A 59,035-nucleotide genomic window follows, 5' to 3' on the forward strand; every position below is an offset into this window, starting at 1 on the left:
GAGGAACATTGTTCAAGTTCCTATGACCAAGTACTCCACTTTCCCCCACAGGTAACCAAAAAAGTTTTGAATTTTGATGTTTGTTGATGTGTTGGAAGATTTTGTTTTGGTTGAGAAAAGAGTCTTACTTTGGTGATGGACTTTGATTTTGGGGGTTTTAGTTCTTGTTAGCATTGTGCAGCCATGGCTGTGTTGGATTTTAGGATTGGTGTTATAGGACATGTTACTCAAAATCTTAAATTTGGGCCATAATGGTTAGAAGAATCGGTTTTGGTCACACTCAATTGGCAATGAACTAAGATTTGGGATTTAGTCTTCTTAGCATTGTGCAGCCATGGTTGTGTTGGATGTGAATTTTTACTTGGTTTAAACATTGGTGGTGTGATGGTCTATTGAAACTGATGTTTGCGTTGTGCACAAACGTTTAGAAGAATTGGTTGGTTGATAGGCCATGGAGCTAAAGCTTTGGGAGAAACTGGGGAGGGTTTATGTTTCTGAATGTTTTGGGTGTGTTTTAGAGGGTTTGTTTGGTTTTTGTTTTATAGATCAGAGGGTGATTATGGAGCAGCCAAGGTGATGCTTAGACCAGCTTCACCAGGTACTGGTGTGATTGCTGGAGGAGCGGTTAGGATTGTGCTAGAGATGGCAGGAGTTGAGAATGCATTGGGGAAACAGCTCGGAAGCAACAATGCTCTCAATAATGCAAGAGCTACTCTTGCAGCAGTGCAACAGATGAGACAGTTCCGCGATGTTGCTCAAGAGCGTGGAATCCCCATGGAAGAACTCTGGAAGTGAAAAACTCATCTTCTCTTAACATTTTCACCCTCTTTTGTTTTCTTTCCAATGCCAAAAAAGAGATTCTTGTAACACCAAAGAGGTGTCCTGTAATTCATGAGAAAATATGTTTATTTTGAAATAGCAATCCTTTCTTCTTCCACAAAAGTTCACAAGGACTGGATCTATCACAGAGTGCTGTAGCTTTGGTTAATATGATTATTCATTTCAAAAAGGATCCCAAAGATTTCTCTGCTCTTGGAAAATATTTATAAATGCATGATGTGTATTTGCGGCAAAAACATGTAAAACAACGTGGTCCAGAACATTGGGATGTGGAGGTGTGTTCTTGTCAGGCAAAGTGGTGCAGCGAAGTCACCATCAACGCAATCTATCTCGACATTGTAACACACATTCTTAAAACCACCGTAGAGCCGCTGACACGCAGTTCAATAGAATAGGTCAAAAACATGTTCATCATTTAGAATAGTGTTTGGGATGAGAAGGATTAAGGGTGACTTGGCGCATTCCTTGTGGAGATAGAACTTGCACTGAGGAAAATAGTGGCCTTTTATGTTATTCTTAGTTGCAGAGCAACCATATCAATCAAACGAAACACTGAAAGAGTGTAAGAGATGATGGTGGATACTGAATATGCAATTTATGTGGTTTAGAAGCTACATGACTTGGGTTATAGATCTGCCTATATGTTAGCCATGCCAATTTGAAAATGGATAAGTTTGGCCAGAAACTGCTAGCGTTTGATTAGCTTTAACTTACAATTATATATCCATATCCATATCCATAATTGAGGCTTTTTATGAGTCAGTCATAATAATAACATTGTAAAGGGCAAATACTAGATGTTAGCTAACTTGTGGTGGAGCCTGCTAAAATGTAATTACTCTTTCAATTCCAAACTATAACATAGAAAAACAATAAGGTTTCATATTCATAACATTCAAAGTCTTGAAACACTACTTGAGATAAAGAGTGTTTTCTGCTGAAAAAGAAAGCTTAAAGCATCGTCTGGCTGGCTGATCAAAGTAAAAGGGTTTTTTACCTTTCTAGCGTTCAAGCGAAGTGGCGTTAATCTTTCACTCATCAGGTGGGAATTCTTCATCAGAGGCTTCGTTTTCCAGCATAGAGCCGAGAGTTTTCCTCAATATGCTGAAAGTTTTGTCGTCCTACACCCAGAGAATTGGCGTTTCAGTCATACAACAAGATCAAAGACTAATGTAAATGTAAAGATTTTATTTACCCGTTTCTTTTTCTTCAGCGACTCTTCCAGTTGAGCAAGCTTTTCCTTGCAGAACTTCTCCTGTTCCGTTATCATTGTCTTCTCCTTCTTCCCTATTTGTTATTTACATGTGGAAGTGAGTAAGTGTTGCCGTCTTATAACAGTGGTCTCATTATAAGGGATTGGTTGGCTTACTTAGTTGCTCATATCGCATGTAAAGCCTCTCCTTGTCTTCTTCGAACTTTGACACAGTGTCTGTAAAGCAGAAACACATTATCATCCCTTTCGTTAGTATCCTACTTAGCTAATTAACAATTTTGACAACCACTATTACCAAAACAGTGGACAAAACCAGTAAGGCAATAGAAATAATACCTTTCAAACCCTGGAGATGGTCAGCTTTGTCTTTCAGGAATTTCTTATGAAGCTCCTCAAACTTGGCAGCTTCATCCTTCAAGATATTCTCACACTGAAAATATGAATCAGAGGTCAGCTCATTGTACCTTTCTAAAGTAACAATCAAGTTAAATATCATCTTCGGATCTTTGTTCAGACCTCCTTTGAACTCTTTGAAAGTGCTTTGGTAAAGTTTTGTCTGCAGTTTGTAAATCAAGGAGCGAATATATCAGAATTTGTATCTCATCTTCTAAACCAACATTCACAAAAACATGGAGGAGCAGATATTAGTCCTCAGCAACATATAGCCTACCTTTCTTTCTCAAGTTTTGACTTCAGCTCTTCAATCTTTGACTTAACCTCATTGGACACACTGCCAGAAAGATACACAAGGATTAAAGCAAGATTCAGCTACCAAACTAACAACACTTAAAAGAGCATTAAACAGAGATTCATCTTGTTGTGGAGAACTCGATACCAAAATATTAATAGAAATCAACCAAGTGCTTCAGAGATTAGCAACAAACGACTGAACATGTAAACGTTCTGTATCTGTGAAATTAAACGAGCTTCATTTCTATCAATCAAATATTTGCTTTCTAGTTAAAGGGATACAACAGCATACCGTAACTACTTGCACAACAGATCAATCAGTATCAAATGCTAAAAGCCGAACACCTTAGCTTTATCTGGCTATAACTAGTTGATAAATTTGGTCTGCGATACAAGATCCAGACTAAAAACGAGCTTCATATCTTATCAATCAAACATTTGCTTTCTATTTCAAGCGATACAAGAGCATACCACAGTCATTTGCACAACAGATCAACCAATCTCAAAATGCTTGAGCATATGATCGAACACCTTAGCTTCATCTGGCTACATCTAGTTGATAAAACTAGGTTTGCGATACAAGTTCTAAAAACGTAGAATCAAACGATCGTAACATTCTCCAACAACGATTATGATGCATACGATCCATCGCCATAAATTTCTCGATGATCGCATAGCAAAAAATTGAAATCTAAGGTTACGGTGATATCAGAGCTCTGTTTCAACTAAACATTCAATAACCTAATACGAGAGAAGCATGTAACGAAGAGATTATATCACCTGGAGATGCTTTCTTCCTTCTTCTTCCGGCCATCCTCGTCCGCCTTCTCTCTGATTTTCTGCAACGCCGACATGAGTCCTTTGAGATCGCTGCGTATGATCAACACAGAAAACACAATCGCGAGTCACAATTTAGCAAGAACGAGAAAAAACGAAGAAGAAGACGAAGCGAAAAACACAAAAACTCAAAACGGACCTAGACTCATCGGAAAACACAATCGCGAGTCACAATTTAGCAAAAACGAGAAGAAACGAAGAAGAAGAAGACGAAGCGAAAAAACACACAAAAAAAAACGGACCTAGAATCATCGGGATCGGAATCGTCGTGGAGTTTTGCCTTGGCAGTTGGCTTCTTCTTGAGCGATTGCGGCGGCTCTGGCTGAGCTCTCTTATTAGTAGTGGCTCTTCTGGTAGACGACATCGTAGACGAAAGAACTGAGAAAGTGAGATAGACGATGAAACGAAATCAAAATCGCTGAAGCTTTATCTGCTCTCTCTCTCTCTCTCTCTCTCTAGTTCTGAATTCGAATTTGAAATTTGAAATTCTGTTTCGTTTGTTATAGCGCTTGCTTCCGTGCCTGATCTCAGTGTATTAATTAATATAGCCACACTATGTACTGTGGATGGCGTCGTAGCTGATCACGTACTCTCTCTTAATTTCAGATTTTTTAGCTGCTTTTATTTTATTTTATTCAAAACAAATTCTGATGGCTAATTAAAATTTTTTTTATATGATGACATAATTACTTTTATTAAACAATAAATTATTTACATGCATTGAGCAATGAGCATCGTCTAATTATGTGTATAAATCACTGTTACTTATATATATATTTTTGTTGACCACACTGTTACTTCTATTAAAATCGTTTTTTAAACACTAGTGATTTTGACCACCGCAGTAGAATAGTAGAAGTGTAGAACAACAGTACAACCGGGTATTACAACAGATTACAAAATACGTAGTGTATGAGACTTGATACGTCATCGGCCTCATGCCTAAGTCAGTAGACTACCAAAACATACCTTCAACTCAAACCCAAATATATATATATATATTTTTTTCTTTTCTCAAACCCAAATATGTATAATATGGGATTTAGTTCAAGGAGCTTGAAGTCAGTAGACTACCAAAACACACTTAAAATATTTTAGGAATGATAAGTATCTGACCAAAATAGAGTTTTATTTTAACTAAGTATAGATACATATTGTAAGAAATCAAAGTATAAGTTATATTTTTTGTCTAATACATGGGATTTTTGTTGTAATTAGCAAGTGTGCAAAATTCAGTATTTCGAGAACTATAAACTGTATATAACCGGCCATTAGAAGGTTTGAACCGTAGAGACAACTTAGGCATTAGATGGACCTGCCTAGGCGACAAGGCCACACGCTAAATTAAACCATATATATGTAACAATTTAGAACATTTGTATCGCATTGGTATTTAGAAAATTATTATTATCATATGCGGATTGCATGTCATGTCGATCTCATGCAGTGTAATCTTGAGATTGAAGTATAGAGAGACTTAATTTTCACTCCTTATTAAGTAATGGTGTAGCTAGTTCAGCGAATATCTCTCTCGTCTCTCGAAGCTTAGTGATGGCCATACGTATATTGTTATAAAAAAATAACAAAAATTTGTAAATGCAAAGTTCGCGAACGGACCTTAAAAATGTAAATACTACAAATACAATGAAACTCTTTAGCTTTGTTGTTCGCAACAAGGAGTACTAGCTAATGGATTGCATGTTGTACTGGAAAACCACAAATAAATAGAAGTAAGTGTGGGATATTAATTGAACTTTAAATGTGTAATGTGTTGAAGCCGCGCCAGGCGCATCTTGTTGCGATGCACATGTTATGAACCACAAAACATGGAACGTGAGTGAAAACTCATGCATTAATACCATATTCCAGATATCTGCATTGAAAGTATCACTTATTTAGTCAATCAAGATTATTTAACTTTCATGCATAACGTAATCGTACATAAAAGTTTAGATATTTTAGTTCAACAAAAACTTGTAAAAGAAAAAAAATGTAAAACTACTATATACATTCTTTTTTACTCTTTTTTTTTAACATCCATATATACATTCTTTCTATGATTTTTGTTAAAATTTGTAAAACTCTCATATATAAAGATCACAAACAAGAAATCATTACACATCAGTTAGGTGATTATAAAGTAACATCTATGATTTTTTTCTTTTCCTATTAAAAGAAACTTCAGTTAGGTTTTGTAGGGCCTGGGTTATGGAACTCGACAACCCTCACAGTTCCAAAATCCAATCTGAGCTATAAAACTCATTGCATAAGCATCCTATAAGTGATTCACCCAAACGTGAGTTTACGCAAAACATCATTCCAAATGTTTACTCCGAACGCTACGAAAAAAAACCCGGGAAGTGACTGTAATAAGGGTTTAATTACAAATTAATCTCGAGTTCTTCTTGCTTACAGTATAAAAACCTGTTAGCAGATCTAATTCAAAATCCTTATAACGAGACATCGGAAACTTCTCGACTACCTCGCCAGACGTGCACATGTGCTGTATTATCTATATGACTATATGACTATATGAATTATACTAATAACATATTATACGTTACTGACTGATGAAATAATTTTTTAATTCTTAAAAAAAAAAATGTATAGCCTGAAATCTCCTATAAATACACCCAAATCACATCAACCAAAAGTCACACACACTAACAAAAACAAAAAGAGTAAAGATGGGAATCACTGGTCAGAGTGTTTCTCTAACTCTCTTAGCACTTTTGTGCTTCACTTCCTCTGTTTTCACCTTAGGAGTGAATCAACCTGGTTTAGCTCCCGATCACCTTACCCTACCACCATCCCCCCCACCCGTCAAAGCTCCGATCAAAGTACCAACACTTCCACCGGCCAAAGCTCCGATCAAACTACCAACACTTCCACCGGCCAAAGCTCCGATCAAACTACCAACTCTTCCACCGGCCAAAGCTCCGATCAAACTACCAACTCTTCCACCGGCCAAAGCTCCCATTAAGCTACCAACTCTTCCACCAGCCAAAGCTCCGATTAAGCTACCAACCCTCCCACCGACCAAAGCTCCGATCAAGCCTCCGGTTCTCCCACCTCTTTCCCCTCCTAAGTTCAACAGGACTCTAGTGGCCGTGCGGGGTTTGGTCTACTGCAAACCATGCAAGTACGCTGGTGTCAACACCCTCATAGGCGCCAAACCCGTTAAAGGTATTAATTAATTAATTATATACACGTACGTACACTTCACTATACTTTATTATATACGTTTAGGCATGTATATCAGTATATGCATATATAATCTCATTTACGGATGTTCAAAACTTTTTGTGTTAACTGTTAACTAAATATTACCAATCGAGATTAGCCCAGCCAGTCAGAGGAGTTGTGTCAGTCATGCCCTTCAAGAAAACAAATATTTATAACATAAATTTACCATTAAAAAAATTAACAAAAATAATGAAATAGAGAAAATGTGTTTGTGACTATTAATAGGTTTTTTTGGTTTACACAATCTACTGCATCGAACCTTGTTTTTTCCCTATATTCCACATATTATCAAGTCTAGCTCACTCGTAAAAAGATAACTTGTTCAAGTACATGCCCCCAAATTTAATCAAAGCAATAAATTACCATTGCAATTCTAAACAAAGATATAAACTACTGTACTAATTTATTGGTTGCATTGTTATTTTTAACATAGCAAATTTCTACAAATATTAATTCTTTTCTTATTTTTGTTTGTGTTATTTGGGGATATAGATGCTGTGGTGAGACTTGTGTGCAAGAACAAGAAGAGCTCAATATCCGAGACAAAGACGGACAAGAACGGATACTTCATGTTCTTGGCCCCTAAGACGGTGACCAGCTATGGTATCAAAGGTTGCCGAGCTTTACTCGTGAAGTCGCCGGACGCCAAATGCAGCAAAGTGTCGACGCTCCACGGTGGAGACAAGGGGGCCTACCTTAAGCCGGTCTTAAAACCAGGAAATTCCACAACCATCATTAACAAGCTCACGTACGGTATTTACAATGTCGGTCCATTCGCATTCGACCCTGCCTGCCCCAAATGAGATGTTTTTAATAATAATAGCTAGTGAAACTTTGATTACGTTGCTCAAACACAATTTAGTGATTGTGTTACATGATTGGATTTGGGTTTCTTTGTATGGGCTTTTTATGTTAGTGTCTTTCTCATTTGCTTCTTTAATAAACTAAAGTGGCGTTTACATGTTAACTCTTTTGTTTTTAAATCCTTTTTAAGAGGTTAAAAATTTGAGTGTGTCTTCCTGACCCCAAAAAGTAAAGAACAAGAGTTCGAATATCTTTGTGGATATGTTAACGGCAAAATAATATACTAGACGGATGAACACAAATTGTTGATATATCAAGGATAGTATAGATCACTTTGAATCGTTTGAAGTCTTTAATAACTAAGTTGAAGGCCTACCCCAAATTGATGACTGAGGAAAAAACATCATAGATAATTTCGGACGCCCAACACATTAAAACTATAGTAGATCCGTACTAGAGCACGGATTGAAATTCATTTTATTTATATTGTATTTTTTATATAAAATATAATTTATGTGATTGTTTTTAAAAGTTTTTTGTATAAAACATTATGCAATAAAATAAAAAGATACATATTTTGTAAGTTTTATATTGTCAATGATTTTAGATAAGTACATGTGCTATAACACTGGTTAAATTTTATTTTATACAAATTTTTGTATATTTTCTATTTTAAAATAAAATTTTAATATGTTGTATTAGTTTATGTATGCAAAGTTATTTTAACAATGTATATTCTACATCATGACTTGAATATCATTATAAGATATAATTTTGTAAATTTAGTTTTTTAAAAGCGAGTTATTATACTATGAGTAATTTAATATATTGTTATACTTTTTGTTTTAATATACTTGGTTTCTTAAATTTTTTATATATTATAGTGTTATATTATTGACATTGCTATAACAAATCAATTTGGAGTGTTTATAGTTTCTAACTTTTATATCAAGTTTCAATATTTTAAATATATTATTTAAAGTTTATTATATTATATAAAATTATAAAATTCAACAAAATAAGTATGAAATTGAAAATAAAATTTCAAATTTTGACCCGTTACTCAGTAAAATTTTTAATTCAACAGATATTATTTTTAAAGAATAATATTACTAAAACTTAAATATTTTATAGATTGAACCATTTATATTTGTTTTTAAAAATTCAACTTATGGTATATCCGGAAATAAAATTATTTTTTAATTATATGATAATTTATTTGTTTCACAAAATAGACTCATATATAAAAATGAGAGGTGAAATATAATGATAATTAATAAATTAATATGTTAAGTTAGATATCAAAAGATTTTTATTTGATGAATAATTTAATAAAGAAAATTAATATGGTAAGTTAGATGATATCAAATGATTCCTTAGAATATTCTCTTTAAGATTTTTTGAAACAAAGTGCTTTAGTAGTAAAATTTTCCAAAAATAAATTAAGGTTATACCATTATTTAATTTGTAACCAATTAATCTTTAACCTATTTGTAACCAACTTATTAAAATTATAAGTTTACAAAACAATGTTGTGTACTTTCGTATTATTATATATGAGATAATTACTTTTAAATTTCTTTTCCATTCTTCCTTAAGTTGATAGATTTTGACAAGTGTTGAGCACCTAGTACAATGATTGTCTTTCTTAATCTTCTTATAATTAAAAGAGAAGTACAAATAAAAAAATGTCCAAAATGTCTAGCCTATTTACTAAAATTGCCACTGAATTAAGCATTAAGGAAAGCCTTAATTGAAATTCGCCAGGGTAATTTGATCTAAATAAAAATAATAAAATATAATCGCAGATCCAATTAAGGGTCCGCACGTTTTTACTAAACCCGACCCAGTTGTATCGGATCTCAGTTTATTGGACTCTGTTTTATGCTTCAATCGTTTGTTGGTCCTTTAATTATTTATTGGACTTTGTTTTTAATCCGTATTGGGCTCCTGCGAAACATAACAATCAATTCACCTAAAAATTAGAGATTGTAATTTTCCTAATATCACGTAATTTGCGAATTAAATGCCATAAAGTTAGCTACTTACATACCAAAAAACTACTTCTTAAAACGTCACTAATATTGCATAATAGTTTTTAAAACAGCATAAATATAAATAGCAAAATCATAACTAATAACCATATTTACTCAAAAATCATCCCTAAATAAAAGCATCTTTCACGATTATTACCAAAAAAACTTCAACTATTAGCAATCATAACTGTATTCTTATGATCAAATCTTCAAAATATTCGATAAATAATTGCCATCCAAGATTTACACCAAACAAGCCATTTGATACTCTAGGTTTAGCTAATATATTATAAATAGACTAATATTATACCTCATTACTCAACCAAACACCATCTTCATTCCTTCAAGATCAATGGCGCAAGCAGTTACTTTTCTCAATGATGTCAAGCCGTACAAGACGTCTTGGCGAGTGCAAGTTCCTGAGTCTTGCACACCTGGAAAACATACACAACACAACCAGGTTTGGTGAGACTTTTGACGTGATCCTCGCTGATAAACAAGTAAGTTACAGTCTAATTTATCCAACAACAAACGTATGATTTGATATTGTAACTAACCTCGCTAATAACTTCATACTTTCGTAGGGAACAAAGATATATAATTCTATCAAGAAGGATTGTATTATTCGTTTTCAAAGGCATATGGATCCAGGAGAATGGAGAAGCGTTCAAAACTTTGGACTGGCAGGAGAATGGAGAAGCGTTCAAAACTTTGGACTGGCATCAATGTAGACCAGTTGCTCATGTTAACAAAATGGGTTTCTTGACTCAAACCATTGTAACAAAGATCGATCCTCTGTCTGATGACCCCCACCTAAATATTACTACTTTCAAAGATGTTTTGACTGCGGTTCTTACATAATGCAAACATGTTAATCGGTAAAGAATCTTCTTATACATCTTATTTGCTTTTTTTAATAATCGTTTATTAACTTATTCAAAACTCTACCGTGTAGACATTGTGGGACAAGTTGTCAATGTTAGTGAGATAGAAACAATCGACGTCAATAATACGCCAAGATTGACTTCCAACTACGAGATGAATTGTAAGTTAAATACCACTATTCAAAACTCATGTAAGTTATTATTTTATCATTTAGTTTTAAAGACATCTTATCATTCATAAAGGAATGAAAGGCTACCCGTTACCATGTACTTTGTGGGGCTCCTTTGCGGAGCAGAATGATGCATGTGAAAATGCTGCTGGTGAAATGGTAGATATTTTTAGTCGCTAAAATCAAGACCTACAAAGGACTCTCTTCCAGATATACGGAGCATAGCCAACTCTTTTAATACATCGCTGGTTGTCATCTATTAAGCCAAAGTTTATAGATGGCAGTAAAAGACAAATAGATCGCGAGTTTCCACAGCGACGGTTGGAGGTTAAAGACATCGAATTAGCCATTGGTGGAGTGAAGGAGTGAAATTGAAAGGAAAATGAATTTCAGCGAAATTAGAATTCTAAAAGAATGTAATCTTAATGGGCTGCATATTAAATTAAATGGTTATATATGTGGGTCTATATCGCTTCCTATATCATACTAGAACAGATTTGGTAATGATTTGAATACAAAAATTAAACTTTACCTGTAACATCAATGGCAGATGAACATTATTATTTTAGAAACTTAGCTTTTTTTATTAAAAAAATTGGGGATGTAATGAAAATTAAAAAACATTTTGTTGGGATATATTATTATTACCCCTCTTTCAAGAACAAATGTTGCATAGGATTGTTAATTATTATTCACTTTTAAGCTTTTTAGTATAACCAAAGCTTGCGGGTGGATGTGAATACGGGTCTAAAATAATCAATATGGAAAATAGATTTAGAACTATGGGTTTTATAAAGCATAAAATTTTTTAAAAAAATTCCGCTGTTTTTAGAATATATTTATTGATTACTTTAAATATATATTTCACAAGACATACTGGAAAACCAATATTAGAAAAAAAAAACCGATTATGTATGTGTGTCTTGCATATATGCATATTATTTACTCAGACTTTATAAGACGGTTTTTGCGGGTTTAAAATTTTTATATCCACTGCGAGACTAGCGGAATAAAAAAAATTGAAATTCCATATCACACTACTAATTTATAATTAACAATATATTACATAATTTATACATATTATAATAAAAAGAAGTAATGTTTATATATTAAACTCTACATACTTTAAAATCTTTACAAAAATATACTGTTATACAATTTTAGCTCCTTAGTCAAACTACACATATATATATATATATGTCTAAATATATATATTTTTACATTCTTATACATACAAGTTCTACTTAATTAGTACTCAAATTTTTAAAACATAATTACAATTTGTCCCGCGGTGTACCGCGGGTTCAAACCTAGTTGTACATTGGTTTCTTTAGTACGAAACATCTAATTTAAGAAATTTGACATAAATACAAAGGTTATCTATGATTTCGACTTACGAACCGTCATCTTTGTAATGTAGTCACTATTATATAGTGAGTTATTGAAAAAAAACTGTATGAGATTAGTTTAATTTAGTTAAAGTATACCTTATCTATATTAACATTTTTGAAGTACATTTTGGTTTACGCCCTTTAAGTTTTGCTTATTTAATTTATTTTATTTACAACATTAACCTCTAACGATTTTTCTAAAATATCATTTCGTAGAAACTTAATTAATGGAACTATTTAAATCGGCCTAATTTGATATGTTTATTGCCATAAATAGCTTGATACATCTATATATTTTGATTTTTCTAAAAACAAATCTACGCATTAAATTTTTAATCCCATAAAAATCTTCAAAACTATTTTAATAGATCTTTAGACACTGTATGATCTCTTAAATTTAAATGACATAGCCGAATTTGAGTAACAAATGATTACAATTGCAATAATTATTATAACGTTAATAAAGTTCATAAAAACAGAAACCCAAATTTAGAAACTCAATAATCGGGTATATTTAACTTTAGCATCAAAAAATACATTTAATATAGTATATATCGCGTTAAGAAACTGAATATTATTCTGCGATAATGTTATCAATTCAAATAGAAAAACACTAAAATCTCTCTTTTATTACTACTGATCGTAAACTCCTTGCTCATCAAGCATTTTCCATGTATAAATATCAACTTTACAAACGAAACACAACACCCACAACCAAAACCACTAATATGACGGTTTTGAAACACGGGTTAAACCACTTAATATGACGGTTTGTTGTTATATGGCAGGACATGTTATTAACATGATGGTTTGAATTAACATTAATATCTATATATAATAGCAAACCCACTTTTTTTTGTCAACTTTTAATCCAACGGATGAGATTAATTCCAGTTTTAATCCAACGGTTTAAAATTATTAATCGTGTCTTTTCGTCGCACTCCCATCTTTCAAAAATCACACCTCTTAGTCTTTGCATCTCTTTGTTGTACCTCCTGGTTTCAAAAATCACATCCATACATTTTTACACCTTTTAAATCACACCTCTTAGTCTTTGCATCTCTTTGTTGTACCTCCTGGTTTCAAAAATCACATCCATTCATTTTTACACATTTTAAATCACACCTCTTAGTCTTTGCATCTCTTTGTTGTACCTCCCTGTTTCACATTTATTAATTTTTACACATTTATATTTCACACCTCTATGTCTTACACCTCTTTGTTTATTATATATAAACTTTTCTTGACTACATAAACAAGTTTTGAAAAATTGTTTTCTGAGTATTAAAGAATTGTATTATTGAAGTGTTTTTTAACTTCAAGCATCAATCTCTAATTCAAGGTAATTTAATTTTTTCTGCGAATGACCTGTAGTGTTTCTCTGTTAGATTATTATTACTGTTAGTCGACACTATTAAGTTCATACATTAATCTTAGTTTTGTTAACTTTAGTCTCTTCAAAATTTTTAGCCTTTCCGGTTTTCATGTTTTTGCATGGCTAATGTTATTAAGTACGTGTGCCATATTTTTTGCATGGCTAATGTTTTTGATTCTCAATGTGCAAGTTTTTTGACTTTCTGGAAAAACCTATTTATTTTTTCTAACAAACATGGTATAAATGTTAATTTTTTTTTTGTAGGATGTCCATTAGATGTTCATGATCCAGGTTAGTTTATATTTTTTTGTAAATACAGTTTTTAAAAAATTTAGTTGAATTATAATTTCTTATACTTTCTGGGTTTCAAACATTTTGATAATATATAGAAATATTACAAATGAACATGGAAATAGAGAGTGCCGAAGAAAAAACCAGACATACTTATGACAACACAAAATCAAATTCTAGAAAGCGTAAACAAGACCAAATGACAAGTCAAGTTAGAAAGAAAAGATCTACTAAAGATAACTTATTTAGTCTTTGATGACTTTCTAATTTGTATATACAACTTTTAAAAAACGTAATCTATAACAGTCACTTTTAGAGTGATCTGGAATCTGCCAAAAAAAAAAAGAAAAAACAAGAAATATAAAAAATTAGTGTTTAACTCAAAGAAGAGAACATCAAAAGGTGAGATATTATTATCACTTGTTTCACCACATCGACTTCGTTTTTGCTGTCGTTTATTGAAGAACATGATGGTACCGATTCATAGACATAAGTGGGAATTCAATTCCTAATATATGGTTGATATACGGAAATAAACTACTCACCACTACAGAGCTAAAGTTCTCCATAAGAGCTCTCCGCTTTGTCTCTCTCTCTCTCTTAATTTTTTTTTCCAATAATCTTGTTTCTTCGTCGTACCCCCATCTTTTAAAAATCGCACGTATTAAACCAATTGTTAATGATCTCAAAAGTTGTAATGTTTCGGTCTAACAATTGCGTTTCTTCGTTGCACCCCCAGCTTTCCATGTTGGCATCCGTTAATTTTCACACCTTTTTGTTTTACACCTCTTTGTTTATATAAAGTTGCAATGTTTCGATATAACAATTGTGTTTCTTCGTTGTACCCCTAGCTTTTAATGGTTGCACTTGTTAGTTTTCGCACCTTTTTGTTTCACACCTCTTTGTTTTCACACTCTTTGTTTTTATATATATACAGAATTTTATGGACTTTGAAAAGAGTTTTTCTTCTTTGAGTATTACTAATGATCTCACCCTTTGTTAATGATCTCAAAGTTGCAAGGTTTTGGTCCAAAAATTGTGTTTCTTCGCTGCACCCCCAACTTTCCATGTTGGCACCCATTAGTTTTTACACCCTTTTGTTTTACACCTCTTTGTTTATATAAAGTTGCAATGTTTTGATCCAACAATTGTGTTTCTTCGTTGTACCCCTAGCTTTCAATGGTTGTACTTGTTAGTTTTCGCACCTTTTTGTTTCACACCTTTTTGTTTTCACACTCTTTGTTTTCTCTATATAATAGCAAACCCACTTTTGGGGGTCAACTTTAATCTAACGGATGAGATTGTTTCTATTATCTCATCAAACGGTTTAAAATTATTTATGATCCCAACAGTTGCAAGTTTTTTTCCAATAATCATGTTTCTTCGTCGTACCCCCATCTTTTAAAAATCGCACCTATTAAACCCTTTGTTAATGATCTCAAAAGTTGCAATGTTTTGGTCCAACAATTGTGTTTCATCGTTGCACCCCCAGCTTTCCATGTTGGCACTCGTTAGTTTTCACACCCTTTTGTTTTACACCTCTTTGTTTATATAAAGTTGCAATGTTTTGATCCAACAATTGTGTTTCTTCGTCGTACCTCTAGCTTTCAATGGTTGCACTTGTTAGTTTTCACACCTTTTTGTTTCACACCTTTTTGTTTCACACCTCTTTGTTTTCACACTCTTTGTTTTTATATATATACAGATTTTTACGGATTTTGAAAAGAGTTTTTGTTCTTTGAGTATTATTAATGATCTCACCCTTTGTTAATGATCTCAAAGTTGCAAAGTTTTGGTCCAATAATTGTGTTTCTTCGTTGCACCCCCAGCTTTCCATGTTGGTACCCGTTAGTTTTCACACCCTTTTGTTTTACACCTCTTTGTTTATATAAAGTTGCAATGTTTTGATCCAACAATTGTGTTTCTTCGTTTTACCCCTAGCTTTCAATGGTTGCACTTGTTAGTTTTTGCACCTTTTTGTTTCACACATCTCTGTTTTCACACTCTTTGTTTATATATATATACATCTTTTTGTGGACTTTGAAAATAGTTTTTGTTCTTTGAGTATGATTAATGATCTCACCCTTTGTTAATGATCTCAAAAGTTGCAAAGTTTCGGTCCAACAATTGTGTTTCTTCGTTGCACCTTCAGCTTTCTATGTTAGCACCCGTTAGTTTTCACACCTTTTTGATTTACACTTCTTTGTTTATATAAAGTTGCAATGTTTTGATCCAACAATTGTGTTTCTTTGTTGTACCCCTAGCTTTCAATGGTTGCACTTGTTATTTTTCAACCCTTTTTGTTTCACACTTTTGTTTCACACCTCTTTGTTTTCACATCTTTTTGTTTTTATATATATACAGATTTTTATGGATTTTGAAAAGAGTTTTTGTTATTTAAGTATTATTAATGATCTCACCCTTTGTTAATGATCTCAAAAGTTTCAAAAACTCGATCCAACAATTGTGTTTCTTCGTCGCATCCCCAACTTTTCATGTAGGCACCCGTTAGTTTTCATATCTTTTTATTTTACACCTCTTTATTTATATAAAGTTTCAGTATTTTGATCCAACAATTATGTTTCTTCGTTGTACCCCTTGATTTCAATGTTTGCACTTGTTAGTTTTTATATCTTTTTGTTTCACACCTTTTTGTTTCACATGTCTTTATTTTCATATTTTTGCATCTCTTCGTTGTATCCCCATCTTTCAAAAATCGCACCTATTAATTCTTTCACATTTTTTTCACACCTCTATGTTTCAAAAATCGCACCTTTTTGTTTTATACCTTTATTATTTTTATAAATTTCGATAGAATAATGATTTAATTTTTATTCTATGTGAATATCTTTCAAAATTGATTATCTGAGTATAATTCATTAAACCTAGATTTATATATCTTTAACATTATTCTCTTATTGTCACTGAATCGATTTTTCATTTTTATATATATAACAAATATTTTATTTAACTAATTTAGTTAATTCATCTTAGTCATTATTTATGACTTTTATATTATACAGTTAAAAAATTACGAAAAACATTTTACTTGAAATATAAAATTAACAATGTTAATCATTTCAAGTTTTCACTTTTCCGTACGGTAACGCACGGACCAACATCCTAGTAAATATAAAATATTATTAATTCGGTTTTGAAACACGGGTTAAATCTTCATTTAATTATTTGGTCAATACCACTAATATTAGAATATTAGACATATTAAATCAGGGTAATTTAACTAAAATTTTGTAAAACAATTAAATCATTGGTAAAATTATAACTTAATCCGACAATAGCTTATAAATTACATATTTATGTATTTATTTCCCCTATTATTGTTCCAATAATTGACAATCCAAACAAAATTATTATTTAACTAAACAAAACAAACTAAATAAAAAAACAAATAAAAATTAAAATGTTATTATTTTTAAAAAAATTGTCCCGCGGTGTATCGCGGATTAAAATCTAGTATATTATTATAATTTCATGGTTTAGATCTTAGGACAAAAAAGGATAATATCTCCAATTAAATATGAATAACTATTATTAGGCAAAATATATAAATTTAATTGACTTTGTCAAACTTAGATATACAGATGTAAGAGGTGAGAGATTTAACCGGTCGTCGGTCGATCAAACACGCCTAGTGTAATAAGAAGAAGATTAAAAAAATCAATGTCTTTGGCCTGTTGAGATATAGTCAAGAGTATCAAGAGGCCCTTGTACAAAGACCACGGTTAGCCTCTCAAGAAGGACCAGCCAGGAGTGGTAGTAACCCATCCCAAAGCAAAACGTGACAAAGAATAGGGAATGACTTTCACACACTACTAAAGCCCAAAAACCGAGTTCCATAAGCTAGGGCCCAAACCTGTACCGAGTTCCATCACAGGTTTGGGCTAGTTACAATGGTCACTTTTTGCCCAAACCAACTTTTCATCTGTAAGACTAGTTACAATGGTCACTTTTTAAACTGTTGAATAATTTATTCAACTGGTGAATAACTATGATAGAGGTGTTGAAAAAAAAAAAAGTTGATGTTGAGACAACAGCGTTGAAAAGATTCAACACCGTTAAAAAATTCAACACCGTTGAAACACAAAAATGTGGGTTTTGATCGCCACGTGACAGATAATAAGTGGATGACTTTTTAATTATATAATAATATATAGATGAAAATATGTGTTTTATTTCTATTGGATGTTGAAATTTTATATACTTTTTATCCAACCCAATTATTTGAGATCTATTATTTCATAGAATATGAAATTTTATTTAAATATTTTTATACAAAAATTTATCATTTTTCATCTTCTATAAATAGAGACTTGATTCACTTAATTTGGATACACAAAAAAAATTCATATTTTTCTTATTTTATAAATTTATTTAATATTTATTTATTTTAGTTTCATTTGTTTTTTTTAAAATGAATGTAAAATTAATTCAAACTCAAAACTGTTTTACAATGACTGTGGACTTTCATTTGAGATTAATTGTGACTAACAATATGTAATCACAAAATGTATAAGTAAAAATAAAATGAAAATATGAAATAATAATGGTGGTGGGGTATGATGGTGTAATTTTATTAAACAAACTATTGTAGGAAATAAAAGTGATGTAGGTGTTGAATTATTATGTGGAAAAAAGAGAAGATGATGTGGAGTGTGAAAAATAAAAAAGTGGGTGTTGTAAACAACAAACCATTGTAGATAGTCTAAGTCGTGGAAAGTTTTTGATACGTCTATAAATTAATACTCTTTAAATTAATACTTGCTATAAATTAATAAATTCTTCCGGTCCCGAGTTAGACCGGTGTAAAAAATGACATATTTTGATTAATTAATAAGATAATAATTTTTTCGGAAAACCTATGTAAAAATATGATCCCATTAATATTATAAATTAATAATCAAATAATATTAAATATATATATATATATACATATCTAAAAAAATCTAGTGAAATATGTTGTTTGCATATTTCTTGAATTTGCATTCTTATTGGAGCTCATCTCTAATTTTTTTCATTGTCGTCTTCTCAAACCGAAACTAAAAATTATGGAGAGTGCTAAATGCGATAATTGTTTCTTTACATGTAATTAGTTCTAAAATTATCGTAATATCTTCTTCTACTTCATCATTACCATGAATGATACTAATAGCAATTTCTTCTAAACTCTAAACTTCTAACATTTATTATTTTTACAGTTTCACATAAACTCTAAACTTAGTAATTACGATAGTCAAGATTATAAATTAAGAAAATTCTTAAAAAAATATGAATGATAACAAAATTATCTTATTTTGTAATATAAAATTTTCAAAATTATAGAAATTAAAAATCTCTTCATAAATTAATATTGTATTAATTTATAGATAAATTAAAACCTCTATAAATTAATAAAATTTCATGGACCTTATTAATTTATTGAGGTTTTACTGTATATGCAATTTTATCAATACACCAAGATTTTGTGGTAAATAAAACAAGATTTTGTGGTCATAAAACAAGATTTTATATAATGAATGTGTTGACTAATAATCTTCATAATCTATATCTATGGTTAGATACTCATTTGTAAACTTTCTCAAAAAGGTAATTGACAACTATGAAAATCATAGGAGAACGGAAGAGTCATCGGATCTTATCAGTTGTCTGTCACGCGCTCATGTTAAGATTGATGTAAAAATTTTGATGTTGCTAGTTTCTTATTTTGACGTATCCGCGTGTACATCAATCTGAATCTAGAACGCGTGGCAGATGTTTCATAAAACATTTGTAAATAATAGAAAGTTATTTCCAAAAATTTAAAATGAAAATATGACTATAGATACAAGTAAATAATGTTTGACTATTTAGTTCCAAAAACATTAATTTGCTGCCTTACCAAAAACATATTCAAAGTCAATATATCATTTTATTCTTCATTGAACTAGTACAAATACTACAAAAACACACGGAACCTCTTGTAGTTCTCAAATGCTTGCTTCAATGGAGAATTCACTAAGACACAGAGATGACGCAGAGAAGAAGTCACCACGAAGCATCACCACTCCGACATCGACCAGACGGGTTAAACCCTCCAACAAGTATCAGACCACTTATATCCACACTGACGTTAACTCCTTCAAGAGAGTCGTCCAAATGCTCACCGGAATCTCCAAGAAACCCGACCCGAGATCTTCTTCTTCCGTTCACTCAATCCCTCCGATCAAAGCCGTCACCAACAAGAAGCACTCTTCTTCCTTCCGCCTCTACGAACGTCGCAACTCGACGAAGCATGCTCTCAAGATCAACACGACCCACTCCGGGTTACCCAAGATTCTCTCTCCCAGCATCTTGAACTTCCCGTCTCTGGCTCTCAGCCCTAACACCCCTCTCATGCCTCACCCGTTTCGTGGTTGCGGGTCTTTGAGCCACAGCCTCTCTCCCAGCATCTTGGACTTCCCGTCTCTGGCTCTCAGCCCTAACACCCCTCTCATGCCTAACCCGTTTCGTGGATGCGGGTCTTTGAGCCACAGCCCTAGTGATCCGAAACCGAGCTCAGACGAGGAAGAGAGAGCGATCAAGGAAAAAGGGTTTTACTTGCATCCGTCACCGTCGACGACTCCGAGGGATCCGGAGCCTCGGCTTCTCTATCTGTTTCCTTCACCTCGTGAGCCGTAGGTTTGCCTTTGTTTGTAGCTCAAGTTTTTATTTTAATGGAGCCTCGGCTTCTCTATCTGTTTTCTTCACCTCGTGAGCCGTAGGTTTGCCTTTGTTTGTAGCTCAAGTTTTTATTTTAATGGAGCAAGTGTTTATAATGCTTGGTGTGACAACTGAGAAATGAGAATCATACTTATAAAACTTGGACTTTTCCGAATACAATCACCTAACTGAAATCATTTGCTAATGGATATGTTGTTTCTTTCTCCTCATTTAATATTGTTTTATAGACTTGTTCAGGTTATCTTTTGTGGATTTATTGCAACCAAAGAGTTGCAGAAGATGTCAAGTTCCTTCATGAATTTTTCTTATTACATAAACACATGTCACCTCACAAATCTTTTAGAGACCAAAAGTTATTGTCACATGTTAGAGAAATACCTTTGCGAGATTCTACCGATGAATGTAAATTGAATTTACTTGTTAATTAAGTACATGTAAGACGCTAGATCTCATAGTATGATCCATATATTATCTCTTTCAGTTTTGTAAATCTCATATAAGTTGTGATATGTTTCAATTGTCATCATTCCAGCTGTTAATGACAATTCTGACTCACTTTCTCTATATCCTTTGTAGATTGGTTAATTTGTGAAGTTTAACATCATATATATTATCAAACTTTTTGAAAGCTCATACCCTATGCCCTAATCTTCTCTTTTATTTCTGTATTGTAAATTCTTTGGAAGAGACTATACAATGGTACATCTTCGGAGACTCTTGTTTTTTTTTTTTTTTTTTTTGGTAAAAGTTTAAATTACTTCGGAGAATCTTGGCTCGGCGAAAGCATATGCAAGAAGAATCGAATAATATCCCATACGGTAATCCTGATGCATATTTTTACAAATTTTGGTTTAATGATCTCTCGGATTTTATGATTGAAGCTATTAAAACAGGATAGTACTTACAAGTTGCAACCACTTGATGACATCATAACAATAAACAAGTGGTCGTATTGGATTATGATAAGAACGTACAGTCGTATTAATACAACTCTGACGTATGTTTGAAGATACAATGCAAACATCGTCAATAATTCCATTTTTTTCAAGTTCTGAACAATTTTTTTTTTTGTACATATACAAAGTTTAGTATTTAACATATAGCACAAGGTATGGAAACATTACCACTTAATTATAGACACAAGCAAAATACAACAATTTCTCCATAAATATATATATATAAAAAAGAACAACATATGAAATGAGCGTTTATGCACCATGATTATAAATAAAATGAAAAAGAAAGATGAGGAACAAAAGGTGGCAATATCAAGAAACTATACGTAGAAGAACTGGCTGTATATTGTTTGTATTCATTTTGCATTCTTTGCCCTCTCGCTTCTTCAACCATATTGTTTGTATAAATGCTTCTTGAGATTAAGAAGTTTGCCTGTAGCAATGCGTGATGACGCTGCAGCCACGCCTGTAAGGGTTAGCCCTTTTCCTCTTCTTGCAATCGTAGTAAGACCGGCCACGTCGGCTGCACGGCACATTGTTCTTCTTCAGGGCACCGTAACTGATGTAACTGCGCCTCGCGGCTAGTTGGCGACGGTTGGCCTCAGAATCCATCAAGGACTCAAGCTCATCATCCTCTCCAATGCAACCTTGGCCATTGACACAAGATTTGGTCAGACCCCACGTGGCATTGGCTGATTCGGCGACTACGGCCAGGGCCAAGAGGCCAAGGATCAACAAGAATTTGATACCCATTTGGTTTTCTTTCTTTCGTTTGATTATGAGATTTAAATGTTTTTTTTATTCTGGTTATAGAGCTATTATGGTGGATTCTTCTACACCCTTCCTTGTGAAAGGAGGGAGAAATAGAAGTGATATCGCAGAAGAACAAATGAGGGATGCTTTTGTTGGGGATAAAAAAGGCCAAGACAGAGTGTATGTTTTTGTTTTTATTTTTTGTGGTTGTTAATTTCGTTTTTTAAGCGTTGGATCTTTTTTTAGGATAATTTTTTTTTTTGTTGATTCACGTCGTTCATTTCTTAGTTTAAATTTGTTAATTATATATGTGGCACTCCTCTTCGATCGGGAGTCCAAATTTGTACGGAAATATTCACCCAATAAAATGTTCCATTCCAGTTAGCCTTGCAAGTTTCAGAGGGCTAATTGAGGAGTTATTTCCTCCTGCATGCTTGTGTGTCTTTCTAACACATTTTAATTCGTCGAATCACCTCCAAATAGGTGATCAAACAAATGTCTGGTTTTAATCTCTTTTTTCCAACGATTTATTTCAGGTTTTACGCTTTTTATAAAGGTGATAATTCTTTTATAAGTATAATTCATAAATGTCCTGAACTCGTTTAAACACATGTTTATGTTGTATGTATAAAATTCCAAATTGTTTGTACTGCTATATTAGTCTTTTGTAGACATGTATTATTAGCTCAGTGTCTTGTATAAGAGGTAATTAATGGCGTAATTAAGATTTTTTTTTGAGTATTAGAAAAATGCTATGCCGAATCCATTAATTGCGTTTGGTGTTTTATAACATTTCATTTTGAAAACGTTTGAGGTTAGCATCTCCTTTGTTAAGTTTTTTTTTCTTCTTATCATTCTCACATGAAATCTAAACATGAATTTTTTTTTTTGGTCACAACATCATGCAGTAGTAGTACTAATTAAGGATTATATAGAAGGATCTAGAAGATCCTCTAGTTAATATGAGATATTGTAATATTAATTATACAGATATGTAAAGATTTAATTATATCTTAGTTTAGGAAATTATCTTACTATATAAACATATGTAATCTCTGCTGTATAATTCATGAGAGTCAATATACAATCCTTCTATTCCTAAACTCTCATCAATCTCCAACATGGTATCAGAGCAGGTTTGCTCCCGAGTTTTGATCTAACGATCAAACTCGTTCTTTTTATTTTCTGTTAAGCCAAGTGCTTCCTCAATTCAAGTTCAGCATGAACCTCTGAATCTAAGCTATCAAGCTTCTTTTTATTCAAGTCTATCATCACAGACCTCTGAATCAAGCCATAGTGCTTCTACATTCAAGTTCATCATGAACCTTTGAATCTAAGTTTTCGAACTTCTCTTTATTCCAGATCTCTCATCATAGATCTCTGAATCTAATCTAAGCCAAGTGCTTTTCTTTTTGCTTTGTTTTTTTTTTTAAAAAAAAACGTTTTCATTATTCAAACTTTTTATGAATCACTTAATCAAGCCATAGTGCTTCTTTAAATTATTTAAAAAAAAAAGAAAAAAAAAACATCTTATTTTCCCGTTTTCAGCCATCTATGCTTCTTCAAAATTTTATTTGTTACATTTCAATTCAGTTTAAAAAAAAAAAAAAACTGTGTTTTGTCGTTTTATCAAGCTATAGTACTTCTTTCTATTTATTTTATTTTTTTTAAAAAAAATATCTCAATTTATATTTTCGTTCACTTTATATAAAAAAAGGAAAAAAAAAAGAAAAAAAAGGAAACAGAAAAAAATCAGATCTCTTTGTTATTTTTCAATTCAGTGAAAAAAAAATGTTATTATCGTTTTCTCAAGTTGTTTCTTTCTATTTAATTTTCTGGAAAAAAAAAAAAGAATACCGATCAGATCTCCCTCTCAAGTCTCAACTCTACAACGATCTCTTTCCGATAAAGACGTTTCCAGATCTGGCTGCCACCACCAACGACATTGTGTCCATTCGTCATCTCAGAATCTCTCTCGCACATTCGTCAAACGTTTCCACATCATTGATCAATCTCAAACCGCTGATTTCACCATCTCTTCATCCCCCTTTGAGATTGAGGGGGCGTATAGAAGGATCTAGAAGATCCTCTAGTTAATATGAGATATTGTAATATTAATTATACAGATATGTAAAGATTTAATTATATCTTAGTTTAGGAAATTATCTTACTATATAAACATATGTAATCTCTGCTGTATAATTCATGAGAGTCAATATACAATTCTTCTATTCCTAAACTCTCATCAATCTCCAACATGGTATCAGAGCAGGTTTGCTCCCGAGTTTTGATCTAACGATCAAACTCGTTCTTTTTATTTTCTGTTAAGCCAAGTGCTTCCTCAATTCAAGTTCAGCATGAACCTCTGAATCTAAGCTATCAAGCTTCTTTTTATTCAAGTCTATCATCACAGACCTCTGAATCAAGCCATAGTGCTTCTACATTCAAGTTCATCATGAACCTTTGAATCTAAGTTTTCGAGCTTCTCTTTATTCCAGATCTCTCATCATAGATCTCTGAATCTAATCTAAGCCAAGTGCTTTTCTTTTTGCTTTGTTTTTTTTTAAAAAAAAAAACGTTTTCATTATTCAAACTTTTTATGAATCACTTAATCAAGCCATAGTGCTTCTTTAAATTATTTAAAAAAAAAAAAGAAAAAAAAACATCTTATTTTCCCGTTTTCAGCCATCTATGCTTCTTCAAAATTTTATTTGTTACATTTCAATTCAGTTTTAAAAAAAAAACTGTGTTTTGTCGTTTTATCAAGCTATAGTACTTCTTTCTATTTATTTATTTTTTTTTTTTTTAAATATCTCAATTTATATTTTCGTTCACTTTATATAAAAAAAAAGGAAAAAAAAAAGAAAAAAAAGGAAACAGAAAAAAATCAGATCTCTTTGTTATTTTTCAATTCAGTGAAAAAAAAAATGTTATTATCGTTTTCTCAAGTTGTTTCTTTCTATTTAATTTTCTGGAAAAAAAAAAAAGAATACCGATCAGATCTCCCTCTCAAGTCTCAACTCTACAACGATCTCTTTCCGATAAAGACGTTTCCAGATCTGGCTGCCACCACCAACGACATTGTGTCCATTCGTCATCTCAGAATCTCTCTCGCACATTCGTCAAACATTTCCACATCATTGATCAATCTCAAACCGCTGATTTCACCATCTCTTCATCCCCCTTTGAGATTGAGGGGGCGTATAGAAGGATCTAGAAGATCCTCTAGTTAATATGAGATATTGTAATATTAATTATACAGATATGTAAAGATTTAATTATATCTTAGTTTAGGAAATTATCTTACTATATAAACATATGTAATCTCTGCTGTATAATTCATGAGAGTCAATATTCAATTCTTCTATTCCTAAACTCTCATCAATCTCCAACAGATTAAAAAAACGTGAAACCCTTGAAACTATCTAACCTAATTAGAACAGGATTACTACACGTGATTTATTACATACACAAATATATTCACCTAGCCCTTTTGAAAAAGGCATCCTGATATGAACAAATCATGCATTTATAAATGATGATTCTGCCCCAAACAAGTGGTATGAAGCATCTTTCTTATCAAGGGAACTTGGTTGGAAAAGCATCCAAAAAAGCAGAAACGAATAAAGAGAGAAACCCAAAAAGAGCTGTAACTGGAATTATAAAAGCTTTAATATCAACTATAAAAGGCACATTATCGATGTACTGTTGATCCAACTCCAAATCAAGATGAAGTTTTTGTTTCAGCTGCCTTGTTGTTCGTGCTTCTGTTTCGTGAAACCAAAGAAGGGAAAACACAAGGATGAGGATGGAGAGACAAAGAAGTTGTGATGATCAGAAAGCATGCATCTTTAAAGACAGAAGTCACAGAATGAATATATATTTCTATTTGACTGGTTATTTTTTGTCAATCTTTTTTTGTTACTTGTGTGTCCGTTTCTGTGATTTTTTTAATATCTAAAAAAACAAAGATCATTTATGATTTTAACATGTATCCACCTCTTGATGAGTATGTGTATCATCACTGAGGTCGTTGGTAAGCTTCTCTACAAGATATTTCTTAACTCGTACATAAAAATTCTCATGTATTCATATATTTAACATAAAAACTTGTTTTAATGCTATTTCAGGGTACTTTTTATTATAAAAAAAACATATAATAACTGATAGTATTTTAAAATATAATTAATTAGATAATATATGAGCAATATAAACACTATCTGCCAATCAGAAATCCTATATATGATCCATCCTCGCCATTTGCCGATCATTATTGCTAATAACCATTAATACGAATTACAAGACTTGACGTTTGGGGAATTACTTCAGCTACACGGCAGTGTTCTGATCTGAAAAAAGAGTTGAAGAGAGAGAGAAGGATTACTGGGTTTTGGAAAATATGGGTACTCAACGGTATCGTTTATCGTTTAATCATATAGGGACAACCAACCAAAAAAAAAATGTAGCCAAGAAGTTTAAACCCAAGACCGAATAAAATTTGTCACTGCCTAGAGACTTAAGAGCCAAGCTATTCTACAAAAAGAAAAGGCCCATTTACAATTTGAAGAAATTATAGTTTAAATAAAATATACAGGGGAAAAAAAGGTCTCATATTTTGTAATGGAAAAGATAAAGGAACAAAAATTTAAGTCCAATTATGTAAAGTAAACTCAATTAGACTAGAATCGAGCCTGTTTAAAGCATATGAGCATTTGGTACATATTCATGCTTATTTTTCATTTCAAAACTTTCAACAATGCAGAGATATCATCGAGATCAAGAGATTTTGAAGAAGAATCGAACTCTCTAATGGTCAAACAGTCGAGTTCAAGGATCAGGACCATATATTAGGTTAATTATTCATGAATATAGATCTAGTAATAAAAAGCAAGATTTTCATGTCTAAAAATAGTACTAGAGAAAGTGCATAAAAACCATATAGTTAAAAATATTTGAATCGTGAAAAAAAAAAGTTAAGAGATATAATGGGAAAATTAGAATATTGGTAGTGAAGCAATATTGACGGTCCACAAAGTCCAAGTGGTGGGTAAAGAGCTTTACCACCAAAGTAAATAAATAAACTAAACAGAGTTTGTGTCCATTCAAAATGGCACAATTACAAGACAAAAGTGGTAATATTAAAATGTGAAAACTAAAAAAGGTTCCACTTTAAAATAAATCATTGTGCTAATGGAATCTGTTGTCATAACAGTTTCTCCACTTCCTTCACAATTTGCCGCACTCTTATTATTCTATTCACTTAGATCTATAGATGAACACATACCCATATATATGTAATGTAAAGCAAAAGCATGGCTGCTGCTCAATAATTATTATTGTTTGTATCACTAGCTACCGTCTTATTTTGCCCTCTCAGAAAACCGTTATACACAAACGGGTGCAATTTTCACCACAGTAATACAAGATTACCGTTAACTCAATCTCTATAATAGTTAACTTTCTAATAGTCTCTCGTATTGAAACAATCACGACCTGAAGAGTTTAAACATATCACATCTGTATTAGTTCTCTCGATATAAAAACGACATGACCGGCCGTGCGTGAGCATTTTTTATGTTTTACACACGCAACGTACATTAATAAAACTAGAACCAGATCGCGTCATATGTTTTTGATGTACAAGGTTATCTAAGCAAATAATACTATTGACATCATCAATCATTCATATAAAGTTAGATATTTTTTACTTTTAAATACACTTGCTCTCTCTATATCGTATGAGGAAGTGTGTTTGTCTTTTAGTTTTTGTTTATCACATTAATTAGTGCGTCCTTTGAATATAAATTTATGTAATGTTTCCAAATATCAGATGATTTATTTCCTTGTAACGAATTAATTGTTTCAATATGTTGAAAAAGAGAACACTTTCTCATTCCACGACACGTATGATTATTCTAATTAGATACTCTTTTGGATGAGCACAAGGGCACCAATATATTGAAGAGGACATAAGGTAAGAGTCAAGTGCGTAAACAAAAATGGCACACTACAAAAAGCAAAAAAGAAAGAAAATCAATTTGTAAAGAGAAGTTAGGAACATGTCATTTTCGTAAGGCCCTTCCCCTAAAATAGTTAATTTAGTTATAATTATACTAAAAAAGTCGCTTTACAACTAGGATAAACATCTTCATCAATCTTCCACTTTTTCCATTTTATTTAGTTAATCTTTAAATTTCGCATACATCATAATTTGCAGTTTGTAACCATTTGATTCGTTGTCAACACAACACAATCACTAATTAACCAACCCATCCATAAATTTCTACTTCAAGCAAATTTATTAAATGGAAGAATATGACTAATATCAATTCACAACTAATATATCTTTGTTTAAACATATAATAGTTTGTTTCGTGCGGTCTGATTTGCTAAACCATAACGAATAAAGAAGTTTTAAGTCAAATCAATGTTGGGTTATATTGTTTGGTGTCGGTATTATCAACTATATACTATGTATATGATTTTATATGCTTCCAAGTTCCAACATTCTATAAATAATCAAGTAATCAAAACAAGACGTGGTTTGGCTCAAAACCTATGAGGATGCACACGTTACTACGTTAGCATAGAGTGATACAATAGCTTGCAAATAAAGCAACGTTCACAAGTTATCCAGATTACTCTAACAAACATATTTGTGTGTGGTCAAACATTAAAGTACATATTTCACACGTGCCAATTTATCAATTGGTCTACAAAAAACAATCAAAAAGCACTAACCCTAAAAAAGAAGTCGTATCTTGTCACAAATCAATCCAAGTATTCCATAACCCACTCAAATATTATTTGTTTGACCTTAGAGTTTGTTTGCAAGTTTCGGGTGTTGCTCTCACAAATTGTCAATGTGGCACACATCAATTTCTCAAAATATAATCCAAATTTTGTTAGCTCACTAAACACAACTATAGTTCAATAAGAAGTAAGTGATTAATCACAATTTTGATTACTTCCCTACATATATATGTACCAATATCATGACACTAAAAATACTCAGTAAATCCAAAAAAAAAAAGAAGTAGAAAGACACTTTTATCTAAATATAATACTAGAAGATAATTCAACGTTAACGCTTCATCTTGTTTATTTATTCAGAATGGTAAGTTACATAAATTTTAGATTTACATTAAAATTAAATTGTTTGATTATGTCATGAAATGTACTAAGAAAATTTTGATTCCCTGCAGTAAGTTATAATTATGCAGATCAAAAGCATTTTAGGGCTAGCTTAGACATGTGAAATCCTAAAAAGAAAAAAAATGTTTATATGGATATATGAAGAAAAAAAGTGGCACTAACATAATTGGCACTTGGCATTATCCACATCTAACGCCAACCGAAGACTATTAAAAGTCGTTTTGATAGTTCATGGAAGCGTATGTTCTCCCCATCTTCTCGTTGACTAAATCTAAATGACTCGAAAACTAAAAATGTTCATCATCCATCCTCTAACCCCCACAAAGGACACGTGACAAAACTCTGCGTAACTGAAATCATACATACATCGATTAATCATACAAGTACATAGCTAAAATCAAGAGGAAAAAAAAAATTGAACTTTTGATCTTTCAGATTCAGCTATACAAAATTTGTATGGTTTATTTTTATTATTTGTCTTGATAAAGAAAAAAAACAATAATTTTAAAATATGAATGGATAGAACACGGGCCGCTCATGCTATTTAGCTGTCGATGGCATCTTCTGAAAAAGGGAGATGAACCATTTTCACCGTCTTGACTCTTGAAGTTCACTAAATTATTAGTATTAAAGAGACAATTTGGTTGCTTTAGACCCATTCTAAAGATAAAAACATTTTATATAGCAAACTTTATATCTCAACTCTCAAAGCATTATTAATTTCTGATAATAAGACATAGATGTGGAAATTCCTACTAATTTCGTATGTGAATGATGTGTGTGCTGTTAATAAATCGATCAAATTTTTCTACTGTTGATTTGGCTATAAGCCTTGAACAGTGGTGGATTTTGAAGTTGTTTTTGGTTTTAGTCTTAAAAAGAAAAAATAATAAAATTACAGCCATTCAAAATTCTGAAAAAGTAAATTTCCTAAAAATATAATAGTTTTAACCTAAAACATAATAATATAATAGTTAATATTTTAGGAAATATAAATAAATAAATATAGTAATTAAATAATTAGGGTAGGAAAGGGAAAGATGAAGAAGGGGAGAGGAAGAAAATTAAAGGGGGGAGAGTGATGTGTAATGTATAGTATAGTTTTGTGTGTGGGATACTACTCTGATACTGTTGGTATATTCTCTTCTTCTCCACCGAATATATATTTGCCTTTGCCCCCCTTCCTTCGATGTGATACCTAACCACCACTCTCTCTTTTCTCATCACCAAACCACCACAGCAAAGAAAAACAGAGCTGAGAGAACCCCGAAACAGAGACCCTAAAGTGTTCATTTTTTTTTTTTTTTTTGCAATGGTTTGGAGGTTTGTTAATGGCGTTATAGACTCTTGGGACTAAACGGGAGAAGAAAGTAGTCTGCATCTTCTTGATTTCTCACTGTTTCTCCTCCGCTTTAGAGAGGAATAGGCGAGGAATTGAGATTTATAAAAAGGCCTTCTTTTTTTTTTTTTCTTTTCTCTGACGCTTCTCTCATGGTACGTTCCTCCTTGTTTCATCAATCTCTTGTTGAATTACCTTGCGAATTAAGAAAAGGGTCTTCTCAAAAATCGTAACATTTTACTGTCTTGTTCAAGCATGGTTTGCTTAGATAGTAGAAAGCTTAGACCTTTTTGTGATTTTTTCCCTGTATTTTGGAGATGACCCTTCAATTACCAAACTTGTTTCATGCTTTCTTCTTTCAAATGAATCTGTTTAATCCTAGCTTTCTACATACAGTCTTGGTTGAGATTTTGTTTGACAAACTTTACATCCAAAAGAATTGAAGCTGATCCGGATTTGAGATATCATGGATTTGTGTGTTCACTCTGTTTTACTTTAGTCTCGATGCTTTTTTCCCGAATGGTCAAGTCCAACTTTGTCCTTCTTCTGTTTACAATGAAGTAATCTCTCTTAGGCTGAATGATTGTTCTGATCATGGCTTTCTCTTCTCTAAGAAAGAAGCATCATTGTCTCTGTTTCTGTCTTCTCTTCTTGCTCTTAGATTCTAAATAAGAAACAAATGACACTTTTTGCAGGTTCGATGGAAATTTGTAAGTGATGGAGGCAAATCTGGTTTACATCACATGAGCAATTAACGACATGTCATCATGATGGTCTCACTTCGCATTGGTGGGAATATGCGTGAATGATTTTTCAAGAGACCGATCTTTTTCCTCACTTCTTTTTTCATTTGTATGAACTCTATCTTGTTTCCTATATATACTTTGGATCCTAGCTCCTTTAGGGCAAATCTCCTTTGGCAAAAGTTAAAACTAAGCAGCAGTACCAGAAGTGAAGTTTCTCCCATTAGGTGGCTTTGATACAAGTCACTTCACTTTGGAAACTTCAACTTTAAGCCTTCAAGTTTCTTTGAGGTTTGAAGCTCCACCCTCATTCTAGGGCATATCTCCTTTGGCAATTGGAACTCCAATCACATATTGGATTCCCCTTTGAAGTTTATCCAACTGGAAAACTTCAGTCCATTCGTTGGGCATATCTCCTTTGGCATTTCAGAGTCCTCAGTTGGCTCACCTTATCTCCAGTTCGAGCAAATCTCCTTTGGCATTATCCGAGTCCACAGTTGACTCTAGTTTGAGCAAATCTCCTTTGGCATTATCCGAGTCCACAGTTGGCTCTAGTTCGAGCAAATCTCCTTTGGCATTATCTGAGTCTTACAGTTGACTCCTATTATCTTTATCTTAGTCGAGCAGATTTCATCACGGTCTGCAGTTTCAGTAGACCTTTGCTGTTAGTCCATATCAGTCATATTACGCGCCTATCAACGTAAGTGGATTGGTTAAGAAAGACTGCAGGGAAGCCACACCATTTCTCATCGAGGTCAGAGCATTTCATTTTTTTTTATATGGCTGTCAGCAATTCTTATATCATTTGTTCTGTTTGGTATTTGAGCACTTGATGAAAATACAGTTCCTTGGCAGGCATCTAAACTATGGATATGTCTCTTACTGACTCTGATTGGGATAGCTCCAGCGACAGTGGCAGCAGTGAACACGAAGAAGTTGAGTTTACTTATGGTGGACGGGCTCAAAACATTTTCTCAAACCTTGAAGAGACCATTGGAAAAATCGATGAGTTCTTGTCGTTCGAGAGGGGTTTCATGTATGGTGACATTGTGCGGTCCACAACTGAACCATCAGGACAGAGTGGCAGGGTTATCAACATTGACATGTTTGTCAACCTCGAGAGTACTCATGGTAAGATCATAAAGGAAGTTGATACCAAGAGGCTTCAAAAGTTGCGTTCTATCTCACTCTGTGATTATGTGATTAACGGACCTTGGCTTGGAAGGGTTGACAAAATAGTTGAGCGTGTCTCTGTCACCCTCGACGACGGGTCCAATTATGAGGTCCTTGTAAGCGATCAAGATAAACTTGTGGCCATTCCCCCAAATGTTCTCGAGGATTCTCAATATTCTTATTACCCGGGGCAAAGAGTTCAGGTAAAGCTGGCACATGCTCCCAGATCAACTACATGGTTATGCGGCAACTGGAGGGAGAACCAGGTTATGGGAACTGTTTACGCTGTAGAAGCAGGACTTGTCTACGTCGATTGGGTTGCCTCCATCGTAATGGGGGGTGATCGAAATTTAACTGCACCTCAAGCTTTGCAGAATCCTGAGACTTTAACTTTGTTACCTTGTGTTTCTCATGCAAGTTGGCAGCTTGGTGACTGGTGTATACTCCCTAGCTCTTCGCACTTTGATATAGCAGAGCGGAAAGCTCCATATGTGGCTGCCTACAATCCCAACGAATGCCATAAGACATTCCAAAAAGGGTTTAACAGAAATATGCAGAGCTCAAGCTTGGATGAGCTTTTTGTTATTACGAAGACAAAGATGAAGGCTGATGTTATGTGGCAAGATGGAAGCTGCAGTCTGGGAGTTGATTCCCAACAGCTACTTCCTGTTGGTGCTGTTAATGCTCATGATTTTTGGCCCGAGCAGTTTGTTGTGGAAAAGGAAACCTGCAACAGCAAAAAATGGGGAGTTGTGAAGGCTGTTAATGCAAAGGAACAAACTGTGAAGGTACAGTGGACACCACAGGTTGAGAAAGAAGCAACAGGTTGTGTTATTGAGCAGATGGAGGAAATGGTCAGTGCTTACGAACTGCTTGAGCACCCTGATTTTGGATTCTGTTTCAGCGATGTAGTGGTCAGGTTACTTCCACAAGGAAAAACTGATCCAAATGCTGATAAAATCGTCGCTACAGAGACGAAACACCTACTTACAGAGAGTGACTACAGTGGTGCATATTATTTGTCAAGTATTGGTGTTGTTACAGGTTTTAAAAATGGTGCCGTGGAGGTGAAATGGGCCAATGGTTCTACTAGTAAGGTATGTATTCTACTACTTATACTGCTCAAAGAATTCTCAGTTTACAATCAACGTTTATATGCTGAAAAGTTTACTCTATTGAAGTAGCAGTAAGTTATATATGCTGTGAAATAAATTCTCTTGAATATATATTTTTCAGGTTGCACCATGTGAAATTTGGAGGATAGAAAGGTCTGAATTTTCCAACTCTGGCAGTATAAATTCGGAAGGCACTGTTCAAGATCTAAGTCAGAAGATTAGTCAATCAGATGAAGCATCTTCAAACCATCAGGAAACGGTAAATCACTAACTCTTTGGGTGTCCTAGAATATACCAGTTTATTCCCATAGCAATTAGCAGCTAAATTTTTTCTGTATCCTTGGTGACTTATATGATTCATGTATCTTCAGGGTCTGGTGAAGCTCTACAGTGTTGGTGAAGGCCGCAACAAGAACATTCCGGAATGTAGTTCATTTTTCCTTCCAAAAGCTGCCATTGGGTTTATCACAAACCTTGCATCAAGCCTTTTCGGTTCTCAGAGTTCCACTTCGCATTCACGTTGCAATGATTCTGAAGATCAAAGTGACTCTGAGGTCCTTGTTCAAGAAGTAACAGAATCATATGAAATCTCTGAATCAAGTTCAGGCGAAGTGGATATGGCCACGATGATCAACTTACCTACTGAAGGAAAAGAAATTACCAAGACACTGGACTCAACTCCTCTAGAGAGCAGCAGGGAACTTGTGAGATTTAGACAGTTCGATATGGTTAACGACTGCTCGGATCATCATTTCCTTTCTTCGGATAAAGGGTTGGCACAATCTCAGGTATGAGACCAATACTTAAACATTCTTTTCGATAACCCAACACTTAATATAAATGACACTTTTGACATTTTCATCTCTTATAGGTCACAAAGAGTTGGGTGAAGAATGTCCAGCAAGAATGGAGCAATTTGGAGGCAAATCTTCCCGGTTAGTTCTTTTCTTCCTAATTACTTATTCTCTGTTGATTCCCTAGGCCCTAGCCATGCAGCTTTTTTTTCTTTCACCTTGGCCAAATGATCGCTTACACTTATGGCATGTTCTAATGTTGTGTTCGGTTATAAAATCACTGAACTTCAATTTTTGTGATGAACAGACACAATATACGTGCGTGTGTATGAGGAAAGGATGGACCTTCTGCGTGCAGCCCTAGTTGGTGCCCCTGGAACACCATACCACGATGGACTTTTCTTTTTCGACATTATGCTTCCACCTCAATATCCTCATGAGCCACCAGTGAGTTTTTTCACTGCTTTAACTTCTGTTTCTTGCCAACTCCAGATTTATAGCTCTATCATGTGATCGAAAATGCAACTGTTGGTTGTTTAAAAGTGTTATGTGGACTAAAACAAATGGCATTGTTAATTTTTTTTCTCCCTCTATGAATACAGATGGTACATTATCATTCAGGTGGGATGCGACTAAATCCTAACCTGTACGAGTCAGGAAGAGTCTGCCTGAGTCTGCTGAATACATGGAATGGCTCTGGCACTGAAGTATGGAACGCGGGGAGCTCCACCATCCTTCAAGTTCTTCTTTCATTTCAGGCTCTTGTTCTGAATGAGAAGCCTTACTTTAACGAAGCTGGCTATGATAAGCAGCTGGGACGAGCTGAGGGAGAGAAAAACTCAGTGAGTTACAATGAGAACGCATTCCTCATCACTTGCAAATCCATGATCTCATTGCTCCGCAAGCCCCCAAAGGTATGCTTCTGTTGCAACAATTCAACACAAAATGAAAATTACCAGAAAAGACCCTTTTAATCAACTCTGTGATCTTGCATTGTAGCATTTTGAGGTGCTTGTGAAGGATCACTTCACAAAACGGGCCCAGCATGTTCTGGCTGCGTGCAAGTCTTATATGGAAGGTGTCCCTGTAGGATCATCAGTGAACATGCACGAAAGCTCAACCACAAATTCCACCGGTTTCAAGATCATGCTCTCCAAACTCTACCCAAAACTTGTGGAAGCATTCTCAGAGATTGGAGTTAATTGCGGCCAAGCGGATTGAACTGGAATCATAAAGGTCGGTAATGTTCTGATGTCATTTCATCTCCCCAACATCCAATACTTGATGTATAATATCAGTTTGCGAGGTCGGTAATTCATTCCCCATGTAGAATATGTTTTGTACTTCAACGTGTGAGAATAAAACTGCTGTAAAATAGGCTCATCTTGTATGATAATCTCATCTTGTATAATATCCAAGGGTTCTAGTTTTGCAAGAACTATGTACCATATTGTATAATAAAAATGAAACACTTGTGTTTGTGTGTATGATGTCGTTACCAATAGTCCAGACATGAACAAGAACCATTTTGAAAATGGTGGAACCGAAGCTTATCCCGCACTATGATCTGCCTATTGGATACAATAGAAATGTACTTGAAAGCAGAATGACAATCCTCACAGATGCGAAGATTCTTAACAACTGTGATGGCTACATCTACAGTTTTTAACAACCCGAATGCTACAGCCAGCTTCTCGCTGTGGTATCTAAGCGCAAACTCCTTTTCCTCTTCCTCTACTTGGTGCATCACTTCTTCAGAAACTGGTGCATACCCAATTTCCTTGCACCGGCTCATCAAAGTTTCCAGATACTGATAAATTTCTCTAATCTCTTTATGAGAGTCATCACCCATACTGAACATATACGTCTTGTTTTCAACTTCAATTACACTATAGCCCACCTGTTTTCTAATGTTACTCCTCATCATCCCATCTCTTATCTGTGATACTTCATCTGTTTTGCCACTCAAGGCATATATATTTGAGAGCATGACATGATGACCAGGATTTTCTGGCTCAAGAGCTATGAGACGCTTGGCGGTTTCAACCCCGAGATCATAGTTCCTATGCATCTTGCAAGCTCCAAGCATTGCTGTCCACAACGCTGGAGCAATGGCTTTCCCTGTAGCATCGAGTTGATGTATGAACCTATAAGCTTCGTCCAAAAATCCAGCCCGCCCAAGCATATCTACTATACAAACATGATGTTCCAATCCTGGGATCAATCCATAGCTCTCGGTCATTCTCTTGTAGACTAAACGTCCTTCCTCAACAAGTCCAGCATGAGCGCAGGCCGACAAAACAGCTACAAATGTTACGTTATTAGGGACAGGACCACAATCATTGTCCATCTTATTAAACAGTTCTACTGCTTGTTTGCCATTGCCATGAGTACCATAAGCTGAGATCATAGCCGTCCAAGCAGCCACATTTGTTTCCTTCATCTTGTCAAATACTTCCCGGGCTTTCTCAACATCACCGCACCTAGAATACAAGTTAATCAACGCAGTACCAAGTTTAACATTCAGGTCAAGACCCTCACGAACAATGTACTGATGCACCCAAGAACCTAAACCAATGGCACCAGTTTGTGCACAGGCTGAGAGAAGGCTCACAAACGTAGCTGAATCCGGTTCAAGACCTGATTCTCGCATCTGATAAAACACCCTAATCGCATCTTCAGCCATCCCATTCTGCTCCAACCCAGAAACCAACGAATTCCACGCAACAATAGACTTCTCAGGCATTACATCGAACACTTGGCGTGCAGCTTTCACATCACCACACTTTGAATAAAACGTAACAAAAGCAGCCTGAACATAAGTATCTAATCCAAACCCAGTAACCATAGCATGACAGTGAACACCTTTTCCAATTCTCAAGGCAGAGAGATCAGCGCAGGACTTGACAACGGAGGTGAAAGTGTAATTAGTCGGAGAGACGTTAGAAGATATCATACGACGGTAGTAAGCAACGCAATGCAAAGGTAGACGAAGCTTAGAAGTGGATTTGATGACTGAATTAAAGAGGAAAGCATCTGGAAGAGGAACAGAGAGGAAGAGAAGGTGAGTATAGGCGATGGCTCGAGCGGAACAAGCTAAAGTGATGAGCTTTGTCAAGAGACTACGGCTACGACCGTAACCCGTTACAATGAGGTGAGTGTGAACCTGTTGAAGTTGCTTTACACGAGGACCTGCTCGAACTATAGCTTCGTATGCAGCAGAGTTCGCTGCCATTGAAACTTGTTAGATTCATCGAGAATTCGAGATTTACTGTAATTTCGTTGAAAAAAAAATCAAAACTCGAAAGTTTCAAATTCGGTCTGGTCAGTACCGGATGAGTCTGCGGAATTACCGGTTTGCAAAATTAGAGATGATCTTGTCCGGTTAAATTGTTAAGACTGGTACCGTATATAAACTTTTTGTGGGGTTTATGAGATAATCATATTCATATGATACAAATCTACGACAAATACTCAATAGTACTAGGTACTAGGCTAGGGGTGTTAATTGGGCCTTAGGCCCGCGGGCATGGCCCGTTAGGTATCATAGCGGGTCGGGCATGGCCCTTAATTTCATGCCCAAAAATCGGCGGGTTTCGCGGACATAGCCCGTTTGGTTTGCGGGTCAAATGGATTTTGTCTGCTCACGCTCGCGGTCATGCGGATGGTCCGCAAAATTGCCAACATCGCAAAGTTCGCCTTTGAGAGAGGAGGAAATTCAAGGAGAACAGAGGAGATTCTTTTGCTTACTGAAGCAATTCTTTTGCTGCTACTGAAGCAATTCTTTTGTTGGCCTTTGAGACACCGATTGGCAATCGATTTTGCTAGCCTTTGAGACACCGATTTTGCTGCTTACTGAAGCAATTCTTTTGCTGCTGCTGAAGCAATTCTTTTGCTAGCCTTTGAAACACCGACCGATTGCTGCTGCGAATCAAAGGTGATTTTTTTTCTTTTACAAGTTTGGTAATTAGATTTGAGCTCTACTCAAATTTCTATCTAAATTTATTATCTATGGATCGCTCTCATGAGTCACTTGCAGGGTATCTTTGATGTATGGATGTGGAAGCTTGCATCGTTTTGGCCACTGTTCTTGACATCATTGTGAGAGGTATCGTAACTACAATCGTTCATGTTCTTGAGTTGCTGTTGAGTTACAAGAGTGAATATGGAAAGTTGGAAACAATCAGATTTTGATTTTGTTTGTCTCCTATTTTGCAGCTATCGCCGAGTACAAGCATTCTTGTTGGTTTGAAAAGTTGACTGAGGAGAAGAGAAACGTGTATGTAGAGGTGTGTTCCTGCAGTTCGTCATTTCTGTATAATGTTGTGTTACTCTTGTCCACAATGTGTGCTGAACGTTTTTGGTTGCAGGTTATTAGAGGTGGTAGAAGAGTCAGGGCTTCTATCTATGATATTGTTGTCGGCGATGTTATACCCCTCAAGAATGGTTTTCAGGTAAGCATCACACTTTTAACAGAAATATTTCTTTGGCTTGTCTGTCTTGAACTTCAAAATTTCTGTGATTTGTGGCTATCGTTTTGGCTATTGTTCTCTATTGGTTTAATACTTTCAGTTTACTATTTATTTGATTTAAATTTCAGTTTAAACATTTTCATTTGTTGTTTATGGTTCTACTTTGGTTTAATACTTTCAGTTTACTCTGCCTTTCCCTCCGTACGTGCACTCACCATACACCATTCTCTCTCCCCAGTCTCCACTCACCAACCAAAACCTCTCTGCTCCGTATTGTTTTGACACCAGCGGTGATGTTCTTGAGAAGAAGAGATGCCCGCGGGCATGCCCGTTAGTCCGCAAAGGTATGCGGAGCGGGCATGGGCATTGATATTTCGCCCGCCGCCCGTGGCGGACATGTCCGCAGCGGATCACTGAAAATACGGGACCGTCACAGTCGGCCCGTTCGGGCGCGGGCATGCCCGTTTGACACCCCTAGTACTAGCTAAACTTTTTTTTTGATGAAAATTTTAAATTTATTATTATATTATATATAATGGTTTGTGATTAAAAATCCGGTTTGCTTATATTAAAACTTTTGTATTTTATAAATGTTTATTGAAAATCTATCAATAAAACATTTGCATAATGAATATAATTGTGTAAACCTTTGTCAATTAAACACAATTTTTGGTATAGTTGTGAAATAAGTAAAAAGATATAACTAACATAAAAAGAGCAACTAAATATAGCTAATGAAGGTTCTGAAAAACCTTTTTGAAAATAACATTCATTGTTTTTTTCATGTGACTTACCTTTTTTTGTCTGTAATAAGCACCTTCAAGCATTGAATATATTTAAATCTCAACTTAGTTTTATTTTCCTAAATAACGGTGGCTAAAATAAAAATATAACTTTTTAAAATAGATAAGATACTATATCTATATCTTTTATTTTATTAGTTTATTAATTTTTAAAATCTAAGCAAACTGTTATATATTTTATTTAATTATTTGATTAGATTTTTTATAAAAAAATTAACATGTGCTGAAAAAGTTTTTTGATAAAATTTGTGGTTATATGATTTTATTCGATTAGATTTTTAAAATTTTAGCTGTTAATTTTTTTTTAAAAGACATAATTGGTTTTGATTCTAATAGATTTTCTTTTCTTTTTTACTTTTCTACAATTTATTTTATTTTATGTGTCCCCAATTTTCGTTTTTAATTAATTATATTTATTTAGTTAATTAATTAATCTTAATTACATTTTTCTAATAGCAATTGAATGTAATTTTTTTTACACATTTTAAAGTTAATTTCATATTTGTACTTCTTAATTAATATAGTAGTATAATACCACCAGTAGTGATGGTCTTAAGAAGCTACCAAAGGCTATAAGTGCATGTTCATCCAAGAACAAAAAACGAAACATGCACATCCTTCAAGTTGCCAATGAAGGAAGTTTTCTTGTTGCCATTAGGAAATGGGAAAGACACCCAAAAACATAATAGACCATTTTAGTTGGACTTTGTTTTCTCCATCGAAATGAATCTATCGTGCCAAACACTAAAATCTATATTAACATTTTTGAAGTACATTTTGTGTTATGCCCTTTTAGTTGTAGTTATTTAAAAAATTATTTACAATCTTAACCCCTAGAAAATTTCCTAAAGTAACAATTACATCAGATTTTGTTTTCTAAATATTTTACATTCCATTCATACTAGAAATGTAACAAACTGCAATCAATATTTTATAGAAACAGAAGCTATGCTATATTAATGTCACCTTCTATTGTTTTTTGAATATATTTTATCTCTAAATTCTTTGCAAACAAAGAAAACAACAATTTAATTCATATTTTGTTTTTCAAAACATGTTAGTTTTGATTCTTAATGTAGATAAAAATGTTAATATAGATAAAAACTTTGATTCTCATTTTTTAAATCATATTTTTGATATATATATATATATATATAAACTTAATAAAAACTTTAAAATATTATAAATAAAAGTTTATAGAAAGTTTAAAATACTATATAATGTGGTTATATAGTAGGACGAGTTATAAAAAAGACATGTTGGAATTAATAAAATATCATTAAATTTGTGCATAAACACGGGTTAAATATTTATTTTATTATTTGTCAACACTACTAATATTAGAATATTTGACATATCAAATCAACTTACTTTAACTAAGATTTTGTAAAATAAGTAAAACATTATGAAAATGTGACTTAATCACAGCGTATAAATTACTTATTATGTATTTAAATCCTTTATTTTTTGTTCTAATAACTAAAAAAACCAAATAGAATATCAAACACTAAATTTAACAAAAAAATAGTCACACAGTGTACTGCAGATTAAAAATTAATATTAATATTTTAGATGTTTGAACGGCTGAAAATTTTAATTATTTTTTAAGCGGCTGAAAATTTTAGTTTTCCTTTATTTACAAAAACAACCACAATTTGACAAGCAATATAACAAAAATTATAGATCCATGGTATAACCACGGGTTAAAATCTAGTAGTATTTGAAAACATATATCGTAAAACTTAAGTAAAAGAAGTACAAACAAACTATATAAAGACCAATCTTCCAAAATATTATTACTATAACAATATGTTTGTGAAGAGATAAAACAGCTGCCAAAGACTTTAAAATGACACTTTGTCATTTATCTTCTGCAACTTGATGACGATTGTTAATTTGTTGTTCTATGGGTATATATTGTGGTATAACTTTTAAAAATGGTGGAAGTAGCTGAAAAGTTAGGGAAAGATCTCCCAGTACTGTATATATGTTTATGCCATTTGGATGATTTAAGGAATCTGATGAATAATTTTAAAAACTGTTGATGTAAATTAAAAAAAAAAAAAAACTGATTACTTCGAACACTATAAGAGGAGTATGAATACAGTTCCTAAATCCAAACTAAAGGAGAAGAAATGTCATTAAAACTAAATAAAGTGAGGGTAAAATCAAAATTTCTCTTAAGTTAGTGGTTATTATCCAAGTCATTTATAATCTGACCCTAATTTAAGAATGAATATAGAGCTGATGTACCTAGGATATTTCACTAAACTAACTATTCATATAGGGATGTCGTTCTCTTCATAATATAACATCATAGCAAATCATTGATTTATATAATGGATACTGAAGTGGACTTAACAAAAAAATGTTATTCAGAGATTTCATTTATTTAAATTTTAATGAAAATATGTTATGAACTAAATATAACAAATAGTGGAAAGTGTCACATAGCTCTTAAATATAAAAAAAATAGAAAATATATATAGTTTGACAGATAATTCAAATGAATCGGTCTTTCTCTTGATCTGATCTCTTCATTAATTAATTTTTTTTGTTTGGATCAATTATATTATCATTGACTTTTCAATATCAAATTCCATAAAAAGCATATAGACGACAAAGTCTATCAGTCTTTTTTGTTTCCAATTTAAGAAAATAATTTGTATACAGAAAGAAACAGCAATTGCTCACACACACTACTTTAAACTTACAAACGACAACCGTTCTTTCTTCTTTTAAAAAAAAAAAAAATTGGTAGATTACAAACTATTATCAAAAAGTGTGTAATGTAATATATTCGGGATGAATTAAATTTCTACAATGATTGAGAAAGGTGTATTTATCAAGAGACAAAAAAAAGTGTAGAAAAAAGGTCACCACTATGGTGGTGGACGAAAAGAAAAGAATATACATACGCCATTCTATGTGGGATTTAATTAGAACTTTAGAGTTATATTTTGTAGATTTAACTATTTTGCTATTAGTTGATACTTGTTTATAAGAAAAAAAATTGATACCTACCTGACTCAAACTCGCATGTGTTACAATTTTGTTATCCCATCTGAAAGCTACGGATATACAGTAGTCTTTTCAAAGGTTATACAAGTAAAGGTTACCGGCCGAGGTTGGATACTGAGTGACCCATATAGACACTTACTTATGGTGGTAAAATCTAAAACTAATATAAATTACATTAACAATTAGGAAGAAAATGGCCAACTCTGGTCCTCCCACTAGTGTATATATAAGCTTTACAATATGTTTCCACCTGAAGTGCACAACTCTTTCTTTGATGCGAAACCAATTCTAAACAAACCGGCTGAGGCAGAAGAAGAAAATGGTGATGAAGATGAACAACGTTCGTGTAATCATAAACTGTATATTCCTAGCGATTGGAAACTGTGGAGGTCCTCTAATGATGCGTCTCTACTTCCACAACGGTGGCGCAAGGATCTGGTTCTCTAGCTTTCTCCAAACTGTAGGTTGTCCTCTCATCATCTTCCCTCTTCTCTTCTCCTTCCTCCGCCGTCGTCGCCTTGAAGAACAAGAAAAGACTTCACTTTTCCTCATGAAACCTCCTCTCTTCATAGCCTCCGTCGTCGTTGGTCTGCTCATGGGCTTTGACAATTACCTCTACTCCTATGGATTAGCTTATATCCCTGTTTCAACTGCGTCTCTGATCATCTCCGCGCAGCTAGGTTTCACTGCTCTGTTTGCGTTTTTTATGGTGAAGCAAAAGTTCACACCTTTCACTATAAACGCCATCGTTTTGCTCACTGTTGGTGCCGTAGTCCTTGCCATTAACTCTGATAGCGACAAGCTTGCGAACGAGACACACAAGGAGTACGTTGTTGGGTTCCTCATGACCGTTGGTGCAGCTCTTCTCTACGCGTTTATATTGCCCCTTGTTGAGCTTAGTTACAAGAAATCTCGTCAACGAGTCACGTACACTCTCGTGCTCGAGTTCCAGATGGTCTTGTGCTTTGTTGCCACATGTTTTTGCTTCGTGGGGATGCTAGTTGCTGGCGATTTCAAGGTACAATATGCTCTTGATAAAAAAAGAAGATCCTTGCGAAGTTTTGACTTTTAAGCCTTTTAAACCAAGAGGGTACCTCTGAATTGTTTATGAAACCCTAAATTGATGTTTGAATTAATGTTTGAATTTTGTTTAGGAGGAAAGCTTGCATTTTTATGCTTTTTCTAATCAAGAATTGGTATCTTTGAATTTATTGGTTACCTAAAAGGAAAAATGTTTTAAATTGGCAGGTGATAGCAAGAGAGGCAAGAGACTTTAAGCTTGGAGAGTCTTTGTACTATGTGGTGGTTGTGTTCACGGCCGTGATCTGGCAAGCGTTTTTTGTGGGGGCTATTGGGTTGATCTTTTGTGCATCGTCTCTGGTCTCTGGAATTATGGTTAGTGCTCTGCTTCCGGTGACGGTGGTCTTGGCTGTCATTTGCTTCCAGGAGAAGTTTCAGGCGGGGAAAGGTGTCGCTTTGGCTCTCTCCCTCTGGGGATCCGTCTCTTACTTCTATGGACAGTTTAAATCCGAGGAGAAGACTAAAGCTCAGGAGACTCAGGAGACGCAATTGTCCCAGCTTCCAGTTACTAATTCTGTAGCTTAAAAAGCACATGACACGTTACCGTTTGTTTTTATCTATGAAAAAGTGTCTATTTTTATAAGAGAATATTACATCTACACCTATTTTTCTACAAACTAATAACACTTACACCTAAAATTTCAACAAAATGTCAAAAAGCGATATTTGAGTGGATAAAGAGCGAAAACCCTAAAATCGCCGCAAGAGAGAGCAGCCGTCAACTTCGATCTGCCTCTCTGGTTGCCTTTCCGGCGCCAAAGAGGGCTCCGTCCCGAGTAGTTTTTCTTATCTGTGTAGTTCCTTTTCAGTCTCCCGCCTCTTGCTCTGTTGTTGCCGTCGGTTGGGTGCATCTCGAAGGTGGTGGATCCGGTGATTCCTCGGTGGGTGAAGCAAAGATCCGTTGGGTGGAGGTCGCCAGTGAAGGTTCTGATGCAGACGTTGGAGAATAGAGTCGATTCTTGGCCATGTCTGGTGGATCTGTGACGATTCCGTTTTCGGTTTTGTCACTGGCGGTTTGTGGCGAGAACGGTGGTTTGTGGGCTTCGGAGAGCAGTGAGGGCTGAAGCTTTCTTCGACGAGCTTCAGTGGTGGGGTTTAGGTTCTTCTTACCTTTCATATCAGCCATGGCGGTGTCCTGCAGCAAGGGGTGGTGGCGTTTTGTTTTTTTTTTTCAGTCCGGCCAAGGTGGTGAATGCCTGTGAGGTGATGATATGCTAATATGTGCTTCAATTTCTAATTTTGATGATTAGCATTCTGGTTTTGTATAGTTACTTCGGAGAACAATCTATTTCGCCGGTTATTATAGCTTCATGACTCTTGGTCGGGTCAGTCGGATGTAGTGTCCGTTTTAGGTTTAAGACCGGAACAAGGAAAGCCAGAGAGACCAAGCTTCTCTGATATTGCGTCTCTGGGTGTTGAAGCTATTGAGACAAGTTCTTCACCATGAGGATCTCATAGCTGGTTTTTGAGCTGTTTTCAGTAGTAGCTTAGGCCTCCTCTGTGTTAGTATTTGTTATCGTGTCATTGGGTCAATTTAGGTGGTTTAAGAGATGATTTCACTCCGAGTCGTGGAGTGTTATCTATCTCATTGTGGTTAAAAAATGCAATGGTTCTCGATTGGGTAGCGTTGGATCCACCTAGTGTTCCAGGGTTGTACTTGATCAACCATTGCATTTGTTTTGGTCCAAGTCTATAGAGGTGAATGTATTGTGCCTTTCATTTGGTTGTAACTTTGATTTGGTGAATGAAAAGTTGATATTAAGCCAAAAAAATAAATAATAATAACACTTACACCTAATTTGTCCTACTGGTATAATTTTACTGTATAAAATGACCATATATATATTTTTATCTTATTTTACCCTACTTTTCTCCTTCCTTCTCATTTCTTTCTTTTAATATTTTTTTTTTGTCTCACTTTAATTATATTATTTTAAATGTAAATTGTAGATTGACTTGTTTGTATTTTTCAATTCTTTTTTTTTCATAAAACAAAAAAAGTTATGAGTCCAATCTAAATCAAATATAATTGAATTAATATTCATAGCCAAATTAATAATTTCTAATTCTACCTAAATTAGTATTTTATTTTATCAATCAATAATCTAATATGACTGAAAACAGCTTCTACTTTTAAATCTTAACATATATCTGGTATCCATAGTTTTTAAAAAAAAATAGTCATGTCAATCATCCATGATAGCTCATCCACCCAGCGATATCCATGTGGATTACATTTTATGGTATGTGTGGTGAAGAGAAAATGTAGATATCCTTGGTGACTTATATGATACATGTGGTGAAGCTATACAGTGTTGGTGAAGGCCACAACAAGAACATTCCGGAATGTAGTTCATATTTCCTTCCAAAAGCTGCCATTGGATTTATCACAAACCTTGCATCAAGCCTGTTCGATTCTCAGAGTTCCACTTCGCATTCACGTTGCAATGATTCTGAAGATCAAAGTGACTCTGAGGTCCCTGTTCAAGAAGTAACAGAATCATATGAAATCTCTGAATCAAGTTCAGGCGAAGTGGATATGGCCATGATGATCAACTTACCTACTGAAGGAAAAGAAATTACCAAGACACTGGACTCAACTCCTCTAGAGTTTTATATTTTGATCATGACACTTTTTATATTTTCATCTTTTCTAGGTCACAAAGAGTTGGGTGAAGAATGTCCAGCAAGAATGGAGCAATTTGGAGGCAATTCTTCTCGGTTAGTTCTTTTCTTCCTAATTATTGATTCTCTGTTGATTCCCTAGGCCCTAGCCATGCAGCGTTTTTTTTTTCACCTTGGCGAAATCATTGCTTACAGTTATTGCATGTTCTGGTATTGTGTTCGGTTATAAAATCACTGAATTACAATTTTTGTGATGAGCAGACACAATATATGTGCGTGTGTATGAAGAAAGGATGGACCTTTTGCGGGCAGCCCTAGTTGGTGCCCCTGGAACACCATACCACGATGGACTTTTCTTTTTCGACATTATGCTTCCACCTCAATATCCACATGAGCCACCAGTGAGTTTTTTCACTGCTTTAACTTCTCTATTGCCCACTCTCGCTTTTTTGTGTTTCTTGGGGACCAAGCAGACTTCTGTTTCTTGTCAATTCCAGATTCATAGCACTATCATGTGATCGAAAATGCAATTGTTGGTTGTTTAAAAGTGTTATGTGGACTAAAAAAAATGACATTGTTAATTTTTTTCTCCCTCTATGAGTACAGATGGTACATTATCATTCAGGTGGGATGCGACTAAATCCTAACCTGTAAGAGTCAGGAAGAGTCTGCCTAAGTCTGCTGAATACATGGAATGGCTCTGGCACTGAAGTATGGAACTTGGGGGAGCTCCTCCATCCTTCAAGTTCTAGGCCTTACGTGAAAAAATCAAAATCAAAAATCAAAAGCTTCTAATTCGGTCTGGTTCAGAACCGGATGAGTCTGCAGGATCACACCGGTTTGCAAAATTAGTGATGGTCTTGTCCGGTTAAATAGTAAATGATAGTATAAAATTTTGTAGGGTTTATGAAATAATCATGATACAATTACTGGCTAGACACTAACACTATGAATAGAAAGGTGTGTTTCCAAAACGGTTAATAATCTTAAGAAGCTACCAAAGGCTAAGTGCATCCAAGAACTAAATGGACAAAGCTGCTATATACGTATAATTGAGATAGCAAAGACACCCAAAAACGTATAATAGACCATTGTCATTGGACTGGTTCTTTCCATCGAATTGAATCTATCGTGCCAAACACTAAACAATATTTGAAACATATCTCCTAAACTAAAGTAAAAAAAGTACAAAACAAACTATGAGACAAATCTTCCAAATCTTATTATAACATTATATGTTTGTTAAGAGATAAGACAGCTGCCAAAGACTTAATGATATGCTTCGTCATTTATCTTTTTGATCTGCAACTTGATGACCATTTTGATCTAGAAACTAGAAAGTGATGATTGCTAAGTTGTTGTTTTTATGGATCTAGTATGTGGTAACTTTTAAAATGATGGAATCAGCTGATAAGTTAAGGGAATTTTATTTATCCACATGGGCACAATCTAATACCACTTAGGATAATAGTTTAAAGATAAAAGTGACTGATTCTTAATTTGTTGTGGGTATATTGTGGTTTAACTTTTAAAAATGGTGGAAGTGGCTGGTAATAGACGATCTGAGGTTCATCACTCGGTTAACTCAGAGAAGGATAATGGGGAATCGAATAAAACTCTAGAATTATCTTTTGGTGTCGACAACAACAAGACAAAACCAAAAGACAATGGGCCAAAGATGGTTTGGAAGCCCAAGTCCGTTGAGCAGAAGCTAAAGTCCATTAAGGAATGGGAATCCAGTAATAAAGTCTCAAGCCCACCTGCAAAACAAGACAAAGAGAAGAAGAGTCTAGATAAGGAAGCTGTCAAGCAATGTCTAAAAAGCAATCACAGCTGTTCCAATCAAGAAATTATGTTGACCAATAGGTTCAAAGCTTTGAGGTAGATGTGACATGTTAAACCTAATCCTCCAAGTATAAATATGAACAATATAACCATGAACCTTAAGGAGAAATAATATCAAGGTCATGGACTTATCTTCTTCACTATAGCATTGATCCTACGATTTCATCATGGTATCAGAGCTCAGTAGATCCATGGTTAATCCGTCCATGGATCTCTACTATTTTCCTGCATTAAACATCACAAACTGTGTTACTCTCAAACTAACACAGAAAATTATATCTCTTGGAAAGCTCAGTTCGAATCCTTTCTTTCTGGGCAAAACTTACTTGGTTTCATCAATGGTTCTCTCCCTGCTCCGCCTGAGGTGATTACAGTGGCCCTTTCAACAAGCAAGTCTACCACTGTTCCAAACCCAGACTATGGAGAGTGGTTCAGGGCTGATCAGATTGTGCTTGCTTGGCTTCTCGGTTCGTTGTATGAAGATATCCTGGCTGAAGTCTCAGGCACCAAAACAGCCCATGATCTGTGGTTAGCACTCACAAATCACTTCAACAAGGTATCAACCTCTCGTCTCTTTGAGCTACAAAGTAGGCTACAATCTGCGGAGAAACTAGAGAGACCTATGGGTGATTATCTTAGAGATATTTAGAATGTGTGTGAACAACTGTCTTCCATTAGCAGTCTTGTCTCCGAAAAGATGAAAATTTTTGCTGCATTAAGAGGGTTAGGTAGAGAATACGAACCTGTGAAAGTGTCGGTTGAAGGAATGATTGATCTTCATCCACCTCCTACCTTCGATGATGTGGCTTCTCGGTTGACTACGTATGCGGATAGGCTATCTAGTTACAGTACCTTGGTTGATGTCTCACCTCACTTGGCGTTCTTTACAAACTACTCTGGTCGAGGAAGAGGAAATGGTCGCTTTGGTGGTTCTAAAGGACGTGGAGGTTACTACTCAACAAAAGGCAGAGGCTTTCATCAGCAAATCACTCAAGGATCAGCTTCTGGTAGCTCCACGAACACAGACACCAGAGTCATTTGTCAGATTTGTGGAAAACCGGGTCATCCTGCTTTGTCCTGCTGGCATCGGTACAATAACAGCTATCGTCAAGAAGAGCTCCCACTTGCCTTAACTGCCATGAGAATCAATGATGTTACAAACCACTCCTGCAATGAATGGGTGCATGACTCCGGTTCCACTGCTCACATCACCAACTTTCACCATAACCTGCAACAATCAAGTCCATACGTCGGGTCAGATACTGTCATGGTTGGTAATGGAGACTTTCTACCCATCACTCATACTGGATCAACCAGTCTGCCAGCAAGCTCAGGTAAACTTAATCTCAAGGATGTCTTAGTTTGTCCTAATATTGCAAAATATTTGTTGTCTGTCTCGAAACTTACCAGGGATAATCCATGCTCTGTTAATTTTGATGATGATCATGTTGAAATCCTTGATAAGGCAACAAAGAAGCTGCTGGTTATAGGAAACAACAGTAACAAAGGTCTCTACATTCTGAAAGATACTCTGGTTCAGGCTCTTTACTCCTCTCGGCAACACTCAGCTTCTGAAGATGTGTGGCACATGAGGTTGGGGCATCCAAGTCAACAAGTCCTTCAGAATCTGTCCGCAACAAAAGCAGTAGTTATCAATAAAAGTTCCAATGGCATCTTTGAAGCATGTCAGTTTGGGAAAAGCACTAGATTACCTTTCACTCTTTCCAGCACGACTACTTCAAGGCCTCTCCAATGCATCCACTGTGACTTATGGGGACCTGCACCAATAAACTCAGTGCAAGGATTTCAGTATTATGTTATTTTCATAGTTTAAAGTCAGACTTCTTTTCAGTATTCAATGTGTTTCAAGCTTTAGTAGAAAATCAGTTTCAGAATAAAATTGGCAGTTTTCAATGTGATGGTGGTGGAGAAATTATATTTACTAAGTTTTTGAGTCATCTTCAACAACACGAGATCCAACAATTAATCTCATGTCCCCATACACCACAGCAAAATGGTCTAGCAGAACGAAAACACATACATTTGATCGAACTAGGCCTAGCAATGATGTGCAAGAGTAGAGTACCTTATCGATACTGGGTTGAAGCTTTCTTCACAGCAAACTTCCTGATCAACTTGCTGCCAACCTCCACCCTGACTGATCATCGTAGTCCCTATGAAGTTCTGCATGGTCAAAAACCAGATTATACATCACTACGGGTGTTTGGTTGTGCATGTTATCCTACACTTCGAGACTATGCTCATAACAAGTTTAATATGAGATCTTTGAAGTGTGTTTTTCTTGGATACAATGAAAAATATAAAGGTTACAAGTGCTTACTTGTCTCCATTGGGCTTGTTTACATCAGTCGACATGTCCTGTTCGCAGAACAAGAATTCCCGTTCCACACTGTTTCCCCATCTGAGCAGACTCTGTGTACACCACTCCTACGAGCCTGGCACAAAAGCTTCACCAATCAGAAACCTACAGGAACTCAAGAACAATCTTCAATTGAGTCAAACTCGGTTAATGGTACATTTCCTCATTCATAGTCTGATCAGTTTACCTATAATGAAAAGGACTTTCCTCCGTTGGTGCCTTCAGTTTCACCTCTTGTGGTTGATAAGGAGAGTTCTGGGTGTATGGCAGGCTTCGATCATGTTCCTATAGGCAACAGCTCTCCTTCATCTTCACACTCTGAGGATGATTCTGATGATGCATCTCCTTCTATACCGATAGATACCTTGGCTGGTGATAGTGTCTCCGACACTGCTTCTCAGGAATCAGCTCAAAACATTGCACCGGTTGAAGACTCTCCTCCTGTACCTACAATTATATCTACACCAGGTCATAAGATGGTCAGAAGAGCAAAAGCAGGTATAAGTAAACCTAATCCAAGGTATGTACTGTTTACCTCCAAAGTTTCTCATCTTGAACCGAAGACGGTTATTGCTGCTCTCAAACATCCAGGATGGAATTGTGCTATGGGTGAAGAATATGGTAACTGTGAAGAGGCAGGCACTTGGACTCTTGTCCCTCGAACACCTGGCATGCATGTATTGGGCAGTAAGTGGGTATTCAGGACAAAACTTAATGCAGATGACACTCTAGACAAATTGAAAGCAAGAATAGTAGCAAAAGGCTATGATCAGGAAGAAGGTATAGATTACCTTGAAACATATAGTCCGGTTGTGAGAACAGCAACAGTAAGATCTGTTCTTCATGCGGTAACTGTTATGGGCTGGGAGATCAAGCAAATGGATGTGAAGAATGCATTCTTGCATGGTGATTTGACAGAAACAGTCTATATGACCCAACCGGCTGGCTTTGTTGATCCTGCAAAACTAGATTACGTATGTCATCTACACAAGGCACTCTTCGGTCTAAAACAAGCACCGAGAGCATGGTTTGATAAGTTTAGTACCTTTCTTTTGGAGTTTGGCTTCTTCTGCAGCAAGTCTGATCCCTCATTGTTTTATTACTTCAAAGGAAAGGACATCATCTTCCTGCTTCTCTATGTCGATGATATGGCCATAACTGGAAACAACTCACAAGCGTTAGAAACATTACTCAGTGAGCTAAGCAAACGCTTTAGGATGAAAGATTTGGGGTAACTTAGCTATTTTCTGGGAATCCAAGCTCAATTTCATCCTGGTGGTTTGTTCCTCTCGCAACAGAAGTATGCAAAGGATTTACTTACAATTGCAGGAATGTCAGAATGTGCCCCAATGCCAACCTCTTTGCTACAAACACTCGGTTAGATCAAACATCCGCAACCACTCTTTGAAAATCCTACTTACTTTGAAGCTTGGCAGGCAAGCTCCAATATCTCACTCTAACTCGACCAGACATCTAGTTTGCCATCAACTTCATTTGCCAGAGGATGCATGAACCGACAGTCTCCGACTTCCATCTCCTGAAACGAATTCTTAGATACATTAAAGGGACAGTCACGATGGGCATCTCTTTCAACAAGAATACTGATTTCAGACTACAAGTCTACAGTGACAGTGATTATGGAGGCTGCAAAACTACAAGTCAATCTACAGGTGGTTTTTGCACATTCTTGGGCAGTAACATCATTTCATGGCAATCTCAAAAACAAAACACTGTCTCCAAAAGTTCTACAGAAGTAGAATATCGAGCTATGTCAGAAGCTGCATCCAAAATTACATGGTTTGTAAGATCATGAAGGAGCTTGGGATTCCTCTGCATCGGACTCTAGATCTCTACTGCGACAATCTTTCAGCGGTGTATCTCTCCGCCAATCCCGCCTTTCACAAGCGTACCAAGCACTTCCTGACTCACTATCACTACGTTCGTGAATAGGTCGCTCTTGGCAACATTGTCATTACTCACATCCCCAATCACTTCCAAATCGCGAACATCTTCACTAAATCGTTACCACCAAGGCCTTTTGCTCATCTTCGATCCAAACTCGGCGTCATTGTGTCACCTACGCCAAGTTTGCGGGGGAGGGGGGGGGGGGCTAATAGACGATCTGAGGTTCATCACTCGGTCAACTCAGAGAAGGACAAAAGGGAATCGAATAAACCCTAGAATTCTCTTTTGGTGTCGATAGCAACAAGAAAAAACCAAAAGACAATGGGTCAAAGATGGTTTGAAAGCCCAAGTCCGTTGAGCAGAAGCTAAAGCCCATTAAGGAATTGGAATCCAGTAATAAAGTCTCAAGCCCACCTGCAAAACAAGACAAAGAGAAGAAGAGTCTAGATAAGGAAGCTGTCAAACAATGTCTAAAAAGCAATCACAGCTGTTCCAATCAAGAAATTATGTTGACCAATAGGTTCAAAGGTTTAGAGGTAGATGTGACATATTAAACCTAATCTTCCAAGTATAATTATGAACAGTATTGTAACCATGAATCTTAAGGAGAAATAATATCAAAGTCATAGACTTATTTTCTTCACTATAGCATTGATCCTACGATTTCATCAGCTGGAAATCTAGGGAAAGATCTCCCAATATGTTTATACCATCTCAAATTTTTCGTATGAAGGTTGAGAGGAATATGAATTCAGTTCCTAAATCCTAACTAAAGGAGAAGATATGGTTTGTCATACGTCTTTTTTGTTTTTAATTAAGTGAGGATAAAATCAACATATTTCTCTTACGGGTTAAGTTAGTGGTAGATTATATAAGTCATGTGTAAGCTAAGTGCCTTAGAATGACTGCATTAATATAGAGCTGACACTTAGTAAAATTCATTAAATTAACTTTTCATATAGGGATGTCGTTCTATTCATAATATCATCAAAGCGAATCATTTATTTGTATAATGGATAACTGAAGTGGACAAACAAAAAAAAATGTTGTTCGAGAGCTTTAAAACAAATAGTGGAAAGTGTCACATAAATAGTACTTCTGATAGCAAAAATACAAATGAATCGGTCTTTCTCTTGATCTGATCTCTTCACTGGTTTTTAGTTTGGATCAATCATATATATTATCATTGACATTTCAATATCAAATTCCATAAAAAGGCATACAAACGACAAAGTCTATCAGTCTTTCTTTTCCCAATTTAAGAAAATAGTTTGTACACTTCTAAAATGTGTTACTGTTTTCGCAATTATACAGAAAGAAACAGCAATCACTAACACAAACTACTTTAAACAATGACGAACGGCAACCGTTCTTTTTTATTTTTATTTTGCTAAATTACAAAAAAACAAAAAAAAAAGTGTGTAATGTATTATTATGTTCGGAATTAATTGTCAACGTAAAATATCTAAAACTTCTAAATTTCTATACAATTATTAAGGAAGTGTCTTTATATAGAGAGACAAAAAAAAAAAGTTTACAAAAAAGGTCATCACTATCTTGGAGACGAGAGGAACGAGTATACAAAATAATGGCCAACCTTGGTCCGCCCACTAGTGTGTATATAAGCTTTACAATATGTTTCCACCTGAAGTCCACAACTGTTTCTTTGATGCCACCACCAATTCTAAACAAGCACATCATTGGCTGAGGAAGAAGAAGCAAATGGTGATGAAGATGAAGAGCGTTCGTCTAATCGTAAACTCTATCTTCCTAGCGATTGGAGACTGTGGAGGTCCTCTCATGATGCGTCTCTACTTCCACAACGGTGGCGCAAGGATCTGGTTCTCTAGCTTCCTCCAAACTGTAGGTTGTCCACTTATCCTCTTCCCTCTTCTCTTCTCCTTCCTCCGCCGTCGTCGCCTTGAAGAACAAGAAAAGACTTCACTTTTCCTCATGAAACCTCCTCTCTTCATAGCCTCCGTCGTCGTTGGTCTGCTCGTGGGCTTTGACAATTACCTTTACTCCTATGGATTAGCTTATATCCCTGTTTCAACTGAGTCTCTGATCATCTCCGCGCAGCTAGGTTTCACTGCTCTGTTTGCCTTTTTCATGGTGAAGCAAAAGATCACACCTTTCACTATAAACGCCATCGTTTTGCTCACTGTTGGTGCCGTAGTCCTTGCCATTAACTCTGATAGCGACAAGGTTGCGAACGAGACACACAAGGAGTACGTTGTTGGGTTCCTCATGACCGTTGGTGCAGCTCTTCTCTACGCGTTTATATTGCCCCTTGTTGAGCTTAGTTACAAGAAATCTTGTCAACGAGTCACGTACACTCTCGTGCTCGAGTTCCAGATGGTCTTGTGCTTTGTTGCCACTTGTTTTTGCCTCGTGGGGATGCTAGTTGCTGGCGATTTTAAGGTACAATACGCTCTTGATAAAAAATGAAGATGCGTGCGTAACGTTTTTACTTTTAAGCCTTTTAAACCAAGAGGGTACCTCTGAATTGTTTATGAAACCCTAAAAGGAAGTTGTTTGAATTTTGTTTAGGAGGAAAGCTTGCATTTTTTAAATGCTTTTTCTAATCAAGAATTGGTATCTTTGAATTTATTGGCAGGTGATAGCAAGAGAGGCAAGAGATTTTAAACTTGGAGAGTCTTTGTACTATGTGGTGGTTGTGTTCACGGCCGTGATCTGGCAAGCGTTTTTCGTGGGAGCTATTGGGTTGATCTTCTGTGTATCATCTCTGGTCTCTGGAATTATGGTTAGTGCTCTGCTTCCGGTGACGGTGGTCTTGGCAGTCATTTGCTTCCAGGAGAAGTTTCAGGCGGGGAAAGGTGTCGCTTTGGCTCTCTCCCTCTGGGGATCCGTCTCTTACTTCTATGGACAGTTTAAATCCGAGGAGAAGAATAAAGCTCAGAAGACTCAGGAGACGCAACTGTCTCAGCTTCCAGTTACTAATTATGTAGCTTAAAAAAGCACATGACATGTTACCGTTTGTTTTTATCTATGAAAAAGTGTCTATTTTTATAATTAAAAGTCTTGTAAGATTCATGGAGATTACTGTAATTTCGGTGAAAAAGTCAAAAACCAAAAGCTTTTAAATTCGGTCTGGTCAGAACCGGATGAGTCTGTGGGATCACCGGTTTGCTAAATTAGAGATGATTTTGTCCGGTCGGTTGAAAAGGCTACAACTTTTTTGTGGAAAGTGCATCATCCAAAAGCTAAAAGCCTAAAAAAAACAATCAACAAATTAACAATCGTCACTTTCGGTTCTCCCATCGAAATGAATCTATCGTACCAAACAGTAAACAGTATTTGAAACATATCTCCTAAACTAAAGTAAAAGAAGTACAAACTATGAGACAAATTCTTCCAAATAGTATTATAACAATATATGTTTGCTAAGAGATAAGACAGCTTAGGAGGATATATCATCATAATTTGAAGATGAAAAGTGACTGATTGTTAATTTGTTGTTTTATGGGTCTATTGTGGTATAACTTTTACAAATGGTGGAAGTAGTTGAAAGGTTTATGAAAGATCTCCCAATATGTTATATATACCATTCTGATGATTTAAGGAATCCGGCCAAATTTATTAACTGTTGAAGTTAAGAAAAATAATAATAAAAAAAAAAACTGATTACATGGAAAACTATAAGATATAGGCTCCGATTGGTAATGAATGACTGTTACATGTGGTTGTAGAGGCTTTGACTTTAAAATTTTAGTTGTTCTCTGATAGTAGATGTTTTGATTGTAGAAATTTTAACTGGCAAAATCTAATTCTTTACCAACAACTTTTAAACTTGTAACTGTTATTTTTATAACTTTTTTATAGTATTATTAGTGATGATGATGAAAAAAAAAATATTATTGAAATGGATCTTAAAAGAAAGAAAAAAAATGAGAATAACTAATTTATAAAAATAAAATATGTTATATATATATACTAGGAAAGCGACCCGTGCGTTGCCGCACGGGGAGGTGAAATCCTAAATTGAAATTTAACACTTGTAATTTATCTTAAATTCTTTCTTTTCTCAATCAATTTGATCATTTTCACTTCTTGCTATTGATTTCTGCTGATTAAAAAGCCAAAGGTTCATTTCAATGTTATTATATTTTATGTTGTCACACACAAAAGTGAGCCTTTTTTAGAGTTTGATTTACTATGAACATTACTTTTAACCATATATAAAATTTTACTTATGTTTGTCTCCGACCATATGGTGCTATATATTGGTATCCTTTCTTAATTCGCTATTAGAAATTGTCTTTGTTGTTGATCATTATCAATCAAAATACATATGAGGCTGCTTCTCTCTTGGTTTATTTACTATATCGAGAAAATACTAAATGCCACTTGTCGAAGGAAGGTCGAAGATTGAGATCAGAGTAGATGGCTGGATTGAGTTTCGTTTCCCCTTCACTCTGATACGCGATTTCTCTTTCCATAGATTACTGATTCACAAATCACAATCAATATTCCGATGTTGTAAGCAAGTGGAGTTTGTATACAAATGATTTACTATGAACATTACTTTTAACCATATATAAATTTCTTTTATGCTTGTGGATGTTTTTTTCTCTCACTTTTAGATATGTACAAAACTGAGTTTTATATGACGGACCAATCAAACCTAATTGGTTAGTATAGAGTAACTCACATTCTTCAGCTACAACTTTTAGAGATATATATTTGGCTATAATGCTTTCCACAGTTACATGCATATTCGTCTCACGTTTTCCCTCAAAAGACCCCCTTCTTTCCTCCCTTTTAATGGGTTAATCTTGATTGCCTTATTTCCTACTAACACATTTGATACATGGATTTGTAATATTTGCTTCAAATCACATATTCCTCTTTGGAAAAGAAAAAAAATCCAAGACGTAACAGACTAAGAATGCATATAGACAAAAACTTGTACACTCATCAGCTATTCAATCAAAGTAATTCAATTAAACTAAAAAAAGTCAGAAAATTAATAAAATATAGAACATAGGATTTTATGTTGGTCTCTCCCAATCCATCCCATTCCACCGTGTCGACTGCTCTCCATCCAGGCTGCATCCCCCTCTACTTGATTTCCCACTTATGTCTATGAATCGGTACCATCATGTTCTTCAATAAACGACAGCGAAAACAAAGTCGATGTGGTGAAACAGGTGATAATAATATCTCACCTTTTGATGTTCTCTTCTTTAGGCTAAACACTAATTTTATAAATTTCTTGCATTTTCTTTTTTTTTGCAGATTCCAGATCACTCTAAAAGTGACTGTTATACATTATGTTTTTTAAAAGTTGTATATACAGATTAGAAAGTCATCAAAGACTAAATAAGTTACCTTTAGTAGATCTTTTCTTTCTAACTTGACTTGTCATTTGGTCGTGCTTACGCTTTATAGAATTTGATTTTGTGTTGTCACAAGCTCTCTATTTCCATGCTCATTTGTAATATTTCAATATATTATCAAAATGTTTGATACCCAGAAATTATAATTCAACTAAAATTTTTAAAAACTTTATTTACAAAAAATGCAAACTAACCTGGATCATGAACATCTAATGGAAAAAAAATTAACATTTATACCATGTTTGTTAGAAAAAAAATAGGTTAAAATAAGAACATATATAAAATTATAATTATACCATGTTTGTTAAAAAAATTTGGCTTATCCGTAGCTCCAGCATCACTGCATATCATCATGCCTCTCGTATCTTGGTATTGGTTTTTCCAAAAAGTCAAAAAATAAAATCTGCACATTGAGAATCAAAAACATTAGCCATGCAAAAAATATGGCACACGTACTTAATAACATTAGCCATGCAAAAACATAAAAACCGGAAAGGCTAAAAATTTTGAAGAGACTAAAATTTAACAAAAATAAGATTAATGTATGAACTTAATAGTGTCGACTAACAGTAATAATAATCTAACCGAGAAACACTACAGGTCATTCGCAGCAAAAATATTAAATTACCTTGAATTAGAGATTGATGCTTGAAAGTTAAAAAAATACTTCAATAATACAATTCTTTAGTACTCATAATTTTTTTTTTCGAAACTTGTTTATGTAGTCAAGAAAAGTTTATATATAATAAACAAAGAGGTGTATAGAGGTGTGAAATTTAAAGGTGTAAAAATTAATAGATGTGAAACATGGAGGTACAACAAAGAGGTGTAACACATAGAGGTGTGACATTAAAAGGTGTAAAAATTAATGGATGTGATTTTTGAAACCAGGAGGTACAACAAAGAGATGCAAAGACTAAGGATGTGTGATTTAAAAGGTGTAAAATTTAATGGATGTGATTTTTGAAACCAGGAGGTATAACAAAGAGATGCAAAGACTAAAATGTGTGATTTAAAAGGTG

At 34.6% G+C, this 59,035-nt stretch overlaps 6 protein-coding genes, 1 long non-coding RNA gene and 3 pseudogenes across 10 annotated transcripts in view; 7 read left to right on the plus strand and 3 right to left on the minus strand.

The window, feature by feature from the left end:
- Positions 1 to 942, plus strand: part of LOC104786178 (small ribosomal subunit protein uS5c) — a 1,702-nt gene extending 760 nt beyond the window's left edge. The window contains exons 1-2 of the mRNA XM_087513365.1: positions 1 to 51; positions 546 to 942. The exon at positions 1 to 51 is cut by the window's left edge and continues 760 nt beyond it. Of these exons, the coding sequence (XP_087369491.1) occupies positions 1 to 51; positions 546 to 795 (301 nt within the window). The 3' untranslated portion in view covers positions 796 to 942. The remainder of the gene's footprint in view (positions 52 to 545) is intronic.
- A 723-nt stretch (positions 943 to 1,665) lies between these two features.
- On the minus strand, positions 1,666 to 4,148 carry LOC104786179 (uncharacterized). Its single transcript, XM_010511529.3, has 8 exons — positions 3,823 to 4,148; positions 3,524 to 3,613; positions 2,724 to 2,783; positions 2,570 to 2,609; positions 2,390 to 2,483; positions 2,210 to 2,269; positions 2,036 to 2,127; positions 1,666 to 1,961 (listed from the first exon to the last, which is right to left on the minus strand). Exons 1-8 carry the CDS (start codon positions 3,942 to 3,944, stop codon positions 1,872 to 1,874), a joined length of 648 nt encoding a protein of 215 aa, XP_010509831.1. The 5' UTR covers positions 3,945 to 4,148; the 3' UTR covers positions 1,666 to 1,871.
- A 2,082-nt stretch (positions 4,149 to 6,230) lies between these two features.
- On the plus strand, positions 6,231 to 7,793 carry LOC104786180 (non-classical arabinogalactan protein 30). The gene is made up of 2 exons (XM_010511530.3): positions 6,231 to 6,766; positions 7,319 to 7,793. The coding sequence occupies exons 1-2, from the start codon at positions 6,268 to 6,270 to the stop codon at positions 7,627 to 7,629; spliced, it is 810 nt and encodes a 269-aa protein (XP_010509832.2). The 5' UTR covers positions 6,231 to 6,267; the 3' UTR covers positions 7,630 to 7,793.
- An 11,942-nt stretch (positions 7,794 to 19,735) lies between these two features.
- On the plus strand, positions 19,736 to 20,661 carry LOC104789010 (VQ motif-containing protein 13 pseudogene; annotated as a pseudogene). The gene has a single exon (XR_015598521.1). The product of XR_015598521.1 is annotated as a VQ motif-containing protein 13 pseudogene (transcript).
- A 943-nt stretch (positions 20,662 to 21,604) lies between these two features.
- Positions 21,605 to 22,354, minus strand: LOC104786181 (protein RALF-like 19 pseudogene; annotated as a pseudogene).
- An 8,026-nt stretch (positions 22,355 to 30,380) lies between these two features.
- LOC104786183 (putative ubiquitin-conjugating enzyme E2 24) lies at positions 30,381 to 36,009 on the plus strand. 2 transcript variants are annotated; one of them, XM_010511535.3, is made up of 9 exons: positions 30,381 to 30,852; positions 31,393 to 32,194; positions 32,296 to 33,710; positions 33,850 to 33,987; positions 34,100 to 34,516; positions 34,600 to 34,663; positions 34,830 to 34,969; positions 35,125 to 35,436; positions 35,522 to 36,009. In XM_010511535.3, exons 3-9 carry the CDS (start codon positions 32,307 to 32,309, stop codon positions 35,741 to 35,743), a joined length of 2,697 nt encoding a protein of 898 aa, XP_010509837.1. In that variant the 5' UTR covers positions 30,381 to 30,852; positions 31,393 to 32,194; positions 32,296 to 32,306; the 3' UTR covers positions 35,744 to 36,009. The 2 variants fall into 2 exon arrangements, with proteins under 2 accessions (XP_010509837.1, XP_010509838.1); XM_010511536.3 differs by having other exon boundaries at positions 30,407 to 30,852; positions 32,285 to 33,710.
- Positions 35,950 to 37,846, minus strand: LOC104786182 (pentatricopeptide repeat-containing protein At2g33760 pseudogene; annotated as a pseudogene). The gene has a single exon (XR_015598522.1). The product of XR_015598522.1 is annotated as a pentatricopeptide repeat-containing protein At2g33760 pseudogene (transcript).
- A 5,114-nt stretch (positions 37,847 to 42,960) lies between these two features.
- Positions 42,961 to 44,497, plus strand: LOC104786185 (purine permease 2-like). The gene is made up of 2 exons (XM_010511537.3): positions 42,961 to 43,836; positions 44,067 to 44,497. Exons 1-2 carry the CDS (start codon positions 43,138 to 43,140, stop codon positions 44,421 to 44,423), a joined length of 1,056 nt encoding a protein of 351 aa, XP_010509839.2. The 5' UTR covers positions 42,961 to 43,137; the 3' UTR covers positions 44,424 to 44,497.
- A 1,616-nt stretch (positions 44,498 to 46,113) lies between these two features.
- LOC104786186 (uncharacterized) lies at positions 46,114 to 47,497 on the plus strand. Its single transcript, XR_767459.3, has 3 exons — positions 46,114 to 46,619; positions 46,785 to 46,924; positions 47,130 to 47,497. It is a non-coding gene; the product is annotated as an uncharacterized LOC104786186 (long non-coding RNA).
- Positions 47,498 to 54,169: 6,672 nt separating this feature from the next.
- Positions 54,170 to 55,758, plus strand: LOC104786187 (purine permease 2-like). The gene is made up of 2 exons (XM_010511538.2): positions 54,170 to 55,074; positions 55,271 to 55,758. Exons 1-2 carry the CDS (start codon positions 54,289 to 54,291, stop codon positions 55,625 to 55,627), a joined length of 1,143 nt encoding a protein of 380 aa, XP_010509840.2. The 5' UTR covers positions 54,170 to 54,288; the 3' UTR covers positions 55,628 to 55,758.
- The last annotated feature ends 3,277 nt before the right edge of the window (positions 55,759 to 59,035 follow it).

The sequence above is a fragment of the Camelina sativa genome, chromosome 5, assembly GCF_030686135.1.
Source record: "Camelina sativa cultivar CO46 ecotype springtype chromosome 5, ASM3068613v1".
Classification (NCBI taxonomy): Eukaryota; Viridiplantae; Streptophyta; class Magnoliopsida; order Brassicales; family Brassicaceae; genus Camelina; species Camelina sativa.

Bases quoted from the DNA above. Each gene is read 5' to 3' on its own strand.
- LOC104786179 (XM_010511529.3), bottom strand. From the start codon at position 3,944: ATGTCGTCTACCAGAAGAGCCACTACTAATAAGAGAGCTCAGCCAGAG. The intron at 2,784-3,523 runs GTGATATAATCT...TCTTTCTGGCAG, and splicing joins AAGGAAGAAAGCATCTCCAG to TGTGTCCAATGAGGTTAAGT. The intron at 2,484-2,569 runs GTCTGAACAAAG...TCATATTTTCAG, and splicing joins TTTCAAAGAGTTCAAAGGAG to TGTGAGAATATCTTGAAGGA.
- LOC104786185 (XM_010511537.3), top strand. From the start codon at position 43,138: ATGGTGATGAAGATGAACAACGTTCGTGTAATCATAAACTGTATATTC. The intron at 43,837-44,066 runs GTACAATATGCT...TTAAATTGGCAG, and splicing joins TAGTTGCTGGCGATTTCAAG to GTGATAGCAAGAGAGGCAAG.
- LOC104786187 (XM_010511538.2), top strand. From the start codon at position 54,289: ATGTTTCCACCTGAAGTCCACAACTGTTTCTTTGATGCCACCACCAAT. The intron at 55,075-55,270 runs GTACAATACGCT...ATTTATTGGCAG, and splicing joins TAGTTGCTGGCGATTTTAAG to GTGATAGCAAGAGAGGCAAG.
- LOC104786180 (XM_010511530.3), top strand. From the start codon at position 6,268: ATGGGAATCACTGGTCAGAGTGTTTCTCTAACTCTCTTAGCACTTTTG. The intron at 6,767-7,318 runs GTATTAATTAAT...TTGGGGATATAG, and splicing joins AGGCGCCAAACCCGTTAAAG to ATGCTGTGGTGAGACTTGTG.
- LOC104786183 (XM_010511535.3), top strand. From the start codon at position 32,307: ATGGATATGTCTCTTACTGACTCTGATTGGGATAGCTCCAGCGACAGT. The intron at 33,711-33,849 runs GTATGTATTCTA...TATATTTTTCAG, and splicing joins CCAATGGTTCTACTAGTAAG to GTTGCACCATGTGAAATTTG. The intron at 34,517-34,599 runs GTATGAGACCAA...CATCTCTTATAG, and splicing joins AAGGGTTGGCACAATCTCAG to GTCACAAAGAGTTGGGTGAA.